Here is a 60,488-nt window from a genome sequence, read left to right as displayed (position 1 = left end):
TCGATATAATGTCAACAATAAGAGATCTGTCTGAGGGAAACCATAACGTTTTGGAACACCAATCAAATGAACATGAAACCATAGAAGCAGATGAACCACCGCCACTCCCGAAAGCTGGAACCATTTCACCAGTATATTCGTTTCACAAAGTCATTGACCAATCATATCTGGCATTACCGCTGCATATTGTTGACAATATCATTCTCTTAACCCTTCGATGTGACATCTCATCTAGAAACACTCTGCGAGCTGTGTGCAAACATTTCAAAGAAGTCGTTGACAACGATCCCGTACCCCGAATTTACATTCCAGATCACGTTGTAAACGAAATACAAAACATTCAAGAAGTGAGTGTTCAAGAACTTCTACAAGTCGCTGAACCCGGAAGTAACTTAATCTTAACTCTTCGTCGAATGTTTGACAATCCACTTTGGATGTTTGCATTCTTGTCCATGCGCAACATTTCCGATGGTTGGTTTATAATCACAAATGTATTCTGGAAAAAAGTAAATATTAAAAAAGAACCCTGATTATTTTCTTAACCTGATAATACCATTTTTCGCGTTATGCATGAAATCAAAAGTAAAAACAGGACAAACAAAGGCGTCGTAATGACGTTAAAACATCGCGTGTATTTTGTATTGTGTATTTTACGCTTAAAGCGGGAGGGTCGTCACCTGCTCACGCGCGGAAATTGAGTCCCAAGCGACGATAACAACACACGCTAAAAACGCAAAGGCTCATGGGTAGACGCTTGTTAAACAATGACACACTATGGCCATCTGACGCATGCGCAGGTGTTATACACATTTAATGAGTTGGTTAATTTTGTGTTCCTCAATGTCACATCCCCTCTGGAAGCTTGGAATTTTGACATTGAACTATAAAAACAAAAAGGCAGGCGTTCAATGCTTGTCTTTCACGCATAATGCGAAATCTCGCATTTAATGTAAACTCACCTATTGTTTTGTTTCACGGATGAAAATATACATATATGTACCAGTAGGCCGGGGTAATATTTGGACACTGAAGATGGAAAAGATGAAGAAAGAGGAAAGAAGACGGAAGACATCATCATCGAGTTTCTTTCATTGTGACCGCCCTCGCAATCCATTCATTTATATGACGTGAAAACAAACTCAAAAACAGAGGTGTTGCCGGATGTGAACGATGCTAAAGTGAAGGGGTCGTCATCTGCGCACGCGCGAGAATTGAGTCCCAAGCGACGATAATAACGCGCGCTAAAAACGCAAAGGCTCATGGGGAGACGCTTGTTTGTAAAAAACGACACGCCATGGCAGACTGCCGCATGCGCAGGTGACGACTACCCCGCTTTAAGTTCATGGGTAAGAGGCATGTGTCGTGATAATGACAAGTTCGAAATATTTATCTGCAATCGTTATCCAAACAGCTATTTTGAGTTTATGAATATTCAAGATTAAACTATTGCTACATGCGAATATTTCAATGTAATGATGATACGAGTTTAGTAAGTTTATGCTAAGAAAGAACACTCGGAACGAACGTAAGTTGTCACGTTCATGCATTTTGAAATATAATCTAAATAACATGACATATTAACATATCCCATGCAAGAAACATGCTTTCTTTCAAATAGATTGACAATTAAAAACTCGGAACTACAAAGAGAGACAAATAAACATATTTTTAAACAAATCATTTTATGGGAGAAGAACCAAACAAATTGCAACAATACAATCCTGGAAAAATTTAAGCTCGAGACTTAAGGAAAAGTATATTTTGCGCTGTTGTTTATCATTTCTCTCACAGAGATTTAGCGATTATAATAAAACTATGAAATACAATAAATGTCGCTGTCAGTGTTTAAATCAAATGATTATGTGGATTGTGCGATATTGGCTATACCTTGACATATGATTATGAAATATCATTATACGAACTGGAATGCTGAGAAGTACTTAATATATATATAATTATATATTTATAATTATGTCATTAAAAAAGTACTGATATGAAGATATTCAATCAGAAGGAACGTATGATGATATGAAATGGTGATTATTAAATGTATGGTGTGTATAAATATGACAAATTGTTGTATGGCACGTCTGATATGAATACAATAAATCAGATGGAACGTATGATGATATGAATATGGTGAATATTAATTATATGGTGTGTATAAATATGACAAATTGTGGCATGGCACGTCTGATATGAGTACAGTAAATCAGATGGAACGTATGATGATATGAATATGGTGAATATCAAATATATGGTGTGTATAAATATGACAAATTGTGGCATGGCACATCTGATATGAATACAATGAATCAGATGAACGTATGATGATATGAATATGGTGAATATAAATTATATGGTGTGTATAAATATGACAAATTGTTGTATGGCACGTCTTATATGAATACAGTAAATCAGATGGAACGTATGATGATATGAATATGGTGAATATCAATTATATGGTGTGTATAAATATGACAAATTGTATGGCACGTCTTATATGAATACAGTAAATCAGATGGAACGTATGATGATATGAATATGGTGAATATCAATTATATGGTGTGTATAAATATGACAAATTGTTGTATGGCAAGTCTTATATGAATACAATAAATCAGATGGAACGTATGATGATATGAATATGGTGAATATCAATTATATGGTGTGTATAAATATGACAAATTGTTGTATGGCACGTCTTATATGAATACAGTAAATCAGATGGAACGTATGATGATATGAATATGGTGAATATAAATTATATGGTGTGTATAAATATGACAAATTGTTGTATGGCACGTCTTATATGAATACAGTAAATCAGATGGAACGTATGATGATATGAATATGGTGAATATCAATTATATGGTGTGTATAAATATGACAAATTGTGGTATGGCACGTCTTATATGAATACAGTAAATCAGATGGAACGTATGATGATATGAATATGGTGAATATTAATTATATGGTGTGTATAAATATGACAAATTGTGGTATGGCACGTCTGATATGAATACAGTAAATCAGATGAACGTATGATGATATGAATATGGTGAATATCAATTATATGGTGTGTATAAATATGACAAATTGTGGTATGGCACGTCTGATATGAATACAGTAAATCAGATGAACGTATGATGATATGAATATGGTGAATATTAATTATATGGTGTGTATAAATATGACAAAGTGTGGTATGGCAGTCTGATATGAATACAGTAAATCAGATGAACGTATGATGATATGAATATAGTGAATATCAATTATATGGTGTGTATAAATATGACAAATTGTGGTATGGCACGTCTGATATGAATACAATGAATCAGATGAACGTATGATGATATGAATATGGTGAATATCAATTATATGGTGTGTATAAATATGACAAATTGTGGTATGGCATGTCTGATATGAATACAATGAATCAGATGAACGTATGATGATATGAATATGGTGAATATCAATTATATTGTGTGTATAAATATGACAAATTGTGGCATGGCACGTCTGATATGAATACAGTAAATCAGATGAACGTATGATGATATGAATATGGTGAATATCAATTATATGGTGTGAATAAATATGACAAATTGTGGCATGGCACATCTGATATGAATACAATAAATCAGGTGGAACGTATGATGATATGAATATGGTGAATATTAATTATATGGTGTGTATAAATATGACAAATTGTGGTATGGCACGTCTGATATGAATACAATGAATCAGATGAACGTATGATGATATGAATATGGTGAATATTAATTATATGGTGTGTATAAATATGACAACTTGTTGTATGGCACGTCTTATATGAATACAGTAAATCAGATGGAACGTATGATGATATGAATATGGTGAATATTAATTATATGGTGTGTATAAATATGACAAATTGGGGCATGGCACGTCTGATATGAGTACAATGAATCAGATGGAACGTATGATGATATGAATATGGTGAATATTAATTATATGGTGTGTATAAATATGACAAATTGTTGTATGGCACGTCTTATATGAATACAGTAAATCAGATGGAACGTATGATGATATGAATATGGTGAATATTAATTATATGGTGTGTATAAATATGACAAATTGTGGTATGGCACGTCTGATATGAATACAATGAATCAGATGAACGTATGATGATATGAATATGGTGAATATTAATTATATGGTGTGTATAAATATGACAACTTGTTGTATGGCACGTCTTATATGAATACAGTAAATCAGATGGAACGTGTGATGATATGAATATGGTGAATATTAATTATATGGTGTGTATAAATATGACAAATTGGGGCATGGCACGTCTGATATGAGTACAATGAATCAGATGGAACGTATGATGATATGAATATGGTGAATATTAATTATATGGTGTGTATAAATATGACAAATTGGGGCATGGCACGTCTGATATGAGTACAATGAATCAGATGGAACGTATGATGATATGAATATGGTGAATATTAATTATATGGTGTGTATAAATATGACAAATTGTGGCATGGCACGTCTGATATGAGTATAGTAAATCAGATGGAACGTATGATGATATGAATATGGTGAATATCAAATATATGGTGTGTATAAATATGACAAATTGTGGCATGGCACATCTGATATGAATACAATGAATCAGATGAACGTATGATGATATGAATATGGTGAATATAAATTATATGGTGTGTATAAATATGTCAAATTGTTGTATGGCACGTCTTATATGAATACAGTAAATCAGATGGAACGTATGATGATATGAATATGGTGAATATCAATTATATGGTGTGTATAAATATGACAAATTGTATGGCACGTCTTATATGAATACAGTAAATCAGATGGAACGTATGATGATATGAATATGGTGAATATCAATTATATGGTGTGTATAAATATGACAAATTGTGGTATGGCACGTCTGATATGAATACAGTAAATCAGATGAACGTATGATGATATGAATATGGTGAATATTAATTATATGGTGTGTATAAATATGACAAAGTGTGGTATGGCAGTCTGATATGAATACAGTAAATCAGATGAACGTATGATGATATGAATATAGTGAATATCAATTATATGGTGTGTATAAATATGACAAATTGTGGTATGGCACGTCTGATATGAATACAATGAATCAGATGAACGTATGATGATATGAATATGGTGAATATCAATTATATGGTGTGTATAAATATGACAAATTGTGGTATGGCATGTCTGATATGAATACAATGAATCAGATGAACGTATGATGATATGAATATGGTGAATATCAATTATATTGTGTGTATAAATATGACAAATTGTGGCATGGCACGTCTGATATGAATACAGTAAATCAGATGAACGTATGATGATATGAATATGGTGAATATCAATTATATGGTGTGAATAAATATGACAAATTGTGGCATGGCACATCTGATATGAATACAATAAATCAGGTGGAACGTATGATGATATGAATATGGTGAATATTAATTATATGGTGTGTATAAATATGACAAATTGTGGTATGGCACGTCTGATATGAATACAATGAATCAGATGAACGTATGATGATATGAATATGGTGAATATTAATTATATGGTGTGTATAAATATGACAACTTGTTGTATGGCACGTCTTATATGAATACAGTAAATCAGATGGAACGTATGATGATATGAATATGGTGAATATTAATTATATGGTGTGTATAAATATGACAAATTGGGGCATGGCACGTCTGATATGAGTACAATGAATCAGATGGAACGTATGATGATATGAATATGGTGAATATTAATTATATGGTGTGTATAAATATGACAAATTGTGGTATGGCACGTCTGATATGAATACAATGAATCAGATGAACGTATGATGATATGAATATGGTGAATATTAATTATATGGTGTGTATAAATATGACAACTTGTTGTATGGCACGTCTTATATGAATACAGTAAATCAGATGGAACGTATGATGATATGAATATGGTGAATATTAATTATATGGTGTGTATAAATATGACAAATTGGGGCATGGCACGTCTGATATGAGTACAATGAATCAGATGGAACGTATGATGATATGAATATGGTGAATATTAATTATATGGTGTGTATAAATATGACAAATTGGGGCATGGCACGTCTGATATGAGTACAATGAATCAGATGGAACGTATGATGATATGAATATGGTGAATATTAATTATATGGTGTGTATGAATATGACAAATTGTTGTATGACACGTCTGATATGAATAAAATGAATCAGATAGAACGTATGATGATATGAATATGGTGAATATTAATTATATGGTGTGTATAAATATGAAAAATGTTTGTATGGCACGTCTGATATGAGTACAATGAATCAGATCGAACGAATGATGATATGAATATGGTATGTCTGAATATGTCAAATTGTTATATAGTAGTTGGATATATGATACATTATGTATTACGTAATTAATATTTGTATAAGATAATTATATATTATATTATATTATATATTACGTATAATGATTATTGGTATATGGTGATTAATACATTACATAATGGCTGGCAAATGGTGAACTGTACATTACGTAATGGATGGTGATGAACTCTAGTATTACGTAATAATGATTTGTATAATTATAAGGTTATTACGAGGATGCCTCAAAGTATGCACAAAGACAGTACATCGGGAGTACGGTGTACTGTCTGAGTGCATACTTTGAGGTATCCTCATAATAACCTTATTATTATACATCTTTTTCTTCCAAGAATATATCATGAGAATGCCAAAATCCAAAATGTTTAGAACAGAAACAGCGAACTTCTTTGTGTGGATTTTGGTCAAACCCTGGTGGCAGCTATGTTTGTTTTTATTATTAGAGGACGCTTATGCTCGTAAATCATTCCATATTTGGAAAATACCGCAAAGCTATGGCACGCTGTAACTTATGGCGTTACGGTGACAGGTGTATAATAATGTGAATTATATAATACGACATGGGTAAGCCAAGTAATTTCATTACAGGGTGGGTTGATTAAATTCAGTTTGTCTGAAACCCAAGCGACTAAACTGAACATTTAAGGAAGAAGAAAAAATACGAAACTATATCTCTGGCAGCCGTAATTCGTGTTAATGTATGAAATGTACGATGTAATTCCCTTTTTTTTCTCTCCGTGTGAAACCCTCTCTTCTTCCAACTCCGCCCCCGTCAAATGTTTATATATAAACTCACATGGATACGTGTATGTTATGAAAATAGACATGCAAACAGTTAGTGACGCATGATGTTATCTTATGTGATATGCATAATAATTAAATCCGCCATCACGCATCAAATGTAATATAATGTACAATGCGGCATATGAGCATGCGCAGAGTAAGGTGATTATCCTTATAATCATACATGTATTTGGGTTAATATTTTTTAAAATTTGAAACAATACAACAGTAAACAACGCGGAATTTAAATTATGTTGTATTAATTGTTGGGTTATTTCACAGCTGGGCGACTATTTTGACAGTCTAAGTCAAGCTGGTAAAATAGAAACGAGACAACTTGAACGCGCCGTTAATTGTAATGTAATAACTACAGTAACCGCACACAATCTGGAAAGAAGATTTGGCTTTATTTTATATTCCCTCAGTATCTTTTCACTAAATCGGGTAAAATACAGCAATATATTGCACATCAAACGACTAGAAATAAATAAACGACTTTCAATGAATATGTAAATTATATTAACATATCTCACTCATTGTGTTTACGTCACGCAGCCATGTCTATGTCGCAGAACAAAAACAGACAGCATGGCTCACTATCGTCATAGATTGAAAATCATTGAAATTATACTCTATAATATATTTTTAAAAAAACACAATAAAATTAAATTAAATAGAAATCACAGAAATATACATATATTTGGTTCAATAAATATTTCGAATGTATTTACGTCAAGCGAAAGCCGTGTGATGCATTCAGATTACGGCTTTCGGGGACCTCTGTTTGACGAGTACGCAATAATTTATCATAGTATGTGCTCAATATTCACCGACAAAAACAACAATTTTGATTAAAGTGGGGATTTTACATACATTACTGTATATAATATATTAGTCACGATAGTGTCATTGTTACAGTGAATGTTCATTGCTATAACGAATGATGTACGATGATAATCTAACAGCTGGTTGATCTGTATGGCGATATTCAGACAAATAAATCAATTATACTACCCATGCTAAGTATTGGAAATAGAAATAATGTCCGAAAATAGCCTGCTGGTCTTAGCTTATTACATTTATAGATGAACATGTTCTTGTTTTCTTCCCGCTGACCGTTGTGTTGAGTGGTAAGTTAGAGTCCAATTACGGCCATGCATTCAGTCCATTAACTTCTTGTTAGTCCGTAATGGCGCGGCTATTTGGGGACAATCCTTCTTTCTTTCGCCACAATGCTTTGCGGTGTTGAAACCATTTCTGTAATATAACACAGGCAGTAACAGAATTACTATGTGCATATGCGTAAACAATGGCTGGTACACAATAGAACTAGAATAGGCATCAAACATGGCGAAATCTACTACCCGTTAATATAATTACGTGTCGTAGACCTACCTCGCAATCGCGTAAACTCAGTCCTGTTTCTGCGGCTAATAATTCCATGGTGACTTCATCGATATTCTTATATTGCTGGAAATTATGTTCCAATATTTTTTCCTGCTGTCGATTCACTTTCACCATCTCGTTCGGGGGAGATAATTTGGCAACCAGGTTGCGATTATTATGGTAATATCCCGATGAATTCATATCGATCGCAGAATCCGAGCAGAGACTTTCAGGCAGAGGAGAAATTCAGCAGAATATGTATCCGTGGACGTTGTTGGAGTGATGGGTTGTTTTTCTGTAGAAAGTAACGCAGTAGATGTAAACACGCACAGGTATAACGTTATGTTGTGCCGTAAAGCGGCAGTGACAGCTGGGAGTCAGCCACCCGTAATATTCACTATATCAATACACTGTATTAACGTGTCCGATGTAACACAGGGCAAATTACTTACGACTACAGAATATATTTCAATTGTCGATAATAATAATAGTTGTGACTGATATTAACTCAAAGCATTGCACTACGTTCTACGCGTTCAATAAAGGGCACCACCGTTGAATGAATGACGTTTGTCTTAATAGTATATTGACAATCTTTTCATTCCTTTCAATAGGCTAACACGACCTAGTAAGAAGTGGGTGTGTAGGTTATTTAGGTGCCTTTCACCAACAGTTCAGTCTCCCGTGACCTGGCATAAGAAAGTGCAATACAAATCAGAATCACAACAATAAAAATAGATCATATAATTCACAACAATAACAAATGACCATTCGGCTGCTCCAGCGTGAGAATCGGAATCGTTAAATAAATACATCACCTTCATACGAACGACAGGGTTATTATTCACCAAATTCTACTCCTTAAGACACCAGCAAATATTCCACGTAATATTGAAACTGAATAATATTGGAGCGTTTACATTTATATATATATAAGTTTAAAGCTAAAGGGAAGGCTACTATGTCATAAAGGGATGAAACTAGGTCAGGCAGGCTCAGGAAGGCACTCAGTGGGCCCACTAATTAATATACCCGGTCAAATGACAGTTATTACGGTCCCTGCAATAGTGCGCATCTTTTTACAGTGCCTTACGTTAATTTCACTGACAGTGGCCGTTAATAATGTAAGATTTAAACAAATATATAAAAAGAATATTATCAAAGGTAGAAAACTCCTCGTTAAATGAAAGTATGCAGAATTTATCCAAATTTCATTACGTCGCGTAAACAAAGTTGGGTCACCACATCACTTTTCGAGAAAAACGATAAATATTAATATAGCAGTGACGGACATTTTCTCAGTTTTGGGACCATTTTATCAGTGGTTGCTATGGTGAAGTCATTTTCTCAAATTACTAATTAGGGTGTATTGGCATACACTTACCTACAGTGATTGTTGAGTTATATTCTAAAATCTTGGTTTTAGAAACTGGCAATAAATAAATAATTCTTAATTTTTTTGGCATAAAATTTGACACATTTTTTCAAAAATATTGTTGTATCGCACTACACTACACTACACTATTTAAACATTAAATATTGCCAAACCATTTTTACTAATTTTCTCAAGAAATATGGGTAGGCTTCTACCTATCCTAGAATCCAGCAAAGTTCACTCAGTGATGATCTTGTGAATCGCCATGTAACTACATAGTCGGCACAGAATTCACAGAATTAATTAGATATTTTGAAGTGTTCAGTATATCACCGTGGGAACACGCATGCGCAAACTGTCCCGTGGGCAAAGCCCGCCCACAACTGATTTACTCGTCTTTCTTTTTTTTGTAGATTGTTTGACGTCTCAGGATCATAGACTGCATTTACTAGTGGATAGGTTGACATTGACGTTGACTTCGTTAAGTCATTGTGACCTATCCTGAATAGCAAGGTTGACATTGGTAAGACTTTGTTTAGTAAATGTAACTTGCCCTGACTTGCAAGGCTGGCATTGGTTAAATTTAGTTCAGTTATTGTAACCTGTCCTGACTAGCAAAGTTGATATTGGTTAAATTTAGTTTAGTTATTGTAACCTGTCCTGACTAGCAAAGTTGACATTAGTTAAATTTAGTTTAGTTATTGTAACCTGTCCTGACTAGCAAAGTTGATATTGGTTAAATTTAGTTTAGTTATTGTAACCTGTCCTGACTAGCAACGTTGACTTTAGTTAAATTTATTTCAGTTATTGTAACCTGTTCCGACTAGCAACGTTGACATCGGTTAAATTTAGTTTAGTTAATGTAACCTGACCTGACTAGCAAAGTTGATATTGGTTAAATTTAGTTCAGTTATTGTAACCTGTCCTGACTAGCAATGTTGACATTGGTTAAATTTAGTTCAGTTATTGTAACCTGTCCTGACTAGCAAGATCGACGTTGGTTAAATTTAGTTAAGTCATTGTAACCTGTCCGACTAGCAACGTTGGCACTGGTTAATTTTATTTCAGCTATTGTAACCTGTGCCAAATAGCAACGTTGATATTTGTAAGACTTTAAGTCATTTTAACCTGTCATTACTAGCAACGTTGACTTTAGTTAAATTTAGTTTATAAATAAATAAACGCTGCTCGGACTGATAAGTATGATATATTGAAGATAATATTTGGTAATCGTAGTCCTAAATAACTATTAAAAATAGCTAGACGTTTCGAGCAATGGCTCTTTATCGATAGCATAGAAGCAAGTGTGATAAACGTACAGGTAGAACATAGGAACGTAAGAACGCGCATGAACTATAAGTTAGAATCACAAAAAATTCCACAATAGAACAAATAACGCGCCTTAGGTAGTGAGCTCAACAAATGAGTTGAACTGTTTGTTAATACCATGGGGTTCTTTAGTTCCAAGGCGGAATATAGTTTCCTCCTCGACACGCCTGAGCTGATTTTCGTTGCCATTGACAACACATACACCAGAAATAGACATATCTGTAATATTATGTCCACTAGAATTAAAATGAAGTGAAACCGGATAATAACGATTTTTCTGTCTAGTTTGCCGTAGATGCTCAGCAAACCGATCACCCAGTCGACGAACTGTAGAACCAATATAAAGTTTCCCGCATCTAATACATGAAATGCAATATACAACATTCATAGTGATACAACTGAACGGATATTTGACCTCAACATCTCCCTTGGGACCAAATATACGATTAGTGTCTGTAATAAAAGGACAAGTATTACACCTAGGACGATTACACGGGACAGAACCATATTTCTCGGGGTCTCCCCTTTCACCCGTATGCACCAATAACCTCCTTAAATTAGTGTCACGGCGCCAGGCAGTAGTAGGCATTAGTGGAAACGTAGAACTTGTCTCCTCACTGGTCTGTAAAATGTGAAAATGTTTGTACATAATGTTTTTAATCCTGACATTTAAAGGATGGTACGTAAGTGCCAAAATTACACGATCCTGATTGTCACGGGAAACCGTAGAACCAATACAATCAGTTCTTGACATTGACACAACCTTGGCCAATGCTTTCCCAGTGACATTACGAGGATAACCCCGTTTTCTGAAATAATCACATAAAATCCTCGCCTGGTTACGGAAATCAGTATCATCGCTGCAAATACGACGTACCCGGAGTAACTGCGAGTAAGGTATGGAGTCCTTCATTCTAGTAGGATGTGATGATTCATACTGTAAATAACAATGTGAATCAGTAGGTTTTGTGTAGATAGATGTAGAAATGCGATCACCATCTACCTTAGTAGAAATATCGAGAAATGGTAGTGTTATTTCTGATATCTCATGTGTGTATTGTATGGCGGGATTAAAGTTCTTCACAAAGTCAATGAACTGTAATAACTCATCCCGACTGCCAGACATGGCACCAAATCCATCATCAATGTACCTGACATAAAATTCAGGTTTAGTGCCTTGAAAGGACGAAAAAATTAACTCCTCTTGATATGACATGAATAAACATGCATAGCTCGGACCAAAACAACTGCCCATAGCCACACCTCGTTTCTGTATATAATGTTTACCATTAAAAGAAAAGCAATTCCCGTTCAAAACTAATTCCGCTAAGCGCACCAACACAAACGTAGGAGGATCCTTAACTGTCCTTTTATTCAGAAAATGCTGTAAAGCCAACAGTCCATCAGTGTGTGTGTGTGTGTAATTGTCCGACTGAGCACATAGCTCGATACTTGGATTCAATGTTGAGACCTATTGTTGCGTCACAGCCTACGTATGTTCAGGATACTAATGATGCACTTAGGAAACTAGAGTTATTTCGTTTCACACCGGATATACCCAGATTTTTGTTTTCTATGGATGTAAAATCCCTTTATACATCTATCCCGCACACTGATGGACTGTTGGCTTTACAGCATTTTCTGAATAAAAGGACAGTTAAGGATCCTCCTACGTTTGTGTTGGTGCGCTTAGCGGAATTAGTTTTGAACGGGAATTGCTTTTCTTTTAATGGTAAACATTATATACAGAAACGAGGTGTGGCTATGGGCAGTTGTTTTGGTCCGAGCTATGCATGTTTATTCATGTCATATCAAGAGGAGTTAATTTTTTCGTCCTTTCAAGGCACTAAACCTGAATTTTATGTCAGGTACATTGATGATGGATTTGGTGCCATGTCTGGCAGTCGGGATGAGTTATTACAGTTCATTGACTTTGTGAAGAACTTTAATCCCGCCATACAATACACACATGAGATATCAGAAATAACACTACCATTTCTCGATATTTCTACTAAGGTAGATGGTGATCGCATTTCTACATCTATCTACACAAAACCTACTGATTCACATTGTTATTTACAGTATGAATCATCACATCCTACTAGAATGAAGGACTCCATACCTTACTCGCAGTTACTCCGGGTACGTCGTATTTGCAGCGATGATACTGATTTCCGTAACCAGGCGAGGATTTTATGTGATTATTTCAGAAAACGGGGTTATCCTCGTAATGTCACTGGGAAAGCATTGGCCAAGGTTGTGTCAATGTCAAGAACTGATTGTATTGGTTCTACGGTTTCCCGTGACAATCAGGATCGTGTAATTTTGGCACTTACGTACCATCCTTTAAATGTCAGGATTAAAAACATTATGTACAAACATTTTCACATTTTACAGACCAGTGAGGAGACAAGTTCTACGTTTCCACTAATGCCTACTACTGCCTGGCGCCGTGACACTAATTTAAGGAGGTTATTGGTGCATACGGGTGAAAGGGGAGACCCCGAGAAATATGGTTCTGTCCCGTGTAATCGTCCTAGGTGTAATACTTGTCCTTTTATTACAGACACTAATCGTATATTTGGTCCCAAGGGAGATGTTGAGGTCAAATATCCGTTCAGTTGTATCACTATGAATGTTGTATATTGCATTTCATGTATTAGATGCGGGAAACTTTATATTGGTTCTACAGTTCGTCGACTGGGTGATCGGTTTGCTGAGCATCTACGGCAAACTAGACAGAAAAATCGTTATTATCCGGTTTCACTTCATTTTAATTCTAGTGGACATAATATTACAGATATGTCTATTTCTGGTGTATGTGTTGTCAATGGCAACGAAAATCAGCTCAGGCGTGTCGAGGAGGAAACTATATTCCGCCTTGGAACTAAAGAACCCCATGGTATTAACAAACAGTTCAACTCATTTGTTGAGCTCACTACCTAAGGCGCGTTATTTGTTCTATTGTGGAATTTTTTGTGATTCTAACTTATAGTTCATGCGCGTTCTTACGTTCCTATGTTCTACCTGTACGTTTATCACACTTGCTTCTATGCTATCGATAAAGAGCCATTGCTCGAAACGTCTAGCTATTTTTAATAGTTATTTAGGACTACGATTACCAAATATTATCTTCAATATATCTTAGTTAAATTTAGTTCAGTTATTGTAACCTGTCCCGACTAGCAACGTTGGCACTGGTTAAATTTATTTCAGTTATTGTCACCTGTCCTTACTAGCAGTGTTGACAATGGTAAGACTTTGTTCCACAATTGTAACCTGTCCTGACTAGCAAGACCGACGTTGGTTAAATTTATTTCAGCTATTGTAACCTGTCCCAAATAGCAACGTTGATATTTGTAAGACTTTAAGTCATTTTAACCTGTCATTACTAGCAACGTTGACTTTAGTTAAATTTATTTCAGTTATTGTAACCTGTTCCGACTAGCAACGTTGACATCGGTTAAATTTAGTTTAGTTAATCTAACCTGACCTGACCTGACTTGCAAAGTTGATATTGGTTAAATTTAGTTCAGTTATTGTAACCTGTCCTGACTAGCAACGTTGACATTGGTTAAATTTAGTTCAGTTATTGTAACCTGTCCTGACTAGCAAGATCGACGTTGGTTAAATTTAGTTAAGTCATTGTAACCTGTCCGACTAGCAATGTTGGCACTGGTTAATTTTATTTCAGCTATTGTAACCTGTGCCAAATAGCAACGTTGATATTTGTAAGACTTTAAGTCATTTTAACCTGTCATTACTAGCAATGTTGACTTTAGTTAAATTTATTTCAGTTATTGTAACCTGTTCCGACTAGCAACGTTGACATCGGTTAAATTTAGTTTAGTTAATCTAACCTGACCTGACATGACTTGCAAAGTTGATGATATTGGTTAAATTTAGTTCAGTTATTGTAACCTGTCCTGACTAGCAACGTTGACATTGGTTAAATTTAGTTCAGTTATTGTAACCTGTCCCGACTAGCAAGATCGACGTTGGTTAAATTTAGTTAAGTCATTGTAACCTGTCCGACTAGCAATGTTGGCACTGGTTAATTTTATTTCAGCTATTGTAACCTGTGCCAAATAGCAACGTTGATATTTGTAAGACTTTAAGTCATTTTAACCTGTCATTACTAGCAATGTTGACTTTAGTTAAATTTATTTCAGTTATTGTAACCTGTTCCGACTAGCAACGTTGACATCGGTTAAATTTAGTTTAGTTAATCTAACCTGACCTGACATGACTTGCAAAGTTGATGATATTGGTTAAATTTAGTTCAGTTATTGTAACCTGTCCTGACTAGCAATGTTGACATTGGTTAAATTTAGTTCAGTTATTGTAACCTGTCCTGACTAGCAAGATCGACGTTGGTTAAATTTAGTTAAGTCATTGTAACCTGTCCGACTAGCAATGTTGGCACTGGTTAATTTTATTTCAGCTATTGTAACCTGTGCCAAATAGCAACGTTGATATTTGTAAGACTTTAAGTCATTTTAACCTGTCATTACTAGCAACGTTGACTTTAGTTAAATTTAGTTCAGTTATTGTAACCTGTCCCGACTAGCAACGTTGGCACTGGTTAAATTTATTTCAGTTATTGTCACCTGTCCTTACTAGCAGTGTTGACAATGGTAAGACTTTGTTCCACAATTGTAACCTGTCCTGACTAGCAAGGTTGATATTTGTAAGACTAAGTCATTTTAACCTGTCCTTACTAGCAACGTTGACATTAGTTAAATTTATTTTAGTTATTGTAACCTGTCCTGACTAGCAACATTAGCACTGGTTAAATTTCAGTTGTTGTAACATGTCCCGACTAGCAACCTTGACATTGGTAAGACTTTGTTCAGTCACTGTAACCTGTACTGACTAGCAATGTTGACAATGGTAAGACTTTGTTCCACAATTGTAACCTGTCCTGACTAGCAAGGTTGACATTGTAACCAATGCTTACTTGTAGGAGCTTGGCAAAACTATGTTGAAAAACAAATTTATAAATGATTAACAGCACAGCACAGACCAGATGAAAATTCTGAAATAACTAATATGTCTTGTTTAATCCATTAAAAATATACACAACATTTACATTTTCCATATATTCCTTTTAATATAAATATGTATGACATCATAGGTCACAAACCAAACTGTATAGAAATAAAAATATCAATACAAACGTGTAAATGACAAAATAAAACTGGAAATATAAATCAATTTATATACAAAACATGGACATACACAGCAGTAGTAAATAAATATACCCTGCACTTACCAATATATATAGTAGATAATATTTGTTAGTAGTTGGACATTTCAAGTAATGACGATTTATCGAAATATTATCCACAATATACACAACAGATGGAAACATAAACACAAGATTATTTTTATATTTCATAATATATAAAGATTGCCATAAAAAAAACATGTGTGCAGTTGATGAATTTTTAACAAGTCGCTGAAATGACATGATGTAAATTTGGCACTAAATGAACTGCCCAGAATAATATTTAAAATAAAAATACATCCAGAAACATAATTATTATCTATTTATATACAACGGTATAATATATCAAAGAAACGGCAATACATACACCATAGTATTTTTTGTACAAATTTGTCACAAAAATCTGTCAATTGGATGTGAACAACATCTTTGTCACAAGTAAGCCACTGCAATCTAGAAATGAAATGCATCTAATACTGACTATGTGATTTCTGAATCAAAATTTCAGAAGTCGTATTAGATGCACAATTACATTTATACTGTATCATTAAAGATGAAATATGGATGAAAACATAATTTTTAATATTGTTGTTTGATAATCTATACTGTTGACTAAATCAAATTATGTTTCCATAAACTTTAAAGTTTATTTGCAACACACCTGACTGTATACATTAGATTCAAAATCTAAACCACTACTTGGCATGAACCGTGATTGCTCTACGTACCAACCAACCAGTACACATGAGTACAAATACTCTGATGTGATCTACAATCTAAACCACTACTTGGCATGAACAGTGATTGCTGTATGTACCAAACCAACCAGTACACATGAGTACAAATACTCTGATGTAATCTACAATCTAAACCACTACTTGGCATGAACAGTGATTGCTGTATGTACCAAACCAACCAGTACACATGAGTACAAATACGCTGATGTAAGCTACAATAACAGCGCTTTCAGTTCATGATAAATCCAATCTGTTTGTCAATATACAGTATCCAACAAAATAATGAAACTTGCATGTTTTCGTGCATAATTCATCTTTAAAATGTGCTTTTGTATGACCATAGAAACATTGATATCTACGTAAGCACATGCACAGAGCAAATAGGGTACACGCAGTGATAAGATAAGTTACATCACGGTTACTACTTCTAGTAACCGTGGTTACATGTGATCCAAGTTAAAGAGTCTTCGAATTAATTGAATGCTAATGAAGAATATATAAGGGGTGGACCATTAAAATCTCGCGGGGTGGCAGAAAAAAAAATGATGAATTCGCTGTAATTTTTTTATCTCTTTTGTGTGTCATAACAAAATAGGTGTGCAGATTTTTTTGTCTGTTATTTATTCTATGATTTTTTCTTGTTCAATTCTTTTTTCAATTCTCCCCTCAGAGTTTCTAATGGTCCACCCCTAAAATGTGTAAACATATTGGGTCACAATCTGTTCACATGACACATAAAATGTGTATTAATACAATGAATATTTACATAAAATTTGAACATACAACATGACATTTATATCCTGGATTAATATCAAATATCATAATTATCTAGAATACCGTAAAATATTAATCATGTAAAGAATACAACCATATACATTTATAAATATATATACAGAAATAAGATGTAAATAATGATATATTTTTAGTGGCACAGAGCAAGTGTAAAAACAGTTGGGGTACAACCCCTATTGCACATTATTGAATTTAAGGTGAATCTATATTTTCATTCTGGTGAAATTGACAGGAAGATTTTTTGCCAAGTTACTGAGATAGTAAATTTATGCAGTGTTTGCTGTGATTTTATCCAACTACATATTTTTGTTAAAACCCCACACAACAGTACAGGTGATAATCTCCCTATTGAGAAAGTGTAATTGAATTTGTGTAAAAGTTGAAATAACACAGTTAAGTATATTGTGTCTTGTGCACTGAAGTGTACCACAGTGTAAACCAGCCATAACACAGTTAGAGCATGGTGTCCTGTACTCTGAAGTGTACCACAGTGTAAACCAGTCATTTTGCATCCCATATATTGATATATCTACGACAAGTATAGAGCAGTATGCAAATACAATATAGTCTGCAACACTAATGTTGTTCATGGATTACTACAACCAAGGTCTGTTATAATATGCTTTCTAGCTACCTCATGCAAATGTGGTACAAGGTTTACAAACTGAACATCAAGGTACTTGGCAATAAGCTTGTATTGACCCTTGGCACTTGTACGGTCCGTTGCTAAGCAACGAACAGTTGTTCAAGATGGCAGCCATCAATATAGTTCTATTAGATTTCCTTGACCATTTACGTCTGTTTGTTTTAGAGAGTAAACAAGTACATTATTTGAGACACATGTACGTCATAATTCCAGCATCAGGTTTTGCTTCTTGTCATTTTCATGTGAGTTTGAAACCTGTGCCTTTGTTTTTACAATTTTATAGTGAAGTGTGTAACATACGGTTGAATTAGAAAATATTTTTTAGATTCAGAAAATGTTTTGTTGATCCTAATCCCATAATTAAGCATGTATTCGAAAGCATTATGTATTATTTGATAAAAGTTAAGTAATGTCATTTCATTGATTACTAGTCATACAGAAACAAAAATTTTCAAAAATGATGATAATTTTTGTTAATGCAAAAAAATGTCCCAGGAATGAGAAGCAAAAAACTCTTTTCAAATACGATTATAATTTCTGTTCATGCAAAAAAGATTTCCCTGGGATGAGAAGCATGAACATTTTTTGGCCTCTATCACTTATCACTATTATTTTATTTATATTTAAATCAGCAATAATAAGCAGATCAGGCTGTATAATTGTTTTCAAGATACCCTGCAGACGCTGCTACAAAGAAGTTCATCTGTTAGATCTGCTATCTGTCATCAATTGCTTGTTCCATTAAGACTGCTGGTCCATTTGTATTGCAGGAATGCAGGTCTTCAGAAGGGCGTCGTAATATATCACTATGAACTAAACATCAATCAAACTGTATAATTAGAATCAAAATATTGAAGTTTAATAACAATAAAATAATTAGTGACTGTTGTGTACCTAATGGCTGCTCATTTGTATAACCATTTCAAGGTTTGAACACGTGTGGGCGCACTGCAAGTGGGGTTGTTTTAGAATGACCATGCAAGGCGTAATATCTTGAATAATCTTACTTCGAAGAAAGTTCCACAATTCGTGAGTTCCCCTCAGAGCACGCATAACATGCAGTAATGCACGAATGGCAAAGCTTATTGAACTTGTAGAACATGCTGTTAAACTAAATGTGTGTCTCTTTGAAGTCTGACATTCATGGGATATTGAGTAAGCCCTGTCATACTTTGCAAAATCTTTATACGTATAGTTGAAATTTCAGTATCAGAGACTGAAAAATAATAATTATGTTTGCATGTCATATATTTATTTGCTATATATAAACTATATGTACTGTTCTCTGTAAATTTTCTACTGTAATAAAAACATCTCCGATATCTTCCGGTTTGTGTTCGCGGCTTTCGTCACTGCCGTTGAACATACAAATATAAACATAGCCATTCATGGGTTTAGTTATCATCATCAATTGCATGTCACCTGAGAATAAGTGTGGCAGACTAAACGAACAGTGAATGCGCCAAGTTTCAAAAAGAAATATTTTTTTTCTTATGTTGCTTCATGGAAAGTCAGGGGAAGTAAGGTTTGAAAGTATTGTACTGGAAGAACACTAGAAGCTTTGCAATATCAGTTAACCATTTTATATGCCTGTAGGTTCGAATCTGGAAATAATACGCTTCCCGCACGATACTAATCAGGTGCATACAATGTTGTATTAATTCAACCCCACTCCAAGCACCAAACACCGCTGTTATCTGGGTACTTTATTAAGCCTTCTCTGGGTGTTCTGGTAAAACCCGACAACTCGAAAGTCAGGAATTGTCTTTGCTACTAAAACAACCGTATCGTTGCGAGTGGATTGTACTTTGGGAATCCTATTTGTCACAGGTGTTGTTAATTTCACAGGCTTTACTATGAGCACACAAGTCATGATGTTATGACTATGATTCTTTTGAATGAATGTAGGTATGCATTAAAGGGTGGTGGTCATCGCACCGTTTCCCATTCGATATGGGACTCATACTCAAATGTTTGTGTGCAGCGTTCACACTTGTTTGTGAGCAGCATCCAAAATTGTTTGTGAGCAGCGTTCTCAAAAGTTTTTGAGCTGCGTCTCCCACTAGTTTGTGAGCAGCATCCTCGATTTTTCTTGAGCAGCGCCCTCATCCAAACCACACTCATACAGACCTTTTTTGTCTTCCTCAAGTGATACAGCTCTTCTGTCACGATTTTTCTTTTTCTTCTTTCTGTGAGATTTTTCTAAAATGAGAAGAAAATAGATAACCTAAAGATTCTGATTAAGAACTCATTCAATGAATACATTATTTGAATACTGATATTTTAACAATTATAAGATTATTTCATTGTTAAGAACACAAAGTACAAAAGTATGAGCAGTGTTCTCAAAAATATATCAAAAGTCATTCAAAACATAACAGGAGTGGACTACCGTGGATATGTAATGGGTCAATCAATTCTCTACTTGAATCCTTTTTCTTTGAGCTTTTGGAGACCAGACCATCGCTGTATGAATGGAACGAGTATGGCATATTAAAATTAATTATTCAATTTTCCTATCTTTATATGCATGATGCAAGGTTATCATTTTAAATATTTGAGTTAATGGTGACCGTGGTGGACAAAATAAAACACTCACACAGAAAACAAACTTTATAACTATACGAGTTTACTTTGCAATCATTTTGGAGTCCTGGGGAGTTCAACTCGAAGAAATATCTGGTAGCCATGTTTAAGAATGAGATTTAAAAAAAGCCATATTTGATTGGCAAATCAAGTCAAGACTTTGACTCAGACGTATTTTTATATGTCAACCATTGAGGAATTATACATGTATAACCAAGGATATACAAGGTAAGGGTATCATATTGGGATAGATGATGTAAATTGCAAATATCACAAAATCGTGAGACAAACGTAAAAATGCAAATTAGTGAGTACAGTGACCCCTCGCTAAGTCAACGCCTCAGTGAGTCAAGGTTTTGGTTAAGTCATTGGTTCTATTGTGTTTTGCCGGCAGTCTGAAGTAAAAGAACTAATGTTTCGTCGCATCATGTATTTAATTGGATGTTAAAGGGATGTAGGAGACAACTTAACACCTACTGTACTGAGATACAATGGTTGATGGCAGTCTGAATTGAGGTGTCGATGGGGGAATAAAGTCGCAACTTTATGTATTTTTCGGTCGTTCCCTTTGATGAAGCTCTATAAAACTTACTGCAATGAGTTGAATTCATGTGATCATGGATGCTGTGATGTTGTCCAATGAAGAAAACTTACTACTGTGTACATGTGCTTTTATACTTTAATAAGTGGCGGTTATTGCTTGGATCCCAACACTCGCAATCACCATATTTAAAAGAATTGGCCGCTTTCATCTCAGGTTGTTTTGCTAGTACTACTGTGTATTACATGTTTTTCAAATACAACGATAATCTTGCTCACTTGTTTTCATAAAACTAAACCTTTCGGTGTTTCTACATAAAATCTTTTTGTGTGTCTGCGATGCTAATAATCAAAACAAGTACAACTGATGTGAGTATAAAACTCATGTGGTATAGATTCTTCTTATAAATCCAAGATCACATTATATACCGGGTATACTTATTCGGAAATTCATAATCAAGACTAAATTCATCTTCAATGTAATTTGTCAACAGGTGGTTTTATAATATGTACACGTACCTCGCTGGTTGTAAAGATTTGGAACGTGGTCTATCACTACGTATTCTATCTTCTTCATCATCACTCCGATCTTCACTAGTACTTGTATTGTACATCATTGGCTTATACTTCTCAGTTGGTGGATAACTGGAGGAACCTATCAAAGAATATTATTCAGAAACAAGTCATTGTCAATGACACAGTCCCCGTCCCAAATTTTGTGATCTGACATATCAATTTGATGCTGATGAAGTCATTGAGATTAGATTGAAACCATTAATAGGAGAAGGATTTGTAAAATATATGATTTAGTGCTTTTACACAAGAATTGGACATTGGGCAGTCATATTGAATCAAATTACAAAAAACAAGTGGCGTATACAACAGATTGTTTATTTACACCAAAACACGTGTTCCGTGTAGTAGTAATATGGCCAAAAATAAAAACAGCCGTTATTTGGCCATCTTTGATCTGATTATGAAACACACTGATATGTATGATGTATGTGCCAAATACAAATGAAAATGGTACATAAATTGTGGAAATATAGTAGTAAGGCCAAAAAGTCAGATTGCTGTCAATCGGCCATCCTTGACCAGATTTTGAAACAAATTGTTATGGACATGCATCCTAACATGTATAAAGTACATGTATGTGCCAAATTTGAATGAAAACTGACAGAGCACTTCCAAGATACCGCATAAAAACAACAACAAGATGCCTGCCAGTCGACCATCTTTGATCCAATTGTGAAATAAATTGTACTGGACATGTAACCTAACATGTATAATCTATGTACCAAATTTGAATGAAAACTGACAAAGCATGTCCAAAATACAACATTTTCAAAAAACAAGATGGCTGCCAGTCGGCCATTTTGAATCGAATCGCTAAACCACTGCATGTGCATATGTCCCAGATAAAGTACTAGGCACATGCAAAGAATGAACGGAGATATGACTCCGGACGGACGCACAGACGCACGGACGGAGACCGAATTATAAGTCCCCGTTTTCGGACTTCGTCCGAACAGGGACTAATAAGCATTATTGTTTTGACTAAATTTAATCATGCTTGGTGCAGCCGAGATCAATGCACGGCATACTGTCTGAGTGCATACATTGAGGTATCCTCGTAATAACCTTATTATTATACATCTTTTTCTTCCAAAGATACATCATGAGAATGCCAAAATCCAAAATGTTTAGAACAGAATCAGCGAAACTCTTAGTGTGGAGTCCGGTCAAACTTTGGTGGCGGCCATGTCTGTTTTTATCATTAGAGGAAGCTTAAGTGCGTAATCATTCCATATTTGGAATTCAGATTTCCTAATATGGTAGGATGAAAATATCTCATAAAATACTGCAAAATTACGGCACGCTGTATTTTTATGGCATTACAGTGACAGATATATAATAATGATTAATATGATAACCAAGTTTGAGGATGATCGAATAAGAATTACTTGAGTTATCGTACCCACAAGAAACAGATTTAACAACAGGGACGACAACAAGACATTTTCCCTCAGACACCTTTCCTTCATTAATATTGCAGACAAGGCAAAAAATAAACAATTTAAGTCAGTCAACACGAATACAAATTATTACTGTGAGTAACTTTACTTACACTGAAACGCAAACGCCAAAATAGTATAAAATAATAAATTTAATTTAAAATATAATTCATAAACTACTGTACTCGAACGTGTTAGCACCCAGGGTCCTCAACTCATAAAATCGGGATTTTTTAGGGGTGGGCGTTTACCTGAGCGCCCCCCCCTCGTATATGCAAACCATAGGTAAACTATTTTCACTGTACTTTTATTGTTACTTATTTACCCTCTCTATCATCAAAAATGGATTCCAAGCAAAAATAAGTATACTACACTCACTTATCTTTGGTCTAACTATTCTTAACGGTGCCAACTTAGGACTATTGTGTGGTGTGGCACCTTGGCTCAATGATCCTGTGGCATGTGTGTGGTTTGGAGTCAAAGTCTGGATCGAATTGAGGATACCTGCAAAACAAAGAAATATCAATGTCTCATGAAAAGCAGTATTTATGGATTATGTTACAGTCCCAAGATAGTCTATAGAGGGACTGGCTATCAAACAAATATGTAATACTTTGAAAGAGATAAAAGCTAGCTAAAACTTTTCTTTTAAAATGACATTTAAAGCGTTGATACAGTTGACATAAGTATGAATTGTGCGTAAACAAAATGCATTATGTCACATGACATTGAAAATGATTTGGTATGACGACTATGGCATTTTACAACATGCATGCCAACCGCTGCTTAGGTTAACAAGTCCACACAACACATTGTAAATATATCCAACCTTTATCCTTCCTTTGTGCTGCTAATATTTGCTGTGAACTGGTTTCAACATGTGCAGCCAACTCGGCTGATCTCTTTGAGATAGGTCTTAAAAGACTTGTTCCAGGTAAATGTAAGTTAATACCGCTGTTATCGGCAGTTGGGTCACTATGTCCTCGTCTCATAGCAACCGGTGAAGGCAATGGAGAGTATTTTTGAAATGTCGTTGATTTGAATTTTTGTTCTGACAGGGACAAATTTCGTGAAAGATCATCCCCAACCAAATCTACTTGTTTATTGGAGTTTTTAGTTCTTGACATAGCCTGAGGTATTGGGGACAGCACTTTCAGTGCACGCTGTTCAACAGGAGACCAGGTAGCAACTTGTTTCTGTCGAAGCAATGGCGGATTTCTTGGCACATCTTGAACATCAGTACTTTTATTTGGGGTCAGCAGGTTTGTTTTCAAACGGTGATTTTCATGCCCTGCTTTTTTATTTTTAGTGATTCCATCAGATGGACTCACTCCCACTGCATCAATAGATTCAGTGTTTATGTGAAGTTGCTCAGAGTCGGTAGTTTTCACTTTCTCTTTTTTGCTTGTAAATAGATTACTTAAGAATCCAAATCTTCCTTTTTTTGCAGTTGTAGAACTAGAATCTGCATTATTTTGGTGATTCTCTTTAATATTTGGTTTCATTGTGCCATACTTTGCGCCATGTGTTAGCAATAATTTAATAACATCTCGATGTCCTGATTGTTCAGCATAGTCCAAGGGAGTTCCTCCAACACAGTCCGTTGGCGATGGATCCACTTTTAATTTCAGTAAAATCTCAACACACGCACACTGTCCTGTTGCAGCAGCCCAATGTAATGGAGTCCTAGAAAGACAACATAGTTAAACTTTGGTAACGTTGCCCTTTGTTATATAATATAATTTCCTTTATCATAGTTTGTTTCAATATAAATATGCATTGTTATAATTAATTTTGAATTCAAACAAGTTTTAGGATTGAAACAGCAGTAGAAAAGCAGTCTACCCAAAAGTCCTTGATTGATGTAAATATCTTACAAAAACATTGGTGCCCAATTTGTTTTATTTTATGGGACATAATTTCCAGTTGGTGAAAGGGATAACAAATCGTAGTTGTATGCATTGTTTTTTTCATTCATAGCACATATTGGGGACAGAATATCTCTTAACAAGGGAATTAATATTCACTGTCTGTGAGGGGGGATAATTCACATCACATATTGGGAGGAGGAAATCTGTTCTGGAGGGAGATATAATTCATATTATAATAACTACACATAATGGGGACATAAAATTAGCATATCTCTGTGTGAGGGGTATAATTCAGGCACATAATGGGGACATAAAATAAGCATATCTCTGTGTGAGGGGTATAATTCAGGCACATAATGGGGACATAAAATTAGCATATCTCTGTGTGAGGGGTATAATTCAGGCACATAATGGGGACATAAAATTAGCATATATCTGTGTGAGGAGGTATAATTCAGGCACATAATGGGGACATAAAATTAGCATATCTCTGTGAGGGGATATAATTCAGGCACATAATGGGGACATAAAATTAGCATATATCTGTGTGAGGGGGTATAATTCAGGCACATAATGGGTACATAAAATTAGCATATCTCTGTGTGAGGGGTATAATTCAGGCACATATTGGGGACATAAAATTAGCATATCTCTGTGTGAGGGGTATAATTCAGGCACATAATGGGGACATAAAATTAGCATATCTCTGTGTGAGGGAGTATAATTCAGGCACATAATGGGGACATAAAATTAGCATATCTGTGTGTGAGGGGGTATAATTAAGGCACTTATTGGGGACATAAAATTAGCATATCTCTGTGTGAGGAGGTATAATTCAGGAACATAATGGGGACATAAAATTAGCATATCTCTGTGTGTGGGGGTATAATTCAGGCACATAATGGGGACATGAAATTAGCATATCTCTGTGTGAGGAGGTATAATTCAGGCACATAATGGGGACATAAAATTAGCATATCTCTGTGTGAGGAGGTATAATTCAGGCACATATTGGGGACATAAAATTAGCATATCTCTGTGTGAGGGGGTATAATTCAGGCACATTTTGGGGACATAAAATTAGCATATCTCTGTGTGAGGGGTATAATTCAGGCACATATTGGGGACATAAAATTAGCATATCTCTGTGTGAGGAGGTATAATTCAGGCACATAATGGGGACATAAAATTAGCATATCTGTGTGTGAGGGGGTATAATTCAGGCACATAATGGGGACATAAAAATAGCATATCTCTGTGTGAGGAGCTATAATTCAGGCACATATTGGGGACATAAAATTAGAATATCTCTGTGTGAGGGGGTATAATTCAGGCACATATTGGGGACATAAAATTAGAATATCTCTGTGTGAGGGGGTATAATTCAGACACATTTTGGGGACATAAAATTAGCATATCTCTGTGTGAGGAGCTATAATTCAGGCACATAATGGGGACATAAAATTAGCATATCTCTGTGTGAGGGGTATAATTCAGGCACATATTGGGGACATAAAATTAGCATATCTCTGTGTGAGGAGGTATAATTCAGGCACATAATGGGGACATAAAATTAGCATATCTGTGTGAGGGGGCAAAATTCAGGCACATAATGGGGACATAAAATTAGCATATCTCTGTGTGAGGAGCTATAATTCAGGCACATATTGGGGACATAAAATTAGCATATCTCTGTGTGAGGAGGTATAATTCAGGCACATAATGAGGACATAAAATTAGCATATCTCTGTGTGAGGGGGTATAATTCAGACACATTTTGGGGACATAAAATTAGCATATCTCTGTGTGAGGAGCTATAATTCAGGCACATAATGGGGACATAAAATTAGCATATCTCTGTGTGAGGGGGTATAATTCAGGCACATTTTGGGGACATAAAATTAGCATATCTCTGTGTGAGGGGGTATAATTCAGGCACATATTGGGGACATAAAATTAGCATATCTCTGTATGAGGGGGTATAATTCAGGCACATATTGGGGACATAAAATTAGCATATCTCTGTGTGAGGGGGTATAATTCAGGCACATAATGGGGACATAAAATTAGCATATCTCTGTGTGAGGGGGTATAATTCAGGCACATATTGGGGACATAAAATTAGCATATCTCTGTGTGAGGGGGTATAATTCAGGCACATAATGGGGACATAAAATTAGCATATCTCTGTATGAGGAGGTATAATTCAGGCACATATTGGGGACATAAAATTAGCATATCTCTGTGTGAGGGGGTATAATTCAGGCACATAATGGGGACATAAAATTAGCATATCTCTGTATGAGGAGGTATAATTCAGGCACATATTGGGGACATAAAATTAGCATATCTCTGTGTGAGGGGGTATAATTCAGGCACATATTGGGGACATAAAATTAGCATATCTCTGTATGAGGAGGTATAATTCAGGCACATATTGGGGACATAAAATTAGCATATCTCTGTGTGAGGGGGTATAATTCAGGCACATAATGGGGACATAAAATTAGCATATCTCTGTGTGAGGGGGTATAATTCAGGCACATATTGGGGACATAAAATTAGCATATCTCTGTGTGAGGGGGTATAATTCAGGCACATAATGAGGACATAAAATTAGCATATCTCTGTGTGAGGGGGTATAATTCAGGCACATAATGAGGACATAAAATTAGCATATCTCTGTGTGAGGAGGTATAATTCAGGCACATAATGGGGACATAAAATTATCATATCTCTGTGTGAGGGGGTATAATTCAGGCACATAATGAGGACATAAAATTAGCATATCTCTGTGTGAGGAGGTATAATTCAGGCACATAATGGGGACATAAAATTATCATATCTCTGTGTGAGGAGGTATAATTCAGGCACATATTGGGGACATACAATTAGCATATCTCTGTGTGAGGGGGTATAATTCAGGCACATAATGGGGACATAAAATTATCATATCTCTGTGTGAGGAGGTATAATTCAGGCACATATTGGGGACATAAAATTAGCATATCTCTGTGTGAGGGGGTATAATTCAGGCACATAATGGGGACATAAAATTAGCATATCTCTGTGTGTGGGGGTATAATTCAGGCACATATTGGGGACATAAAATTAGCATATCTCTGTGTGAGGGGGTATAATTCAGGCACATAATGGGGACATAAAATTATCATATCTCTGTGTGAGGAGGTATAATTCAGGCACATATTGGGGACATAAAATTAGCATATCTCTGTGTGAGGGGGTATAATTCAGGCACATATTGGGGACATAAAATTAGCATATCTCTGTGTGAGGGGGTATAATTCAGGTACATAATGGGGACATAAAATTAGCATATCTCTGTGTGAGGGGGTATAATTCAGGCACATATTGGCGACATAAAATTAGCATATCTCTGTGTGAGGGGGTATAATTCAGGCACATAATGGGGACAAAAAATTAGCATATCTCTGTGTGAGGGGGTATAATTCAGGCACATATTGGGGACATAAAATTAGCATATCTCTGTGTGAGGAGGTATAATTCAGACACATATTGGGGACATAAAATTAGCATATCTCTGTGTGAGGGGGTATAATTCAGGCACATAATGGGGACATAAAATTAGCATATCTCTGTGTGAGGGGGTATAATTCAGGCACATATTGGGGACATGACATTAGCATATCTCTGTGTGAGGGGGTATAATTCAGGCACATAATGGGGACATAAAATTAGCATATCTCTGTGTGAGGGGGTATAATTCAGGCACATAATGGGGACATAAAATTAGCATATCTCTGTGTGAGGGGGTATAATTCAGGCACATAATGGGGACATAAAATTAGCATATCTGTGTGTGAGGGGGTATAATTCAGGCACATAATGGGGACATGACATTAGCATATCTCTGTGTGAGGAGGTATAATTCAGGCACATAATGGGGACATAAAATTAGCATATCTCTGTGTGAGGAGGTATAATTCAGGCACATAATGGGGACATAAAATTAGCATATCTGTGTGTGAGGGGGTATAATTCAGGCACATAATGGGGACATAAAATTAGCATATCTCTGTGTGAGGGGGTATAATTCAGGCACATAATGGGGACATGACATTAGCATATCTCTGTGTGAGGGGGTATAATTCAGACACATATTGGGGACATGACATTAGCATATCTCTGTGTGAGGGGGTATAATTCAGGCACATAATGGGGACATACAATTAGCATATCTCTGTGTGAGGAGGTATAATTCAGGCACATAATGGGGACATAAAATTAGCATATCCCCATGTGAGGGGGTATAATTCAGGCACATAATGGAGACATAAAATTAGCATATCTCTGTGTGAGGAGGTATAATTCAGGCACATAATGGAGACATAAAATTAGCATATCTCTGTGTGAGGAGGTATAATTCAGGCACATAATGGAGACATAAAATTAGCATATCTCTGTGTGAGGGGGTATAATTCAGGCACATAATGGGGACATGACATTAGCATATCCCCATGTGAGGGGGTATAATTCAGGCACATAATGGGTACATGACATTAGCATATCTCTGTGTGAGGGGGTATAATTCAGGCACATAATGGGGACATGACATTAGCATATCTCTGTGTGAGGGGGTATAATTCAGGCACATAATGGGGACATAAAATTAGCATATCTCTGTGTGAGGGGTATAATTCAGGCACATATTGGGGACATAAAATTAGCATATCTCTGTGTGAGGAGGTATAATTCAGGCACATAATGGGGACATGACATTAGCATATCTCTGTGTGAGGGGGTATAATTCAGACACATATTGGGGACATGACATTAGCATATCTCTGTGTGAGGAGGTATAATTCAGGCACATAATGGGGACATAAAATTAGCATATCCCCATGTGAGGGGGTATAATTCAGGCACATAATGGGGACATAAAATTAGCATATCTCTGTGTGAGGGGGTATAATTCAGACACATATTGGGGACATGACATTAGCATATCTCTGTGTGAGGAGGTATAATTCAGGCACATAATGGGGACATAAAATTAGCATATCTCTGTGTGAGGAGGTATAATTCAGGCACATAATGGGGACATAAAATTAGCATATCTGTGTGTGAGGGGGTATAATTCAGGCACATAATGGGGACATAAAATTAGCATATCTCTGTGTGAGGGGGTATAATTCAGGCACATAATGGGGACATGACATTAGCATATCTCTGTGTGAGGGGGTATAATTCAGGCACATAATGGGGACATACAATTAGCATATCTCTGTGTGAGGAGGTATAATTCAGGCACATAATGGGGACATAAAATTAGCATATCCCCATGTGAGGGGGTATAATTCAGGCACATAATGGAGACATAAAATTAGCATATCTCTGTGTGAGGAGGTATAATTCAGGCACATAATGGAGACATAAAATTAGCATATCTCTGTGTGAGGAGATATAATTCAGGCACATAATGGAGACATAAAATTAGCATATCTCTGTGTGAGGAGGTATAATTCAGGCACATAATGGGGACATAAAATTAGCATATCCCCATGTGAGGGTAGTATAATTCAGGCACATAATGGGGACATGACATTAGCATATCTCTGTGTGAGGGGGTATAATTCAGACACATAATGAGGACATGACATTAGCATATCTCTGTGTGAGGGGGTATAATTCAGGCACATATTGGGGACATGACATTAGCATATCTCTATATGAGGGGGTATAATTCAGGCACTTATTGGGACATAAAATTAGCATATCTCTGTGTGAGGAGGTATAATTCAGGCACATAATGGGGACATAAAATTAGCATATCTCTGTGTGAGGGGGTATAATTCAGGCACATATTGGGGACATAAAATTAGCATATCTCTGTGTGAGGGGGTATAATTCAGGCACATATTGGGGACATAAAATTAGCATATCTCTGTGTGAGGGGTATAATTCAGACACATATTGGGGACATGACATTAGCATATCTCTGTGTGAGGAGGTATAATTCAGGCACATAATGGGGACATAAAATTAGCATATCTCTGTGTGAGGAGGTATAATTCAGGCACATAATGGGGACATAAAATTAGCATATCTGTGTGTGAGGGGGTATAATTCAGGCACATAATGGGGACATAAAATTAGCATATCTGTGTGTGAGGGGTATAATTCAGACACATATTGGGGACATGACATTAGCATATCTCTGTGTGAGGAGGTATAATTCAGGCACATAATGGGGACATAAAATTAGCATATCTCTGTGTGAGGAGGTATAATTCAGGCACATAATGGGGACATAAAATTAGCATATCTCTGTGTGAGGAGGTATAATTCAGGCACATAATGGGGACATAAAATTAGCATATCTGTGTGTGAGGGGGTATAATTCAGGCACATAATGGGGACATAAAATTAGCATATCTCTGTGTGAGGGGGTATAATTCAGGCACATAATGGGGACATGACATTAGCATATCTCTGTGTGAGGGGGTATAATTCAGGCACATAATGGGGACATACAATTAGCATATCTCTGTGTGAGGAGGTATAATTCAGGCACATAATGGGGACATAAAATTAGCATATCCCCATGTGAGGGGGTATAATTCAGGCACATAATGGAGACATAAAATTAGCATATCTCTGTGTGAGGAGGTATAATTCAGGCACATAATGGAGACATAAAATTAGCATATCTCTGTGTGAGGAGATATAATTCAGGCACATAATGGAGACATAAAATTAGCATATCTCTGTGTGAGGAGGTATAATTCAGGCACATAATGGGGACATAAAATTAGCATATCCCCATGTGAGGGGGTATAATTCAGGCACATAATGGGGACATGACATTAGCATATCTCTGTGTGAGGGGGTATAATTCAGACACATAATGAGGACATTACATTAGCATATCTCTGTGTGAGGGGGTATAATTCAGGCACATATTGGGGACATGACATTAGCATATCTCTATATGAGGGGGTATAATTCAGGCACTTATTGGGACATAAAATTAGCATATCTCTGTGTGAGGGGGTATAATTCAGGCACATATTGGGGACATAAAATTAGCATATCTCTGTGTGAGGGGTATAATTCAGACACATATTGGGACATAAAATTAGCATATCTCTGTGTGAGGGGGTATAATTCAGGCACATATTGGGGACATAAAATTAGCATATCTCTGTGTGAGGGGGTATAATTCAGACACATAATGGGGACATAAAATTAGCATATCTCTGTGTGAGGAGGTATAATTCAGGCACATATTGGGGACATAAAATTAACATATCTCTGTGTGAGGAGGTATAATTCAGGCACATAATGGGAACATAAAATTAGCATATCTCTGTGTGAGGGGGTATAATTCAGGTACATAATGGGGACATAAAATTAGCATATCTGTGTGTGAGGAGGTATAATTCAGGCACATAATGGGAACATAAAATTAGCATATCTCTGTGTGAGGGAGTATCATTCAGACACATTGGGGACATAAAATTAGCATATCTCTGTGTGAGAGGGTATAATTCAGGCACACATTGGGGACATAAAATTAGCATATCTCTGTGTGAGAGAGGGTATAATTCAGGCACATATTGGGGACATGACATTAGCATATCTCTGTGTGAGGGGGTATAATTCAGGCACATAATGGGGACATAAAATTAACATATCTGTGTGTGAGGGGGTATAATTCAGGTACATAATGGGGACATAAAATTAGCATATCTGTGTGTGAGGAGGTATAATTCAGGCACATAATGGGAACATAAAATTAGCATATCTCTGTGTGAGGGAGTATCATTCAGACACATTGGGGACATAAAATTAGCATATCTCTGTGTGAGGAGGTATAATTCAGGTACATAATGGGGACATAAGATTAGCATATCTCTGTGTGAGGGGGTATAATTCAGGCACATATTGGGGACATGACATTAGCATATCTCTGTGTGAGGGGGTATAATTCAGGCACATAATGGGGACATAAAATTAACATATCTGTGTGTGAGGGGGTATAATTCAGGCACATAATGGGGACATAAAATTAGCATATCTCTGTGTGAGGGGGTATAATTCAGGCACATATTGGGGACATGACATTAGCATATCTCTGTGTGAGGGGGTATAATTCAGGCACATAATGGGGACATGAAATTAGCATATCTCTGTGTGAGGGGGTATAATTCAGGTACATAATGGGGACATGAAATTAGCATATCTCTGTGTGAGGGGGTATAATTCAGGCACATAATGGGGACATAAAATTAGCATATCTCTGTGTGAGGGGCTATAATTCAGGTACATAATGGGGACATAAAATTAGCATATCTCTGTGTGAGGGGTATAATTCAGGCACATAATGGGGGTAGCATATCTGCATGCAAGAGAGTATAATTATTGAAGGCTGAATAACTATTTGAAGGAGGTGGTTAATTCAGGGCACAAATCGAGAGCAGAATAAATTTTTATGTTGCTCTCTACTAAAAGCAATCAACATGTCTGGACTACAGTGTGAATGACATTATGGTATACTTTTTGAAAAAACAAGCAGCCTGTCGATTGAGATAGCTCTGCTGAACTGAAGATATCATTAGAAAATGAACAATATGTAATATCAAAGGAATCAGACTTAATAAATATTACTTTTTACCAAAAATATTCATAAAAATTAGAAAATTAAAGATATCAAAACAAAATGAAGAAATCTGAGAGAGGTCCACCCAAGGTACATATACACCGAGTATCAAATCATTCAGGCTTGTAGTTTTCAAGAAGAAGTCGAAAAAGTAAAACATTGACACAGGCGATGTACCCCGATGAACAATCACTCATATGATATGCTCTGCTAGACAAAGTAAACACTGGAGCTAAAAATGTATTAATTCAGGTATTGAATGGTTTTCGTGAATTCAATCTTGAATCACAAATGTATTGTCAACTTGCATTCAACTGGGGTACAACACATAAAAAAAAAAACATTACATGCTCAAAAATAGTGAGCATAAAATGCAAATTTTAACAGCTGGTGCATTATTTTTGTTTTGATAACGATTATCTGACATCTTATTTTCTGTTAAGATAATTTATGTATTTTATTGGTATGTTTGCAAATGTACACATAGACTGTACTACAATCCTCTCAATAAGTTGACATTGAAACCAAGTCTAGTAATCCCATGGGATTTGGAAGATACATTACAAATGATATTGATTACAAAATAAATGATTTACTTCATTGAAAAAATACAGCAATGCATGTTACCTCTGGGACTAGTGACCATTAAATGTAAAGTAAAGCACTTGTAATAACACCACCAATAACATGCATGGTGACAATAGCAGCATTTCCATCTATTCTCAACATCATAAACACTTAAGGAAGGTCATGGTTCTTTAAAATACAAAATTTGTTTACTAAAAATTTGAACACGTGTTACACGACAACCACCACCTGTTAAGGTTGTTCATGGGTATTTATTTTTATTTATTCAGTTTTGGTAACCAATGAGACTGACAGCCCATTTACAGTTCCCAGCAATTACAATACACTTAAAACTTACACCTTAACATAGTAGGACTGATTATTGAAAATGATATTAAATTTTCATTTTGGTCCAGCCTTCATAAAAAAAGCAAATATAGATGGAACATACCTGTCATCTGGATCCCCAGCTTCAAAGTTGACCCCCTGTATATCAAATAATTCCTTAAGTACCTTGTGATGTCCAGACGCAGCAGCTAAATGCACACATGTCTTACCAGAAGAGTCTATAATGTTCACTAGTCTATGTCCACTATTTTGACATCTTATCAACACAGAACAGCACGGCTCACAACCATTCTAATCAAAGAAAACTTACAATTACATTGATAGCCACACGAATCACTGCAAATGTATCCATCGTTACTTACAAGTCTAAGTCTATTTTCGATTATTTTTCTTCTTCAGTGTTTTTCTTTCCTGAGCTTGTTTCAAATTCTCTATGCTGATGTTAAGTCACCACATGGTTTTGGTGGCCATATTGATTTAAATCAATGATGTGTACAGCTTTGATTATGTTTATTATTATTTTATTTTATCGTTGTTTATCGCATGTATATTTTCACTGTATGAGCACTGGCGTTGAATAGTCAGAGTGTATTTAATAGCATTAAAATGAATAGAACTTTGGAATATATTAAACAAACAAGTGGTTGTCTCTAAGTTTGACTGTATCAACATGATTGATCTCAACTAGTTGTGATAGCTTGTAGTCATAGTAACAAGAGAGTTATGTATAGTTGTCTGACCAAGGGCTAGAACCTGTAATGAATTGATTTTGGGAAAAACATAGGATTCTCTGCTAAAACTTGTGTGATTGCTTGTCTTTTAAGGTAGAGATGCAGGCTGGGAGACTATGTTTCTAATTTAATTACTGTAATTACACGAGTAAAATATACTTTTTACCAATCAAGTTATATATCATTTGAAAGAGTTTTATTTAAACTTTTGAGTTTTATGGTTTACAATAATGCATACACTGATTTTAATTTAAGAAAACTTATTTAAAACTTCTGTTTACTAGGAACATAATGGCTTATTTATTAGTGTTTCCATTGAAAAGTTTTTACACAGTGCTCTTTGAAACATTCACATTTTATAAATCATTCACAGTTAACAGAGCCGCTAATTGGCAGCTCTATTGTTTCTGTTCCAGTGAGGACAGTGAAACCATACGAAGCCATTTACTTAGGATAGACCTGAATAATGACCCCTGGAAATTTCATTAAAAACAAATGAACCGTCTAGAAGTTAAATAGTTTTAAAGTTGAAATTTTCAGTAAAAAATGAAACTGAGATAATCGCCATTTTGTAAAAAAAAGTTTTAAAACGAATCATTCGCTTCATATGTGTAACAGAAACTCATAGAAATACACCATACACCGTAATTTGCCGATGTTAAATCGTCAGGTAAAAAAATTAAATAAAAATATTCACAATTCGAGAGAAACGGACGAAAAATTGTCCGCAAAGTCTTAACCTTGCGTGAAAACTGTCAATTCCACTGAGGGAGGGACACAATTGATTACGTAAAGCCGATGAGATATTCATTTAGTTATATAAACATAGCGAATGCCATTGGGTGGGTTGAGTCTAAATTTACCTTCCCTCAAACCTTTTAAAAAATACTTTGTATGACGCAGTTTCCGGGGACCGCGCAAAGTTAGACGACCATGTTGAAATGGGCCCTCATATTTGACTACACAACGGCTATTCGCAGTTTTTAGTACTCAATCACCCAAACGCCGGTGAAACAAATTCGAAATAAAGTCACATTGGAAGGGGAACTATTGTAAATCGAGGCAGGTTTCATTCAACTACAGACGAGACAGGTTGAACCCTGACCTCTGGAAATACCTCATTCGTAGAGTTCCTTAGTACCAGAGGTCGCCAATCACGGCCATACAGCGTAGTTTGCGACATCGCTACCGGAGCATGCTAGCTGACAAGGAGGTTTTCGATTAAGAAAACCAAGATGGCATCGCAGAGTGCATGATTTTCCCGCGGTGTTTAAAAACAGCATCTTATATTTTTGTTTTTAATTAACCGAGTATTTTACGTTTGTGTATTTTGACACTGAAAAGTTAGTTATCGATGACAGTAACAGCGGTGTTGTTTGTCAATTGCATTGCAATTCTATCAGCATGATAATCGTTACAGCGAAACAACAAATGTTCACCTCAGTGTTAAAATGCCGTTGGAGTAAAAATGTGTGGAAACATTTTTTAGTTTCGGCCACAATGCAAAAAAGCTTGAAATCTATGCACCAAGAAAAAAAAAAAAATTGTGGCCTTGTTTTGTGCGAAAATTAAATCACCCTTTCGACGCTACCTCCTACATGAAAATAAATGAAAAATCAATTAATTTAAGAGTGAAAAAGTTTACTTATCAGTTACAAGTGTATGTTTTGTTTCATTTCGCTTGCATGCTAGAAGAGTCTACGTCTTGTCTTTTTTTTTTTTGTAGTCAGCTAGTCGATCGCGCTTGAGGTAAGTAAACAGAGAGCCAGGACAGGAAGTCGCACACCGCTGCTCCGTAATTGAGGCTAGCAATCATTTGCATATAACATTAACAGTGACTTGTCAATCAAAGAGCAACGCAAACAAACTTTCGGAACTTTTAATCACATATGCCTGCCTCGGTTTCCTATATTTTAAAATTGATTTTTGAGTATGTTCCAACAATGACAAAAGCAAAAAAGCAACAACAAAATTCACTCTGAGCGCCCACGAACCTGCATCTCTCCCTTAAGTGGCACTTGGTATAAGACAACCAAAGCTACAAGTCAGTTTGACTATGGTAATCCCGAAATGTGATTACAGACTTGATACATGCAAAATGGTGTGTATAGCAGCATGTAGTGACACAGAAGATTACTTACCTGTGCTGCCCAATGTAATGCTGTTTTTCCATCTATATCAGTGTTGTAGATGTCACTACCTTTCAACATAAGTAACTGCACATGCTGTGGCTGGTTATGGAATGCTGCCCAATGTAAGGCAGTCATGCCTTCACTGTCTTGTTCATTCACATCCTCTACACTAAGGTTCTGTAGTAACAGTGATATCGTCCTGAAATCAAGTTACAGAGTTATTATTGTATCAATTCAGATCAGATCGTGAAACAAATTGATGTGCATATGTATAATATCATGTATGATGTATGTGTGAAGTTTGATTATGATTGGTCCAGGCATTTCTAAGATACAGGTCTGGACGCACGGAGGCACGCACGGATGGAAGCACGGATACACAATAAAAATATATAATACACAATAAAAATATATAATAACAAGCCATGCATGGCACAGTCCCCATTAGTTATCGAATTTAAGATATATAGTTTTGTTTATAGTAATATAGCTGGAATATAACCATGTCAGGAATATGATTATGATGATTTTTTAACATTAAAATGATTGACATTTGTATCAGATCGTCAAACAAGTACTTGTCCATATTGAGAGATATTGCTCTGGGACAGCATTCAAAATCAGTCATTTTGAATACATCTATCTATCTAACATGATGTATAATGAATATATAAAATTTGAATATAATGCAGTCAAAGCATGTCAGAGATATGGCTCTAGAAGCCCAATCATTAAAACAAAATGGCCACCAGTCAGCCATTTTGTATCCAATCTGAAAAATAAAATGACGTGCATCAGGAACCTGTAATGTCTAATGTATGTTACAAGTTTGAATAAAATCCATCCATAAATGCCAGAAATGTTTGATATTTGATGATTTTTTAGCACAAAAATGGAAACCATTTGGCCTTTTTGAATAGGATTGTCAAACCAATATATCTGTATATCTATGACATGAGGTATAATGAATATTAACAAGCAGCCTATCGGCTGAGATAGCTCCGCTGTTAGCAATGCACATTTCAATTAAAGAAGTGAAGACATCATTAGAAAATGAACAATATGAATAGTATCAAAGCAATCGGACTTACAGTTTTTAACAAGAAGTCGAAAATATCACTTTTTACCAAAAATGACAAAAATGTTCACCAAAATTAGAGAATTGAAGATATCATCACGAAATGAACAAATCTGAGAAAGGTATACATGTAGTGTCTATATATGTAATATCAAAGCAATTGAAGTTTGGGTTTTTAACAAGAAGTCGAAAATATCACTTTTCACCAAAAAATGACAAAAATATTCACCAAAATTAGAGAATTAAGGATATCATTACAAAATGAACAAATCTGAGAGAGGTCCACATGTAGTACCTATATATGTAGTATCAAAGCAATTGGACTTGCGGTTTTTAACAAGAAGTCGAAAATATCACTTTTCACCAAAAAATGACAAAAATATTCACCAAAATTAGAGAATTAACGATATCATTACAAAATGAACAAATCTGAGAGAGGTCCACATGTAGTACCTATATATGTAATATCAAAGCATTTGCACTTGCGGTTTTTCGAAAATATCAGTTTTTACCAAAAATGACAAAAATATTCACCAAAATTAGAGAATTAAAGATATCATTACAAAATGAACAAATCTGAGAGAGGTCCACATGTAGTACCTATATATGTAATATCAAAGCAATTGCACTTGCGGTTTTTAACAAGAAGTCGAAAATATCACTTTTTACCAAAAATGACAAAAATGTTCACCAAAATTAGAGAATTGAAGATATCATCACAAAACGAACAAATCTGAGAGAGGTCCACATGTAGTACCTATATATGTAATATCAAAGCATTTGCACTTGCGGTTTTTCGAAAATATCAGTTTTTACCAAAAATGACAAAAATATTCACCAAAATTAGAGAATTAAAGATATCATTACAAAATGAACAAATCTGAGAGAGGTCCACATGTAGTACCTATATATGTAATATCAAAGCAATTGCACTTGCGGTTTTTAACAAGAAGTCGAAAATATCAGTTTTTACCAAAAATGACAAAAATATTCACCAAAATTAGAGAATTAAAGATATCATTACAAAATGAACAAATCTGAGAGAGGTACACATGTAGTACCTATATATGTAATATCAAAGCAATTGCACTTGCGGTTTTTAACAAGAAGTCGAAAATATCAGTTTTTACCAAAAATGACAAAAATATTCACCAAAATTAGAGAATTGAAGATATCATCACAAAATGAACAAATCTGAGAGAGGTCCACATGTAGTACCTATATATGTAGTATCAAAGCAATTGGACTTGCGGTTTTTATCAAGAAGTCGAAAATATCAGTTTTTACTAAAAAATGACAAAAATATTCACCAAAATTAAAGAATTAAAGATATCATTACAAAATTAACAAATCTGAGAGAGGTCCACATGTAGTACCTATAGATGTAATATCAAAGCAATTGCACTTGCGGTTTTTAACAAGAAGTCGAAAATATCAGTTTTTACCAGAAATGACAAAAATATTCACCAAAATTAGAGAATTAAAGATATCAACATGAAATTAACAAACCTAAGAGAGGTCTACCCAAGGTACATATATAGCAAGTATCAAAGCATTTAGGCTTGTAGTTTTCAAGGAGAAGTCGAAAAAGTTAAACATTGACACGGACGACGACGACGGACGACGGACGACGACGGACAATCACTCATATGATAAGCTCCGCTCGACAAAGTCGACAGCGGAGCTAAAAATTTGAACATAATCAGTCAAATTAAGTCAGAGATATGGGTCTAGAAGCCCATTCATTGAAACAAAATGGCCACCAGACAGCCATTTTGAATCCGATCTGAAAAATAAAATGATGTGCATCAGGAACCCGTGATGTCTAATGTATGTACCAGGTTTGAACGAAATCCATCCATAAATGCCAGAAATGCTTGATATTTGATGATTTTTTTTCAGCACAAAAATGGCCACCATTCGGCCATTTTGAATAGGATCGTCAAACCAATATACATTTGTATCTGTCTATCTATGACATGATGTATTATGAATATTTTTAAAATTTGAATATGATCAGTGAAAGCAAGTCAGAGATATGGCACGAGAACCACATTCATTAAAACAAAATGGCCACCAGTCGGCTATTTTGAATCTTATCTGAAAAACAAAATTATTTGCATTAAGGTCCCATAATGTCTAATGTTTATACCAAGTTTGAACAAAATCCATCTGTAAACAGCCAAGAAATGCTTGATTTTGATGATTTTATAGCACAAAAATGGCCGCCATTCGGCCATCTCGAATCAGATCGTGAAACAAATTGATGTGCATATGTATAATATCATGTATGATGCATGTGTGAAGTTTGATTACGATTGGTCCAGGCATTTCTAAGATACATGTCTGGACGCACGCACGGACGCACAAGGGTCCAAACACACATGTAAGTCCCCGTTTTCCGACTGCGTCCGAACAGGAACTAAAAATATATATTAAAATATCTTAACCATAAATGTAATATTTTTTTAAACAGATTCACCATGACACAACAGAATCCATTGTTACATACCTTGTATCACTGGCATATGTTGCAGCATGCAATGGTAGTCTTCCTGTTTTGTCTGCTATGTATTGCTTAGCACCATTACGAAGTAAGAATACGACACCAGCATACCAACCCTGTCAGCAGAAAACACAAAAATTATACTACACATGTAGGCTTAAAAATCAAAAGTATCAGTTTGAAAAATGTGCCCAGGGAATTTTGAATATCGGTACGATACTCCACATACGATAGAATGGGGAAATGTTTTGTTTTCTGTTTTGTTGATCCAATTCAACCTTTAATGTATGTATTCAAAAACATTTTTTAATAAATGGTAATCGTTGAACATACTTGTTGTAGCAGTTCTAACTTGGACGAGTGCTTACCTGGTAGCAGCCAGAGAGAGAGGAGTTCTAACTTGGACGAGTGCTTACCTGGTAGCAGCCAGAGAGAGAGAGGAGTTCTAACTTGGACGAGTGCTTATCTGGTAGCAGCCAGAGAGAGAGAGGAGTTCTAACTTGGACGAGTGCTTACCTGGTAGCAGCCAGAGAGAGAGAGGAGTTCTAACTTGGACGAGTGCTTACCTGGTAGCAGCCAGAGAGAGAGAGGAGTTCTAACTTGGACCAGTGCTTACCTGGTAGCACCCAGAGAAAGAGGAGTTCTAACTTGGACGAGTGCTTACCTGGTATCAGCCAGAGAGAGAGGAGTTCTAACTTGGACCAGTGCTTACCTGGTAGCAGCCAGAGAGAGAGAGGAGTTCTAACTTGGACCAGTGCTTACCTGGTAGCAGCCAGAGAGAGAGGAGTTCTAACTTGGACCAGTGCTTACCTGGTATGCTGCCACAGAGAGAGGAGTTCTAACTTGGACGAGTGCTTACCTGGTAGCAGCCAGAGAGAGAGAGGAGTTCTAACTTGGACGAGTGCTGACCTGGTAGCAGCCAGAGAGAGAGAGGAGTTCTAACTTGGACCAGTGCTTACCTGGTAGCACCCAGAGAAAGAGGAGTTCTAACTTGGACGAGTGCTTACCTGGTATCAGCCAGAGAGAGAGGAGTTCTAACTTGGACCAGTGCTTACCTGGTAGCAGCCAGAGAGAGAGAGGAGTTCTAACTTGGACCAGTGCTTACCTGGTAGCAGCCAGAGAGAGAGGAGTTCTAACTTGGACCAGTGCTTACCTGGTAGCAGCCACAGAGAGAGGAGTTCTAACTTGGACCAGTGCTTACCTGGTAGCAGCCAGAGAGAGAGGAGTTCTAACTTGGACCAGTGCTTACCTGGTATGCTGCCACAGAGAGAGGAGTTCTAACTTGGACGAGTGCTTACCTGGTATGCTGCCACACAGAGAGGATCTCTAACTTGGACCAGTGCTTACCTGGTATACTGCCACACAGAGAGGAGTTCTAACTTGGACCAGTGCTTACCTGGTATACTGCCACACAGAGAGGAGTTCTAACTTGGACCAGTGCTTACCTGGTATGCTGCCACAGAGAGAGGAGTTCTAACTTGGACGAGTGCTTACCTGGTATGCTGCCACAGAGAGAGGAGTTCTAACTTGGACCACTGCTTACCTTGTATGCTGCCACACAGAGAGGAGTTCTAACTTGGACGAGTGCTTACCTGGTATGCTGCCACAGAGAGAGGAGTTCTAACTTGGACAGTGCTTTCCTGGTATGCTGCCACAGAGAGAGGAGTTCTAACTTGGACCAGTGCTTACCTTGTATGCTGCCACACAGAGAGGAGTTCTAACTTGGACGAGTGCTTACCTGGTAGCATCCAGAGAGAGAGGAGTTCTAACTTGGACGAGTGCTTACCTGGTATGCTGCCACAGAGAGAGGAGTACGACCCTGTACATCCTGTGTATTGATAGATGCTCCCATCTTCACCAATAATTTCATGGTTTCTAACTGTTCACCAGCTACGGCATGGGTTAAAGGAGTCATACCTTGGAAAATTATATTAAAAGGACATTATTTATTAAAGTCACTATATGTAATAATTAACAATTCTGATAATTGCAACAATTAAATATATTGTAAAGTTAAAAGTATCATATGCCAAGAAGCATGTCCAGACACTAAACATCACAGTCTATGGCAGGATCACGGTCAACCCTAAGTATGATATTTGACCTGCTGCTTTGAACTTCCTATTAAGTCCATGGCAGAGTCACGGTCAACCCTAAGTAGGATATTTGACCCGTGGCTTTGGCCCTTCCATTAAGTCCATGGCAGGGTCACGGTCAACCATAAGTATGATATTTGACCTGTGGCTTTGGCTTTTCCATTAAGTCCATGGCAGGGTCACAGTCAACCCTAAGTAGGATATTTGACCAGTGGCTTTGGCCTTTCCATTAAGTCCATGGCAGGGTCAGGGTCAACCCTAAGTAGGATATTTGACCCGTGGCTTTAGCCTTTCCATTAAGTCTATGGTAGGGTCATGGTCAACCCTAAGTGGGATATTTGACCTGTGGCTTTGGCCTTTCTATTAAGTCCATGGCAGGGTCAGGGTCAACACTAAGTAGGATATTTGACCCGTGGCTTTGGCCCTTCCATTAAGTCCATGGCAGGGTCACGGTCAACCATAAGTATGATATTTGACCTGTGGCTTTGGCTTTTCCATTAAGTCCATGGCAGGGTCACAGTCAACCCTAAGTAGGATATTTGACCAGTGGCTTTGGCCTTTCTGTTAAGTTCATGGCAGGGTCACGGTCAACCCTAAGTAAGATATTTGACCTGTGGCTTTGGCCTTTCCGTTAAAGTCCTTGGCAGGGTCACAGTCATCCCTAAGTAGGATATTTGACCAGTGGCTTTGGCCTTTCTGTTAAGTTCATGGCAGGGTAGGGGTCAACCCAAAATAGGATATTTGACCTGTGGCTTTGGCCTTTCTATTAAGTCCATGCCAGGGTCACTGTCAATCCTAAGTAGGATATTTGACCTGTGGCTTTGATCTTTCCATTAAGTCCAGGGGCAGGGTCAAAGTGAACCCTAGGTAGAACTGTCCATGGCAGGACAGGGGTGGGAGTATTTGTCCTCAGACTAATTCCATGCTGAAGCCAATAAATGCAACAACCACAGGGAGATCATGCATCACTGGATGAATGAGAAAAAAACAAACATATAATTTCCTAAATCATAACCCTACAAGTCATTGTCAATGACACGTCCCCGTTCCGTTCATATTTGAGTGACATATACATTCAAAGCAGATCATGACCGAAATGCACCTGCATATGTACAACACATTGTGCTAAATCTGAACAAAATCCATCCATGCATGACTGAGATCCGGTTCTGGAATTGTGAAAATACGTAATTTTGATGCATTTTCGGCCTTAAAATGGCCATCATTCCACTATTGTTAAGCAGATCATGAAACAAATGCACATATCTATTTGTGACATGATGTACTATGTGTGTGTGAAGTTTGAACTTGATCAATCCAGACATGTCTTGGATACGGATTCAGAACTGAATTCTTTAACAAAATGGCCGCCAGTCGGCCATTTCGAACTTGATCCGAAAAAGAAAAAGACGTGCATCAAGGTCCTATTATGTTTAATGTATGTACCAAATTTGAACAAAATCCATCCATGCATAACTGAGATACGGGTCCGGAATGGTGAAAATGTGCGATTTCAATGCATTTTCGGCCTTAAAGCGGCCCCCATTTGGCTATCGTTAATGAGATCATGAAACAAATGCACATACATATTTGTGACATGATGTACCTTGTGTGTGTGAAGTTTGAACTTGATCAATCCAGACATGTCTCGGATACGGATCCAGAATAGAATTCTTTAAAACAAAATGGATGCCAGTCGGCCATTTCGAACTTGATCCGAAAAAAAAAAATGACGTGCATCAAGGTCCTATTATGTTTAATGTATGTACCAAATTTGAATGAAATCCGTCCATGCATAACTGAGATCCATGTTCGGAATGGTGAAAATGTGCGATTTCAATGCATTTTCGGCCTTAAAGCGGCCGCCATTTGACTATCGTTAATGAGATCATGAAACAAATGCACATACATATTTGTGACAAGATGTACCTTGTGTGTGTGAAGTTTGAACTCGATCAATCCAAGCATGTCTCAGATACGGATCCAGAACTGAATTCTTTAAAACAAAATGGCCGCCAGTCGGCCATTTCGAAACCGATCCAAAAAACAAAATGACGTGCATCAAGGTCCTATTATGTTTAATGTATGTACCAAATTTGAACAAAATCCGTCCATGCATAACTGAGATCCGGGTCCGGAATGGTGAAAATGTGCGATTTTGATGCATTTTCGGCCTTAAAATGGCCGCTATTCGGCTATCGTTAATCAGATCATGAAAAAAATGCATGTGCATATGTCCCATATAATGTGTGATGTATGAGTGAAGTTTGAACTTAATCGGTCCATGCATGTTCGAGATACAGGTGATCACGGACGGACGGACGCACGGACGCACACAGGGCAAAACATAAGTCCCCGTTTTCGGACTGCGTCCGAACGGGGACTAAAAATATAAATTGATGAATACCTTGAGTATCCTGATATTCCAAAACACTTGGATCCTGTGTGATAGCATTCATCAATGTTGGGATATCTCCTTTACCAGCAGAACCATGTGCATTGAAAAAACAATCTTCATTATCACTTTTCTCTTCCTCCTCATCGTCTACAAGAAAAAAAGTCATTTATATACTTAATTTTCTGCTCAATAATAATATTTGCCTGGCAGAACGCTTTAATAGCTCAGACACTGAAATTAAATATTTGATGAATAGATGTTGTTGTCATGGTAATATGGATAATTACAGGCAATCCTTATTCCTGAACCTGACTTTTTCTTTTCTGTCATGATTTTCCAGAACCAATTACGCTTTAGATCCAGAGAGACATAAGGCAGCCAGAATTATTTCCATGGCAACACATTTTTTTACAGTATTCCAATATTACTTTACCAACATCATGTACTTTCATCATTATTTATTTCTATTAAAATTATACATTTAGAACCATAAATATTAGAATTTAGTGTTCCACAAAAGAAATATTTGGATATGTTCAAAATGTATTTTCATTATATTTTTCAAGTTTTCATTATTTTGGTAAACTAAATTACCAGCATTGCATGCATTTCAGCTGTCATATTCCAACGCTTTCTCTTGTTTACATCAGACATAGAAAAACTACAGTACAGTCAGAGTGTGAGTTGAAATTTAACTAGCTTTACGCAGGGTTAAATATCTAAATTACGTATTCAGTCAGGATATTTCTCATATTACCAGTAGTAATGTAGGGGAATACTACTAAAAATATAATTAAATTATTGATGACAATATCTCTCGCTTAAAAATTATAAGTTTCTAGCCAAAGCCAGCTGTGTTATAGCCAGCTTGGAAGGTAAGTTATACTAGGACTATATTGTATATTGCAAAATGGAAATAGAATTCCATTCATGGATGAAATGTTTGAACTGCACAAAACCTTGTTATTGCACTTTCACGCTGTTATATCTCATTATGTTATTACAAGCACGAAAACGATGTATAATATTGAGAAAAACACAATGTATATACGCGGGCAGAACACGATAATATCAACCTCCACCATGCATCAGTCAATACAATCGTCACAACGCTTAAAATCCTACTCTGGATAACCTCATATTATTGAACAAAATACAACAAAAATCCAAAATTGCACCAAAAAATAAAAATAACAAATTGAACATATTTCCATACATGAGTGTTATACTTTATTTTCACTTAGAATTAATTTTCGCTATAAATTTTGGCTGCAGGAATGAATGAAAATAAAATCCAGCGAATATACCTTTTTTTTTTCTATATTTTGCATTCAACTCGCCAGAAATCAGTGAAAATAAATTCCATACAAAACACACAAAAATTATTTTTCAGCGAAAATTAATTCCAGCTAAAATAAAGTATTTCACAGTACCTGAATATTTGGAAATGATAGTGAATTAAGTCCAACAACAAAATATATATGTTTCAGCTGACGATGTGCATCAGTTTAAATTACACCATAGCTATTAGGTTTGTTGTCAGAAAAAAATCTATTTTCAATAAATAAGCAAAATTAAATATTAGCCAGATTTGAAAAAAATGGGAAAAACTATACTGCACTTGTCACATTTTTCGATTTATACTCAAAAAAACAAACATCATCTATACTTATCTAACTAACAGATTTTGGAGGGTATACTAATAACATCTGGTTCTTGTTATAAGCAGTATAAAAGTCTTCAAAATTGCACCTGCTAGGCACACAAAAATTGAGCTTTGTTGAAATTTCCAAATAACATTCCCAAATTTGAAGATGATCAGATAATTATTTGTGTTATTGTAACCAAAAAAGAAGACAATTTTAAACGAATTTAAACCAAATATCTTGAAAAGACAAAGACAGACTGTTTCCCCTTATAAACCATGACCTTCATCTATGAAGATACAGTGTAGAAAGACCAATACATATAACCATGTTCAGAATTTATAACAGAAGCAAAATTTAGTCGTCAAAACTGCACATGTTCACAGGAAGTGCTCACACAACGAATGTTTACACGATATAATCATAAATTTTTAGAGATATGCGAAAAGTTACAGGAAAAGCTAGTAAATTGTCAAAATTATGTGTGGTACTCGATCATAATTAAGGCAGCTTTTACCAAAATGATGATTATATATAACTTTCTTCATGCTTTTATTACTATGGATTAATACCTATGTGACACCAAAAATGAAACAAATAAATTGGGGTCATGGGAAAACTTTTCAAGAGTCCAAAATATCATGGTAATTGGTCTACATTTACATATTCTTACTTGTTTCTATGGTGATATTATCTTAGAATTTCGCTCAGTAACATGGAAGGAAATAGTTATAATGTTATTCATAAGAATCCAAATATTCAATTGTTAAACCATTAAAAAAAATTGCATTCAATTCAGTGTGCTTTCACTGCAATGGTATGTTCTTTCCCATAATGCACTGCATATTCATGCAGTCTCATTAGTAGTACAAAATTTGCATTAAACAACCAAATTAAAGTTTCTTTTTTTTGTACTGACAGTGTTTAGAAGTGAGAGTGCTACAAACAACCTCAAATTAGAGAAAATTCAAAATTAACCTGTAAACAAAAAACAAGTGTACTAAAAGCATCCACAGTAAAATGGAACTGGAATTAATATTTGAGTATTAGAGACTTGATCTGAGCAGCAGCGTAAATTTCCACCTGCTGTAGTCAGGACCACATTATAGATATTATTAATGGCATAATAAACTTAACAGGCGTGAAACCTACCTAAACAAGGTGTGCAGACAGCTGGTCATTATAAAGTGTTTATATTATGCTTTTTAGAGAAATGGATATCTCATTATATGTTATCTCTTCCATACTTCCGTTTTTGTATAGAGTAATAGCTATAGTAAAATCTATTGTTCAACTCTCTAGATTGCAACCATTTTGGTTGCCATGGTGATTCAATTTAGTGAATTGCGATTGAATAAAATATCTAGGTCACCAACATTCTGTATTATAAAACATAATATAGAGCATTTCTTTCCACAATTTAACACTTTGCATATTCGCATTTTGTTATCCGTTGTATGCAACAACATACAATGATTGCTGCATATTTTACAAAATTCACTGAATAATAAACCATCAGTTTATAGTGTAACGATGTGATTGAATGTTAACCTCAAGCTGTTAGTGAATCAGCATCAGGTGATACACGGTATATCGTTTCTGATGATGAAAATAAAATGACGCCTCCCGCCCAGAAAGTCAGAGTTTGCATGTTGCTTAATCTGAGATAAGACGGATATGACGAGCCAAGCAAGATAGTATGGGTAGAAAATTCACAGTGCCTCGGTCAAAGACCTTTTTATTGAATAGATATCTGAATTTTCATATAATTGTTTTTTCTGTGTAGACTATTATGTAATTGTATAACATAATAAACTCTGGCGACTAGCGACTTGGTTGCCCATGGCTACTAGAGAATAAATCTTACTTTGAAGACTGTTGCGAGATGATATGGTAGCACATCATCTACCGGTAGGTAACATTAAGATTAAAACTATTATGTAGAAACACTTCAACAACAACTCACAGGGGAATGAGGAAACTAGTAATATAGTAGATCACTTGCCAATAACTGCAAGGCAATGTGAACCAATTTATTTAGGAAATGTCTACACAGGGGGAGGGATAATTCAGAGGACCACGGTTCCATTCCGTGTGATTGTCACACATGTCATTTTATTGTGGACACTAATTATATTTTTGATTCTATAATACTGATAAATAGAAAATAGAACAAGTTGCGGCACCAATAATGTGGTTTATTGTATTGTGTGTAGTTAATGTGGAAATTTTTTATATTGGGTCTACAGTACGTCGGCTGGGGAATCACTTTGCTTAATATTTGCGGTATACCAGGCGAGAGTACCATCTTTATCTGCTGCCATTTTATATTTGTTCTAGGTGAAAGCATTTCAGATATGTTCATTTCTGCGGTATATTTTATTAATTGTAAAGATCAGCTTAGACATGCAGAAGAGAAAGTAACATACATACTTAGAACTATGGAATCTAATTAAATGAATTAACAATTTATATCATTCCTGTGAATCTAATGTTCTAATTCCATTGTTCTGTTTTCTATGATCTTTCACTAACAGGTATTACACTGATGAAGGCACATTTCCTGAAATGTCTAAACGTATGGAATAATTACCAATTGCTATGGTTACCGGTACATACTACCAATTTCTATATGTTATGTTTATTGGTCTTAGCAGCTTTTGCAAATTTTACAATCACTGTCAGTGTCTGTTTATTATATATTTTCTACCAGCGGTGAAATGATTGTGCCAGGTCAAAGGTCATATTAATCATTGTGGAAATCTATTACGACAGTATTGACGCAATACTGTATTGTTATTGTCCAAATAGTGTTCGATCATTCGTTCCGCCATTTTATATAATAAATAACGTCCGAGCCTTCTTGAAAACAAATGTACAACATAAAACTAAGCTAAAATAAATTTTAAGGGTGGTGGTTGTCGTGCCGCGTTCTGTTCAATATGGGACTCATAGCGACGTATACAACATCTGGTGAAATACATTGTTGTTTACATGAAATTTGAAGACGCACTGCGCGACGACCACCGCTCGATCAAAAATGAATATCCCTATACATTGTGTTGCTATTATGTATTTAAAAAGTGAACCCCTGATTCAAAAGGTTGGCAACAAAATAAATAAGTCAACTGTCGTGTTTGATACGGGTCCTTTACAATGTATACACAATGCATAATGCAATTGTTTGTTTACAATGAATTCGAACCCACACAACGACTGTGGCTTTTTAAAGAACTGTAAACCATCAACAAAATATAACATTAAAATAAACAAAGAAAAGAAATGTACTGTCGCGTTACATCGCAACTGCCAAGCCCACCCTAATATTACAGTTGCTCCATCCCTTGCCATATTATTCACCTATATTGGTTAGTTTTAGTCATGGACGTGAGTGGTTTCCATAGTTCTAATTAGTTTGTGAGCCAATTAGCACAACACAGTTAAGAAATTCATGTAATTTCTTTAAAAATCCCATATGATAAGCTGGATTGATGTCAGCATATTTAATTAGTCTGTCGTGTATTTCGATGTACTTACCGAGGTGTTCTCTTAACACCTGTGAATAAGGGAACTCCATATTGTAACGGGATCCCAGGTTACACGTATCGCAAACACTCCGGTCTACATAATGTATCCGTGTTCACGGACAACAAACGCTGCGTTTTGTCCATGGAAGTGATTTTTGAAGTCACTGCATACGTTGCGTTGGTAACTAATGCTAATGGAAACACGGTTAATTCGTGGTTTACTTCATCCGCACCATCTTTGAAGGCTGGATTTCGTCATCACTCGATCCGATAAATGTCCCGTAGTCACAAAACCGAATTAGTGAAATGTCCACCTCGTCAGACGTTGAAACACGAGTCAGTATTGCACTATTTCACGTATTCATATATACAGGCAAACAAGATGGGCAGTTTGCCCTTAACGAACATGAGATGTGTTTCCAACGATATTTTCCAAACGTCAGTCCCTAATTTTCGCACTAGACTGATTTGTTGTGAACATCTATCCCAATATTTCCGCAGATATAGTGATTACCAGCGAAGGTCGTTTAGCTGTGATCTTTTCTGCATATATTGTCACTGATGCACTCCATATTTGCCACCCAGTGCGTTTCAACACTGCGCATGCGCGATCTTCGGTCACATTCACTGGACTCCCTTCAGATTACTGGAACATTCGTCACACGGAGTTTAGCTTTGGGTGCGTGCCTTTGACTGCCAGTAAATAATAACTACGGATATGCCCATCGGTCACATTTTTTAATAATAGTGCGTTGACATATTAAGGGGTATAAAAGCGTAAAGCCACTCAGTAAATTTTCCCGTAATTTTCCGCGATTGCAACCACCGTACACTAGTACTGAACCGCGCATACGTTTATCTTTAAAATGTGATAAAAGATAAAGTTGCAACTTGAGCTCGCAAAATTGAAAAATTGATATATACATAAAGCATGCGATTTTTTTCTTACAGAAACTACAACCATATAAAGTGTTTATATGTATAAATTACTTGACTGGAAATAAAGAGAGTTTTTTTCAAGGAACAACAGAATATAGATTCTTATATTGAAAAGGCAATCCCACTACTCAATGTGTGGGCAGACTCATATTGTGAAGTTAAAATTACGTTAATTTGTTGTCTAATTCTTTTGGCGTCATAATTTTTTCAGACATAATTTTGATGCGGCATTTGTTTGGATCAAATGACCGAATTTTTCTATTAGATACAGACCCCACAATTACGGGGGTTTGATTTTGCAAAGGGGGCAGTGGTAGATTGCCATTGAAATCTAAAAGGGCTAAACTGTTTACAAACAAGCGTCTACCCATGAGCTTTTGCGTTCTTCGCGTGTGTTGTCATCATCGCTTGGGACTCAACTCCCGCGCGTGCGCAGGAGACGATCCTCCCGCTTTAATTCCACGAAACATTTCCGATCAGGACTGAGCATCATGATGGGGAACTAGAACAATTTGATATCACAAAATATACTAACAATTGTGCATACCGAATGGGCACATGTAAACAATAGAGTGGGCGAATGCCAATTCTACGGTGGGCACATGTCAACAATAGGGTGAGCGAATGTCAACTCTACGGTGGGTACATGTCAACAATAGGGTGGGCGAATGTCAATTCTACGGTGGGCACATGTCAACAATAGGGTGAGCGAATGTCAACTCTACGGTGGATACATGTCAACAATAGGATCGGCACATGTCAACAATAGGGTTGCCAAATGTCAACACTACGGTGGGCACATGTCAACAATAGAATCGGCACACGTCAACAATAGGGTGGGCACATGTCAACAATAAGGTATACACATGTCAACAATAGGGTGAGCGGATGTCAAGAATAGGGTATACACATGTCAACAATAGGGTGAGCGGATGTCAACTCCACAGTGGGTACATGTCAACAATAGAATCGGCACATGTCAACAATAGGGTGGGCACATGTCAACAATGGGATGGGAACGTGTTAACAATAGGGTGGGAACATGTTAACAATAGGATCGGCACATGTCAACACTAGGGTGGGCGAATGTCAACTCCACAGTTTAGTTTTGTGTGTTCTATTTTCTCGCACAAAACAACAGGAGTTGAGATTTACATACGATGACGTCATCAGATCAAATAGACGTATAATATTGGGATCTTTGTTGTGCTAATTTATATGTCAAATTTGATATTATTTACTTATTATATGACGTGTAACATAGTACACAGCAACACAATTGTTTCTGAATAATCTAAGCTTACATCAAATATTAGTAAAATACGGTGAAATCATGATAAAGATACAATATTATTTGTAGACATATATACACGAATAATATTATATATTTATATATTTCTGCGGAAAATATACAGTTATTATTTGCAAACAATGTTATCGTTTTTTATGTATAAGCTATTGGGTAGAATGTTCATGATGTATGTAGAATGCTTTACGTCCCCAGAGCGTTTCTTTTTTCCAAAGAAACAATGCGTTCTGGCGTCTTTAAGGATTCTAAATTAGATTATTTATTTATAGTATCACTGGATTTGTTACGGAGTATGATTCAGACGATGATGTACAGAATACACCGTTCTTATAATACATGCCCTCTAGCGACGAATTGCGTCTATGACGTCAGAGATAAGAATTGACACCATATTGTTTTTACGTGGTTTTAACATTTTGTCATTTTGTAGCGACAAAATGTTGAAACCACGTCAAAAAATATAAAATAACAGAAAATACTGTAAAAATAAAATAAATTCAAACAAAATACTCTCTGTTTAATTAGTTTTGATTGCGGGAGACAGGGACGAGTTTATTTCTTTATATGAGACATTGTCAAGACTAGCTTTACCGATGCTTCAAGAACCGACAGATAACAGACTGCAAAATTGTTAGAAGAGACATTTCAAGGGTCCTTGCTGACTCAGCCTGAGGCTGACAGTGTCTATAAAATGATGGCTTACCATGATAAAACTGCCCATCCCCACCAGTGATGCACAAACGGTTTAAACAGAATTGTTAAAAACAATTTTTCATAATATAATTTGTTATAAGTCTAAGTGGCTGGTATAATTCATTGTGACCAATCCAAAAACGACATGACGACATTATCGCGAATTATAATCAATATTAATGCTAGTTCAATGCATCCAATCAGCAAGCCCTTGCTTTTGAATAATTAGTAGTCTGGGCCAATCATTATTGAATATCTGAATTTGAATAAAAGCTGATGATCGGTATTTACAAATTGCTATAAATGTGTTTATACATTAAGGTACAGCTTTCTGCCCTTCACTGTATATTCAATTTATTTGAATGTTAAAGCGTTAATTGGTTCTTGGAGTTATTTATGTCAACTACTATTTGATGGTTACAATGTGCGTGCCAACATCTGAGGGAGTATGTACAAAACGTTCAATATACAACAATTTCCAGCGCTTCTGAATGTCGGTGGTCGTTTCGATTTCCAATTTTTGATGTGAATTTCATTTTCCTAACGCGTGGATTCACCTCATGATTGCTTGTTTTTCTTATTTAGAAAAGAGTTAATTCGTTCAAATAGGGACATTCTCTATTGCAACGTCTATATCCCTCCACAAAACTCTACTGTTTATAATACACTCGACTCACAAAATGGTATTGAGCTGTTGGAAACTGAATTGGTGATTATTTTGTCTAAATTAGGTGAAGTTGATGTAATAATTGTTGGCGATTTTAATGCCAGGTCTGGAAGCCAGCCAGATTTGTTTTAAACGATTTTCCAATATATAATGATGATAGTTTCAACATTCCACGTGCCTCTAAAGACACTGTTTTAAATCCGTTTGGGCAGTCACTTGTTTCGTTATGTTGTACGTTCAATCTGCATATGTTGTATGGTAGGTCTGGTGATGCCACTGACATTGGTGATTTTACATGTCTTTCTAGTAATGGTGCTAGTCTTGTCGACTATGTACTAGTTTCGTCACCCTTGTTTTCAAAAACAACAAATTTTTGTATTCGATTGCGCACTGAATCCGACCACATGCCACTCTCATTTAAAATGCCAATTCAATATGGATTACCATCAACCGTTGCTGATGACAACACAGAACATACCAGTAGTTTTACACAATATGTATGGAAGCCAGAAAATTCCAATTCTTTTGTTTAAAATCTAGAAAATGACATGGTTTGATTTGGAGTGTAAACAACTTAAAGCAGAAAAATACAGGTTGTTACGTTTGTTTCGCAACTCATCTAATATGCAAGATTTACATAACTACCATACAATCCGTAACAGGTTAAAAAATATGTGCCGTGATAAATTACGCCATTACTAAACACAATTAAGTTTACGTCTAACTCGTACCCAAGATAAGTCATTTTGGTCAACGCTTAGACAGATAAATTACACTAAAAGTCATGTTACTGGGTCACCAGGGCCATCTATAAATCCCTCAAAAATGAATATTTCAGTACCCCTTTTTCACAAAATGAATCCAATAATGACTTTGCTTTGGCAAATGACCTGGAAAATGTAATCACTAAAGTTGACTATTTTCTTCCAGGTGATATGGAAATCAATTGGGACATCTTGAATGGTCCTATCTCAGATGACGAGATACACGAAAGTCTGAAACATATCAAAAACGGTAAATCAGCAGGTCCAGACAGTCTGATTGGCAAATTCTTCAAAAATGCAGAGGCATTTGTGATCCCCTATCCAAATATTCTTTTTAATTCAATTTTTGATGCCGGAACTTTCCCAATTATCTGGTCAAAAGCGACTATTGTCCCAGTTTACAAAAAAGGCCCGGTTGATGACCCAGGGAATTGTAGGGCAATTTCTTTACTTAGTAATTTTCACCTCTATTTTGAACCGTCGACTTTAATATTGGTCGGAGGCTCTTGGCAAAATAAATGAAGCACAGGCAGGTTTTAGACACGGGTACTCAACTTTTGATAATATCTTTATTCTAAAATCTTTGGTACAAAAATACATCACACGTAAAAGAGGGAAATTCTATTGTGTTTTTGTAGATTTTTCCAAAGCCTTTGACATAGTAGAGAGACAGCGACTATGGTATATTTTGATAAAGGGGGGGGGGGTGACAGGAAAAATGTTCCGTATACTTGCTAGTATTTACTCCAATGTTAGATCGTGTATTAGAACATCACATCAGTATACGGAATATTTTGACTGTCCAGTTGGTGTCCGCCAAGGTTGTATGTTAAGTCCCTTCTTATTTTCCTTCTTCATTAATGAACTAGACATTGAACTACAACAGTCCCCTCACCATGGTATTCAACTTTCCCCTGACCTCATTGAACTCTTTTGTTTATTATTTGCTGACGACATTGCGGTGTTTTCAGACACTGTCATTGACCTACAAAGATTAATTCGTAAGCTTGAGGGGTATTGTGATAAATGGGAAATGATAGTGAACTTGTACAAAACAAAAGTAATCGTTTTCAAAGCGGAGTGTCGCCTAGCCAAATATCAAATCTCACATTACAAATATTTGGGAATTTTGTTATCATGTCGGTTACAGTGGACACCTGCAACGAAGTCTTTAGCACAACAAGCTAAAAAAGCATTTATGGCTATTATGAAAAAAACTAGAAAAATTGGCCCTTTAAATTATGATTCATTCTTTAAAATTGTTGATTCCATGATTTTACCTATTTTAACCTATTTTATGGGGGTTTAAAAAATATGAGTGTCTGGAACGTATTCAATACCTTGCTCGCAGATATTTCCTTGGTGTTTTTACACTATCATCTGACAATTGTGTACTGGGCGAGTGTGGAAGATACCCTATTTTCTTTTACACCGCAAAACGATGCATAAAATATTGGGCTAAAATCATCAATATGCCAAGTAACAGATACCCACGTAAATGCTACAACATGTTATATAACATAGACAAATCGGGGGTGAAACCTACCTGGGTGGCAGACATAAGAAAGCTATTGTTTTGTGTAAATTAGAACATGTTTGGTATTCGCAGAAAGTTGGCAATATTCAGGAATTTGTAAGCGTATTTCCATGTCGTTTTAAGAAATGCCTACATTTTGAGTGGCCTACTGATATTTGTTCCTTAGACAAACTGGTTACATAACGGGAATTTAAGGTTACAGCCGGAAAAATACTTAAAATCTGTTGGAATTTATTCCCATATAGTAGCCCTTGCACGATTTCGATGTTCTTTTCACTGCCTTCGCATCGAAAAAGATCGTGGTATAATTGAGAGAGACGAACGTATTTGCCCTCTTTGTGACATAGATGAAATTGAAAATGAGTTTCACTTTCTCCTTGTTTGCCCATATTACCATGAATTGCGAACCTCATACTTACCCAGTACATTTTATAATACCCCATCTTTTGATAAATTTATAGATCTTGTTACTTCTCAAAATTCTGACATTTTACAACCACTGGCTGCATACATCTTTCATGCATTGAAACTTAGGAAAGAGATATGTGATTTTATTTAAATATTCTGTAAAGTATTTTTTTCCGAATATTCTTCTTGTACTTGTAAATACTTTTATGGGCGGATGGCCTTGAATTTGTAAATAAAGACCATATATATATACATTACAAAAAATCACCGCACTTCATTCGACTAGTCGAACGTCGTGCGAGGATTAATAGAGGTTCGCTGCAAGGAACAAACGCATATCCACATTGTATATGGTTTTTTTCTGTCAAAAATAAAGATCCAATAATCTCATAAAGCTGGTGAATACCATAGTGACAATTACTCGTTCTATGTGTGTTATAATGCTGAATTAGTTGGCTTGCCTTCTTGGTAAGCTTACAGATGATTGAAATAGCGCCCTCTATGCCGAGTTGCTCTTCTTTTTGTGTACTGTGTTGATTTGAGTTTAGCCTATGATTTAAAGGGCGGTAGTCGTCGCGCTGCGCATGTGCGACATTTGTGTTGATATACATTAATTTTTCCATAATTCAATGCGCTTTTCTAATAGAAATCACAAGTATGAGGTTTGACCTGGGCGCCACTTGAACTAATTACCGCCGGTGACCTCTTCGATACCTTCCAATCACCTACAAAATATCCATATATCTCGCGCCTTTAAGACAAATGAATACGATACAAAATTGTATGCATTGTCTATAGTTTGCATGGGAATGATACTTTAGTGTATGGCACGAATATCCCCGAGATATGCCCCATATGAAGTTAAACCGGTCATTTCAGCAACCATCATCATGAACACCGTTAAATATGACATCCCCACATGACAGCATTCAGTGGGTTAAAGCGCGGTGGTCGTAGCGCAGCGCGTGTTCGAATTACATGTAAATAAACAATGTATTTTACACGCGTTGTATACGTCGCTATGAGTTCCATATAGAACAGGACGCGGCACGACGACTGCCGCCCTTTAAATAGTCTTCGTGTGATCAACTAGTGTTGTCATTCCATCAACACGTTGAAATCGACACTTGTATGGTGCACATACTTTCACTAAAATTATAACAAATTTCACTTTATTGCGATTTGTTTTTCTCGTTTTATTTCTGTCAAAGACATTACAATTGTTGCAACCGTTTAATACTTCACGTCGGAAACGTAACTCTAACGTAAATTATGGCAATTTTTTGGTCGGAGCGCCCCCTAGTATTTGTGGGGAATCACGTTTATTTGGAATGCTCTGATTGGATGGAAGTTTGAGCCTAGCAAGATGTTATGTTCAGATTCAAATAAGCATGAACCACTAATTTGACAGGGAAGTGATACTTATAATGCAGCAAGCTGTTTTAATTTCTGTTGTGTAAGAGTTCTTATATTTTCCTGTCAAATGCATTTATCGGTCCACTGAAATATACATACAGGTATACCGGTTTACCTGTTTCTAGTTGAAATTACCAGTTGAACATTTGCCACATGTCACAACACTCGTTTCCAAGTACCACATCTTAGAGCAAGTAGTCAAATCTGATATTGGCTGGAGCTTTTGTTTATATGGAAATAGTCAAGGTCAAACTCGGTGGTCAGACAGTAATAAAAATAAGCACCGACTTACTCCCACCCCACTATGAATTAAATGGCTGTCTATAAGGCCATTTAGGATGGTTTCATGTTTCTTATGGATAACAATTTTAATTTTAAACTTCTATGCTCTTGTACCCAATCATGGGGATCCATCATACTAAACAACAGGTGTCAATAGTACTAAGAATATTGCACTTCATTTTAATTAAAATTACTGAAATTTAATTACATTAAAATTATTAAAATATATTATATATTTTTGCGAAAATTGACTAAAACCTATGCTCGCAACACTTAAAGTGCGATTACTATGCTTTTCAAATTATTCAAATACTTACAATGAGATACGGCGATTGGTTCAGAGTGCATTTGGGTGAATGGAATGGGGGCGTACTGCACTGAGAAAATGGTGGTGCTGTGCCGCCAGTATTTCCAGAATTCTATCCCAAGAGTCCAAATACGAAAATGGATACTCATTTTACAACAGATTGTCTACAGCCTATGTTTTACATTATATCGTATGAATCGTGTACATGTTTGATCATAGACCTTGTTTTCTAAGGTCTATGATTTGATATTCTGGAGTTTATACGTCATCTTCCCTACAGGGTGCGCACAAGCTCAAAATAGGGATTCCATTTCGCGGCACGTCCACCACGGAAATGTTCAGTATTTTAGCTAAAGAGCGGTGGTCGTCGCGCAGCGCGTGTTCGAATTTCATGTAAATAAACAATGTATTTTACACGCGTTGTATACGTCGCTATAAATCTCATATCGAACAGGACGCGGCACGACGACTGCCGCCCTTTAATCATGTGATTTCTGTCTAATCGTTGTATTAACATCAAAGTTTGGGGTTGTCGATGGTGATCAAATTGTTTTAAATCAAAACTCAATCGTTGAACTTATTTTGTTGTTTTATTGTTTGTTGAATTAAAGTTGTAAAACCTAGATCATTGCTCATCAATATGCAACTTCCTGACATTAGAAATATCGCGTCCCTGACGAAGCTCTGTGTTTCGATAGCACGCCGCCAGCGGCAAACTTTATCAATGCTT

General features: G+C 36.1%; 2 protein-coding genes across 2 annotated transcripts; both read right to left on the bottom strand.

Moving 5' to 3' along the window:
• Positions 1-7,875: 7,875 nt before the first annotated feature.
• Positions 7,876-9,140, bottom strand: LOC100370564 (homeodomain-only protein-like). Its single transcript, XM_002737151.4, has 2 exons — positions 8,652-9,140; positions 7,876-8,513 (listed from the first exon to the last, which is right to left on the bottom strand). The coding sequence occupies exons 1-2, from the start codon at positions 8,841-8,843 to the stop codon at positions 8,436-8,438; spliced, it is 270 nt and encodes an 89-aa protein (XP_002737197.1). The 5' UTR covers positions 8,844-9,140; the 3' UTR covers positions 7,876-8,435.
• A 7,236-nt stretch (positions 9,141-16,376) lies between these two features.
• Positions 16,377-52,014, bottom strand: LOC102808570 (uncharacterized). The gene is made up of 12 exons (XM_085504235.1): positions 51,447-52,014; positions 46,273-46,410; positions 43,556-43,686; positions 41,776-41,885; positions 38,195-38,384; positions 35,426-35,613; positions 24,722-25,578; positions 24,271-24,396; positions 22,397-22,532; positions 21,144-21,217; positions 20,882-20,953; positions 16,377-19,564 (listed from the first exon to the last, which is right to left on the bottom strand). The coding sequence occupies exons 1-12, from the start codon at positions 51,484-51,486 to the stop codon at positions 19,467-19,469; spliced, it is 2,160 nt and encodes a 719-aa protein (XP_085360361.1). The 5' UTR covers positions 51,487-52,014; the 3' UTR covers positions 16,377-19,466.
• Between the last annotated feature and the right edge of the window lie 8,474 nt (positions 52,015-60,488).

This window comes from Saccoglossus kowalevskii, chromosome 10 (assembly GCF_978046115.1).
Source record: "Saccoglossus kowalevskii chromosome 10, keSacKowa6.1, whole genome shotgun sequence".
NCBI classification, from domain to species: Eukaryota; Metazoa; Hemichordata; class Enteropneusta; family Harrimaniidae; genus Saccoglossus; species Saccoglossus kowalevskii.
The sequence above is the reverse complement of the archived record's forward strand: the minus strand, read 5'-3'. Positions and strand labels throughout refer to the sequence as shown.

Coding starts and splice junctions, on each gene's coding strand:
- LOC100370564 (XM_002737151.4), bottom strand. CDS start 8,843: ATGAATTCATCGGGATATTACCATAATAATCGCAACCTGGTTGCCAAA. Junction 8,514..8,651: donor TGAGTTTACGCGATTGCGAG/GTAGGTCTACGA, acceptor GTTATATTACAG/AAATGGTTTCAACACCGCAA.
- LOC102808570 (XM_085504235.1), bottom strand. CDS start 51,486: ATGGAGTTCCCTTATTCACAGGTGTTAAGAGAACACCTCG. Junction 41,886..43,555: donor TCTCTGTGGCAGCATACCAG/GTAAGCACTCGT, acceptor TTCTGCTGACAG/GGTTGGTATGCTGGTGTCGT. Junction 20,954..21,143: donor TGACCCATTACATATCCACG/GTAGTCCACTCC, acceptor TTCTCATTTTAG/AAAAATCTCACAGAAAGAAG.